Source organism: Bos grunniens, chromosome 5, assembly GCF_055505025.1.
Source record: "Bos grunniens cultivar Pamir isolate PY7600 chromosome 5, Bosgru_T2T1.0, whole genome shotgun sequence".
In the NCBI taxonomy this organism is placed as follows: domain Eukaryota; kingdom Metazoa; phylum Chordata; class Mammalia; order Artiodactyla; family Bovidae; genus Bos; species Bos grunniens.
The window spans coordinates 74,751,403-74,822,258 of NC_141169.1; the positions used below are offsets into that span (position 1 = coordinate 74,751,403).

At 50.7% G+C, this 70,856-nt stretch overlaps 1 protein-coding gene and 2 long non-coding RNA genes across 4 annotated transcripts; 1 reads left to right on the forward strand and 2 right to left on the reverse strand.

The window, feature by feature from the left end:
- Positions 1–5,856: 5,856 nt before the first annotated feature.
- LOC147372414 (uncharacterized) lies at positions 5,857–16,903 on the reverse strand. The gene is made up of 4 exons (XR_015164869.1): positions 16,344–16,903; positions 7,594–7,909; positions 6,529–6,778; positions 5,857–6,419 (listed from the first exon to the last, which is right to left on the reverse strand). It is a non-coding gene; the product is annotated as an uncharacterized LOC147372414 (long non-coding RNA).
- LOC147372415 (uncharacterized) lies at positions 9,304–15,134 on the reverse strand. Its single transcript, XR_015164868.1, has 2 exons — positions 14,869–15,134; positions 9,304–14,698 (listed from the first exon to the last, which is right to left on the reverse strand). It is a non-coding gene; the product is annotated as an uncharacterized LOC147372415 (long non-coding RNA).
- On the forward strand, positions 14,696–27,113 carry RASD2 (RASD family member 2). Of its 2 annotated transcripts, none has more exons than XM_086403983.1 (3): positions 14,696–16,184; positions 20,929–21,208; positions 24,659–27,113. In XM_086403983.1, the coding sequence occupies exons 2-3, from the start codon at positions 20,938–20,940 to the stop codon at positions 25,186–25,188; spliced, it is 801 nt and encodes a 266-aa protein (XP_086260109.1). In that variant the 5' UTR covers positions 14,696–16,184; positions 20,929–20,937; the 3' UTR covers positions 25,189–27,113. The 2 variants fall into 2 exon arrangements, with proteins under 2 accessions (XP_086260109.1, XP_086260110.1); XM_086403984.1 differs by lacking the exon at positions 14,696–16,184 and adding an exon at positions 17,805–17,948.
- The last annotated feature ends 43,743 nt before the right edge of the window (positions 27,114–70,856 follow it).

Genomic DNA, 70,856 nt, shown 5'->3' on the forward strand with positions numbered 1-70,856 from the left:
GAACAAGGTCATGACTCGATGTCTCAGAGCCGTCCAGAGGCAGAGCTCAGGTTTGGCTCCAAAGCCCACAGGCTTGCTTTCCCCTGCACACACCTGCTAAGCACGAGTGCCACTGAGGGTAGAATGGGCCACCTGTCTGCCTGTCGCTGGACCAGCACAGGGAGAAATGCTGCTGAGGCTCAAGATGGCACATGGGCTCTTCCACAGCCTGAAGGTGGATGGTTACGTGAGGTGATGAGCATTGAGCTCTCCAGAAGGTGGCAATGCAATGCGTGCGACAGAAGTGAGAAAGCACGCAGCCCTTGCTCCTGCTGCCACAGCCAGCTGGGGCCAGAGCAGCCCAGAGTCCCCCCAATGGGATGTCCCACCAGCGGTCCAGACAATACCTCGCCCAACCTTCTCTCCTCTGTCTCTGTCTGGGTTTCTGTCCCTCCGCCCCCTTCTCTTTGTCTCCCGTCCTCCTTCCCTCCCTTTCAAGAAAATGAATCATGCCCCACTCGCCAGCAGCACGCCACTGGGATGAGTAATTATTCCTCCATCTTCCTTATCTATTCCCTGGAGTTTGGGTTACTTTTGGCCAAAATATAGTCAAAATCACGTGGTGTCCAGAGTAAGTTACAGAGTTTAATTTCTCTGCATGAAAATGTGTAGTATTCTAAAGGTCATCTTATTAAAAAAAAATCCTGGATCAGTTCAATGCCACGTTAGCTCGATTGCTGTGTCAACGTAAGAAGCCAGGGCAAAAATAGATAATCTAAGACTTATTTGCTCGTCCATGTGAGGCATAAGCTATTTATCTTTTCTGGAATTGAGTTAAAACTACTTCCAAGCCATTTTAGAGAAGGATACTGATATAAAGGATGGAATAAGAGATAATAATAGGAAGTTGTGCTGGCTTCAGGGTTTCTTAAATAGAGATTCGATGAACTGGAGGAGTCCGAAGAGATCTGGCTTTCATCCAGACAAATAATACATCTATTCATTCTTTCTTCCTTTCATTCATTCAGGATGAAGGGTTTACTCTATTCCACAGCCAGAAAATACAAAGAAGACAGAAACAGACACTGACAGGCAATGGGGACATGTCTCTGTTCTTCTGGAACTCCGGGTCCAGGGAAGGACAAGGCAGGTAAACAGGAGTTAGGATGGAGCGGGCAGAATGCTGTGATGAAGGCATATGCGGAGCATGGGGGCCTTCAGAGGGGCCGTGTGCTGGCATTGTGTGAAGCCCTGGGGCTGTGGACATCGCCCCAGACAGGCTTAGACTCAGAGTGACTGATGGCACATGGGGTTCAGCTGACCAAACCCAGTCCCGTGGGGATGGTCCTCAGAATGCCCTGTGACCAGGGTGGGCTTTAGAGATAGAAAAGAAGACCATCTGGAGAGTGGTGGCAAAGCCACAGATATGGACATGCGCAGAGCATTTTAAGGGACTGAATGAATTGCAGGGTGACTCTAGCAGGAGCTCATTTAGTGGAGTAGCAGGAGACGGGGCTGGTGAGGATGTGGGGGGTGGGGATCCTTGGGAGGGATTCTGAGCTGAGAGCTGCATGGGCAGAGTGGCCATCTGTGGGGCTTTGAGCAGATCACTACAGAGGCTGGTTCCAGCCTGGGAAACGTAAGCCTGAGCAGGTGGGAGGCTTGCCACTGTTCTCCATCTGTTGAGGAAGGGTCACATAAGTACCACCTGGCTTTCTGGTGGGTGACAGCATCTGGGAGGCAGAGAGCGTGTCTCTGGGGCAAGATACTTGATTGGGCCCGACCATGATTTATTCAGCAGCAACAGACACCTGCAGCCTGGGGCCAGCGCTGGCCTTGGTCGTTCTCCAGGACTTGATCTGGGTGCATATACCTGTCTCTTTGGAAGACCAGGGCACGGGGTGGGTGGTGGCTGGGGGACAGAGGCCAGCCAGGAAAGAGTAGCCTCTTCCATCTTTAGCTGAATGGGGGTGGGGGTGGGGAAAAGGACGTGTCCAGCTCACCTGGAGTGAGCACCGCCTGCTCCAGGGGTTGCCGGTCCAGTTCTGTCCCCCAGGAGTTCTTCTAGGCTCACCACTAGATTCACCACCGCAAGTGATCCCAGTCACACCACCTAGTAATCCCAGACAGAACTCACTGCCCCCAGCATTGGCAGACCCCACTCACATTGTATGTGTGCACACACGCACGTGCCGTGTGTATGTGGGCATACACGCACACGCTGTGTGCTTGCAAATACATGTGTGCTGTGTTTTTCATAAATCCCAGCTAACATGATGTTGGGCTTCCCTGGTGGCTCAGTTGGTAAAGAATCTGCCCCATGATATAGGAGACCTGGGTTCGATCCCTGGGTTGGGAAGATCCCCTAGAGAAGGGAACGGCTACCCACCCCAGTATTCTGGACTGTTCCATTATGTTAATATAGACTGAGTAATGGTAAACTGTCAGTAATACCTAGTTAGTATTTGCAGGTCATTCTGTATTTTTCCAGAACCTGCTCACATCTATATTTTCCTCATTGGTCTCATTGTAATCCTGAGAGGTAGAGAGGGCAGGTAGTAGGCGGCCCAGAGGTCACCAGGTTAGTTAGTGACTGAACCAGGAGAAGCCAAACTTGCTTGAATCCATGTTCCTAGTGCAGTTAAAGAGACAAAGATCTCTCACATTATCTGCCCTTAGAGGCATGGCAAGTACTTTTCCAGGCCATCCTACCAATTTTTAACACTGCCAATTTAATGACCATTTTGTTTAAAAAATTGTTTTTATCCAGCTAATGGTTTAATTGGGTGGCTCAGACAGTAAAATCTTCCCTGGTGGCTCAGACAGTAAAGAATGTGGTCTCTGCAATGCGGGAGACCTGGATTTGATTCCTGGGTTGGGAAAATCCCATGGAGAAGGAAATGGCAACACACACTCCAGTATTCTTGCCTGGAGAACCCCCATGGACAGAGGACCCTGGCAGGCTACCGTCCATGGGGGTCACAAAGAGTTGGACATGATGGAGCGATTAAACATAGCACAATGGTTTAATACTTTGGCCACCTGATATGAAGAGCCAACTCACTGGAAAAGACCCTGATGCTGGAAAGATTGAGGACATGAGGAAAAGGGGGCGACAGAGGATGAGATGGCTGGATGGCATCATCGACTCAATGGACATGAGGTTGAGCAAACTCTGAGAGATAGTAAAGGACAGGGAAGCCTAGTGTGCTGCAGTCCATGGAATCACAGAGTGGGACATGACTGAGCAACTGAACAACAAATGGCTTAATAGTAACATGGAAACTCAGTAGCCAGTCATGTTAAGATTAGCCATGCAAAGTTGATATTGGCCAAAGTTTGATTTTTCACTGTGCACACCAAAACCTAACAATGTTTCCCTCCCTATGTCCCACCCTCCTGGGATGTGTGGCCATGAAGCCTGAGGCTAGCCAGTGTCAGGCCTCTCCCCAGCCCAGCTGGCCACTCATGATGGGCCACTCACTCCCTAATGATGATAAACTCCTCCCCCTTGACACACACACATTTTTTTAAAAAGCAGACCCTAAGCTAACCACTTTGCAGGTACCATCTCAATGAATCACTCAATGAACAACAGAATTATAAAGTAGCTATCAGTATTATTCCCATTTTGCAGATGGGGAAACTGAGGTTCAGAGAGGCCCAGTGACATACTGACAGTTACACAAGTCAGGAGAAGGGGTGCTGAGAGCCACACCTGGGCTATTTGTCCCCAGCATCTGAGAGAGTAATCATTAAGCTCTATTGTCTCCCTCTACTCCGGCTTTTCTGCCAGAGCAGGGCTCCTCCTCCACTGCCAGGACCCCAGGTGGGAGGACCAGGGACTTGGGAAGTGTGCCTGGAGGGAGGGTGAGTTCTGATTTGCAGCAGTGGCCACCCAAGGCCAGGGCAACTGGGCGATTAACCTACATTAGGCTCCCCATCACGGCTGCTCCCTCCAGCTCCTCGTTAGAGTCCTTAATTATGAACTAACAGTGGTTCCCAAGTGGAGGAGGAGGGAGGGATGGGTGGCAGAGCGAGCGTGCAGATGGCCTTTCTGGCGAGCGTGGGCTTCATCTGGTCTTTATGTAACAGTGGCTCTGCTTCCCAGATCGCCTTCGAGGCAGACGTTTAAACATTTGTTTTGTGTTTATGATACAGAGGAAGAAATTAAAAGGCCCCCAGGGGACAATGAGGAAGAAAAAATTTAAAAAACCAGGAGTGACTCTGAGGGCTTGTCAGGCAAGATGGGGAGAGAAAGCAGGTCTGGGACTGGTTTCAGGATGACAGCGGGCAGGTGGCTTTCCTGGGCTTGGGTGGTGAGATCCAGGATTCCACGGTCATGAGCAGGGAGGAGGGTGTGTCTCCTTCTGCAGACACAACAGGACCAAAGCACGCTGATATTGAGGGCCTGCTGTGTGCTGAGCACTGTGCCAGCCGTGGTGCGCTCTCCTGGATTCTCTCAGCATCCCCCTTTTACAGATGGGGAAACTGAGGCTTAGGGAGGCTCAGTGACTTGGCCAGCATCAGGTTGTCTGACAGCTAGACTGCTGGAAGGGACTGGGATGCCTTCACCCATTCAATCCTGCCTCTTGCAGAAACCTCTCCACACAACCCAGCCTCACCACATAGGCCTCTTTACACTGAACTTCTCGACAGCACAGCTTCCAAACCAGATGTCTTCTGCATCTGACCTGCTGTTGCCTTTGAACTGCTCCTAGTTTCCTGGAGTCTATTGCAAGAGGCCTCAGCGGCCATCACTCCAAGTCACCATTGGGCTTTTATTTTTTTATTTAAAAAATAATTTTATTTATTTATTTTTGGCTGTGCTGGGTCTTCGTTGCAGCGAGCAGAGGCTCATCTCTAGTTGCAGTGCACAGGCTTCTCATTGTGGTGGCTTCTCTTGTGGAGCACAGGCTCTAAGGTGCTCGGGCTTCAGTAGTTGAATCACATGGGCTCAGTAGTTGCGACTCCCAGGTTCTAGAGCACAGGCTCAACGGTTGTGGTACATGGGCTTAGTTGTTCCATGGTAGGTGGGATCTTCCCAGATCAGGGATGGAACCTGTGTCTCCTGCATTGGCAGGTGGATTCTTTACCACTGAGTCACTAGAGGAGCCCTACCAGTGGGCTTTTAGTTTCTCTCTAAGGCAGAGGTCCCCAATCTCTGGGATCTAATGCCTGATGATCTGAGGTGGAGCTGATGTAATAATAATAGAAATCAAGTGCAGGATAAATGTAATGCACTTGAATCACCTCATGGGACACTACAGCTTTCACGGAGGTCTGTGCATGTTGCATGGGAGCACTGTGGAGACAGCATTTTTAAATCTGCCAGGAGGAGCAAGACCTGAGGCGGGGCCAAGGCAGGGAGACACTGGGCTACGAATCAGGCTTGATTCTAGTTTCTGCTCAGTCCTCAGCTCACTGTGTGACCTTGGACACCCCCTCACCCCCGCCATTCTGGACCTTAGTTTCATCTGTAAGAAGAGCTGGTGACTGTATACCCTGGCAATCTCCCTTGTGGCGCTCCTGCCAAGTCTGAGTGGGCCCAGCTGTGCTCGCCCAAAGGGTATAGACAAAAGAAACCTTGGTGCAGCCAACTAGGAGATTCTCATTCCCTGTTCGGGCAAGCATTCAGGCAGAGGTGGGGATGGCTTAAAGCTGCGGTCCCCAACCTATTTGGCACCAGGGACTGGTTTTGTGGAAGACAAATTTTCCCATGGATCAGGGGGTGTGGGGTGGGTGGTGGGTAGTGGTTGGTTTCCAGATGATTCAAGCGCATTACAGCAGAAAGCGGGAAGAAGCCTAGACCTCTCTGGCTCTGTGGATCAGCTCCTTCACCTCCAGAATTTATTTACCTGAGTAGGAAATAAACTCTCTGCTGTAACCCACTTTTATTTTGGATTTTTGGTGGCTTACAGTTTAATAATCCTAATCTTAATGATACAGCCTTGGGTGGGAAGAGGAGAAAGTGTCTAGGAGACTTGCTTTTCTGCACAGCGTGAGATGGTCCCGTGGCCCCTCAAAGAGGCAGAGGTTGCAGCCATCATGTGTCTGGATCTAAGCTATGGAATGGGACAGGATCTGTTGGCCTGGTGGCTAAACTGGATATAGTAGCAGTCACTGGATCTCCACTCATTCGTTTACCTTTTCATTCATTTACTTAACCATCCCACCATTCTCTCATGAAGTTCATTCACTCATTGATGAGTCCAATAAAACATCATAGCAGGCAGGGACCCCCAGGCTGGGAAGCGAGTCTGAGCTGGGCAGGGAAACAATGAAGCTTGTCCTGGGGACTAGCAGCCTGCCCATCTCTGAGCTCCAGCTCTCGACTCCGATCGGCGGCATCTCTGAAAAGTGGTCACATTCCAGGAGCGTGCAGTTCCTGGGGGAAAGGCATAGTGACAAACACGTTGCCGGGCTGTCCCTCATTCTTCCTGTGAGAGAAGAATAAGAGAGCAGGGAGAAGGTCTCTGTAAGCACACCTGCACATTCATGATGTCATAAGAGGGGATGGGTATATTAGCAAGAGGCGGGTTCACCTACCTTGTAGCCTCTGAAAAATCTGTAAGACGTAACACCTTTGCTTAGAACACAATGTTAAGAATATTCTAGAAAACAGTCGGCAACTCATAGGCCTTGTATGTTTTCTCCAAAATTGGGGCAGGATCCCAGGGGAGGGTGGGCGTAAAAAGATCCCAGAATTTGAGGCGGAGTGAGTCCGGAGAAGGAACGGAGAGGCGGAAGAGACCCACAGGTGCTCTTCTGAGGCATCTTTGATACTAAACAAAGTGACCTGGTGGGGAAAATAAGGATTCACTGGATATTCATGGTTGGCCCAGAATAAATCAGTTTTCTTTCTGCTATTTGATGGGGCTGTATATCTTTGCAGACACTGTGGTCAAAATTGAGGTTTGAGAGAAGACAAAAAGCAAATGGATCTATTTCTGTTGTCTTTTGTTATGTAACAGACTATCCCAAAAGTTGGGGCTTAAAATAACAGTGGTTTTGTGATTCTTCTTGCTCCTCTGGTAGGCTGGACACAGCTGATGTGGACGAGACAAGAGAAGTACCCGGTGCCGACAAGACAGGGAATGGACGGGACATGCAGGCAGCTGTGTTCAGCTTGTGGCCTGAAGGGCCTAGAAGGGGGTGTCGCATAGCCTTTCATCCTCCACATGACTTTTCTCACCCCCTGGTTTCTTCTTCCCCCAGGGCAGCCTGGATTTCCTTACTACGTGGTGGCTGGATTCTGAGAGAGTGAAAGCAGAAGCTTCCAGGCCCAGAAGTGGCATGGTGTCACTTCTGCCATATTGTCTTGGTCAAAGCAAGTCCCCCAGACAATAGGGAGGAAATAGACGCCACTTCTCCCCAGGAAGAACTGTGAGTGGCCATAAGGTAAGGTAAAGTAAGGTGAAGTCACTTCAGTCGTGTCTGACTCTGTGCGACCCCATAGACAGCAGCCCAACAGGCTCCCCCGTCCCTGGGATTCTCCAGGCAAGAACACTGGAGTGGGTTGCCATTTCCTTCTCCAATGCATGAAAGTGAAAAGTGAAAGTGAAGTCGCTCAGTTGTGTCTGACTCTTAGCGACCCCATGGAATGCAGCCTACCTGGCTCCTCCATCCATGGGATTTTCCAGGCAAGAGTACTGGAGTGGGGTGCCATCGCCTTCTCTGGTGAGTGGCCATACTTACAGGCAAATTTCTGCAAGAAGTTGATAGGGATCATGGAACCCAGATGGAATGTAAGATGTGAAGTACAACAAATTTGGCTTATGCACAACTTTACAGAAGCACATTTGGTGGCAGAGTGAGGCTCATGGTTCATCTGCATGGGGCTGAAGCTGGGGTTCTGTACGGCTGGCTTGGCTTGGCTTCCACTACCCTGCTTTCCTCTTCTTCAAACAGCCCCATCAGCAGGAGACCACTAAAGGAAAGAGAAATACACCAAGGCCAAGGTCATTAGCATCCCGGAACATTGGATTCTATTTCTGGCAGATCCGAGGTAGTTGGCAAACCTTTACCCCCTGCTTCCCAGCTCAGCACTCAGAGGTAATGAGCCCACTGTATTATGTGGCATTAGGAGAAGTGCCGGGTACCAACCAGGAGAGGAAATAGACTCCCCACTCTCCACGAGCATCAGTCTGCACCTGGGGCTTGGGGTTCAGCTCCGGGCTCAGGGAAAGGCAACTCACATTGATTGAGTGCCTACTGTTTGCCAAATGCTGCTCAGCACGTCCGGCCCCTCCTTTTCTCCTGAGCCTCATCTTGTACTATTTTCCCTTTCCTGGCTTTCCTGCCAAACTGCGTGTATTTCTGTTCTTCCACTGGGTGACTCTTTCTCTTCCTTTGCATGTCCTATTTCCTCTGCTTGAAACTCTCTCTGGTCAACCCCAGGGCATTCCACAAATCGCAGGCTCTCTCCAGGCTACTAGCCAGTGTTCTCTAAGTGTCTGTTGAATGACTGAATGATGGCATGAGTGGCTCCTCATAACAGCCCATTTGACAGATGAGGAAGCTGAGGCAGATTGCCATCAAACAGAGAACTAGCTCACCCAAGGTTGAGATATGGCGAGAGGCAGAGCCAGGATTTAAATCCAAGATCATTTGGTGGCCAAGCTTGTTTCCTTTCTACCACACCTGGCTCAAGAGTTGAATGAAGAGGTGGACAGTGATGGGGAGGGGGGAGTGGGTGCCAGTGGAAAAAGTGAGAACTCAAGCACCTCTCTGCCCCATTACAGGGAGTAATGCTAGAATCAGAGGTGAAACCTGGTCGCGCAGTGTGTGGCTGAGTTTTTGTGAGTTTGGCCTCCCATAATCGCTCTTGAGGGTTTAAAGGCTCTTCTCTGTAGACGAGAGGTGCTAGACCAGCATCCCAGTTGACTGTCAGGATCCAGAGAGCCATGCTAACTCCCAAAGGCTTTGGCACCCTCTGGTTAAAGGGGCTTCACATCTCTGAGCCTCAGTCTTCCTTGTTCAGAAAATTAAGGGTTGTTGAAAAAGTTAAAGCAGTTAATTGTGCAGCATGCTTTGTTAGGCCTGCCCACTCCCAACTTGAGACTCACCTAAGAGAAGCAACTGATAAATATTAAGCTGGAAGGCCTATTGTTCTTCCATTACCATTGAACCTCTTCTGTCTCAACTTCTCTTCTGTGTCATGTTTTGTTCTGTTTCCCAGGGAGGATCAGATGTGATAGAGGATGGGGAAGACATCAGTGGAGTCCTATCCAAAGGACAAGGCTAAAAGAAGTTGGGTTGCCTTTCTGCTTCCACCTGGACCACACCAAGTCAAGGCTAAGGGCCCAGTAAATATCTGGAGAGGAGCAGAAGTTCCATGAGCTTGGGAGATGATGTGATGATAATGGTAATAGGTATGATAACAGAGATGATGAGGGAGGGGATGATGGAGATAAGCAGACAATGATGATGATGATAGATACGATGGCAGAGATGATGATGGAGGAGACAATGATGGAGGAGGAGATGATGGAGATGATGATGGAGGAGAGGGAGATGATGATGATGATGATGGAAGAGGTGATAGAGATAAGCAGATAATGTGATGATGATATGATGATGGGCAGATAGGTGCCCAGATGAGAAAGCTTGTAATAGCATGTTCAGGCCAAGCATTAAGAAAGAAATAAAGGTACCATAGAAAGATCAAAGGACTAATTGTTCAAAGGCCTACAATCCAGGCTCTGCCTCTTGTCAAGTGACTTTGGGCAAGTCATTTGACATCTCTAAGCTTCGGTTCTGTCACCTCTAAAACAGAAACAAAAAGCCTTCCCTGCTTACCTCACTGGGAGCATATGTGGAGAGCAAAGCCATGGTCATAACTTACACACGATCAGCTGTGGTTGTTGCTACTGCTGTAACTGAGAGCAGATCGCACCCGCAGGCACACACTGGCACTAAACGGGCTTAGTGCCAGTGCAAGGTCTTCCTCACCCACATGTCTTTAAGCCTCAATTTCCTCACTTACAAATGAGGATACTAGCCATCCCCACATAGTGATGTGGCCTAGTTAAAATGGGTTCTTTTGATAACTGGATTAACCCAGTGCCTGCGAGAAGTGGGGGCTGTATAAACGATCCTTGTTGTGATTAATGTCTCTGGTTCATTCTAGCTTTTTCTTTTCTGGCCACAGCCTCAGCCTGGCCTGACCTGGTATAATGATCACACCCTCCTGGTCATCACTGCTCCCCAAAATACTTTCACAAGGGGCTGCCCTCTATGGTTGCTGAGGTTGCTCACTGCTCAAGTGCACTCAGCTAAGGAAATTCAGCTTGTGTTTTTCCCTCCCAAAGCTGTGAGCCTCAGAGAGGGGCTGCCTCTGCCTAGAACATGTGCCTTTTTCTAAATCTCATGAAAACTATATGTGCTAGAAGGCACCTGAATCACCTTATAGTGGGATTTATTCAGCTTAGAAATGTGGACTCAGATGGAGCTTCAGAGGGGATCTGACCCAATATTCTTGTTGTATAGAAAACTATTCATTCAGTCATTCATTTATTGAACTTTTACTGGATACCTGCTATGTGACAGGGTTCCCCAGTTGCCTCAGTGGTAAGGAATCCACTTGCAATGCAGGAGCCACAGGAGATGCAGGTTCGACCCTGGGGTCGGGAAGATCCCCTGGAGGAGAACGTGGCAACCCATTCCAGTATTCTTGCCTGGAGAATCCCACAGACAGAGGAACCTGACGGGCTACGGTTCATGGGGTGGGTCGCAGAGTCAGATATACCTGAAGTGACTTGGCACACACACACACTATGTGACAAGTAGCATCTCTCCGCTTAGCAGGAGGCAGAAGTGTTCATAAGAGGAGTAGGGCATGGGACGTGACTGGTCCAACTGTGCTCCTGCCGACCTCTGACCTGGGGATACCCCATGTCCTCATTCCTCCACCTCCAGAGCTGCGGGCAGGATCCTGAAATGCCAGGTATGGCGCCAGTTTACTATTACTTGCTGTTCTCTGCACTTACTGGCACCTGACCCTGTGCCTTTGATCCAGCTGGGCTTGTACACTGGTAACCCAATGTCCTCTGCTCAGGGCTCAAAGCTGATTTAGATGCCAAGGCCTGCCAAGGCTGGAAAACCACTTAGGGGCTGCATGGCCCTGGATGGTACATTCAAGCAGGAAAGAGGAGTCAGAACCTGGCTCTGGGTTGCCTGTCATTAACATGCATTGAGTTTGGTCAAGCCACAAAGTATCTCTTTGTTTGCAAGATAAGAAGTCTGAGCCACAAGACATATAAGGTTTTGCCAATTCTAATCTTCTGGTCACTGGTTCTCAAATTTTGGCATGGGAATTACTAGGAGGGCTGGTTAAAATCAGCCCTAGAACTTCAGATTTGGTGGATCAGGGGTGGGGCCTGTATTTGTCCCAAGTCCTAGATGCTGTGATTCTGCTAGTCCAACCACTGCTCTAGCAACTCTGGCTGCACATTAGAATCACCTGGGGGAGCTTTAAACAGTGTGGATTTCAGGCCCAACCCCAGAGCAATTAAATCAGCATCTCCAAGTGGGAGCTTGTGCTTTGTTATCATTTTAAAGCTACCCCTCCCCAACCATCGCCACCCCGGGTGATTCAAGGATAGAAAACACTGTTCTAGAAAAGTGTCCAAGGATGTGACAGCACATTGATTGGGTAAATGTCTGATTTCCCTTTGAAGAAATGTCTCTGAGATCCCAACTCAGCCCCTTATTGGCTGCCTGGCTTTGAACAGTCTCCCTGAGCCTCCATTTCCCCTCCTTTAAGTGGTAGCTGTTAGGACCAAACTAATCTGCCTCCCCATGTCTGCCCTCCCCTTCCTCTTGTCTCCAAGGAGAACTTGTGCATTTCTTCTGCTCTGAGGCTGTTCAGCTGAGCACAATTCAATAAGCATTTATTAAAAACTCACAGTGTGCAAGACGCTGGCCTTAATGATGTGGGAACACAAAGATGAATCAGGCTCCGTCCCCTCTCCAAGGAGCTCACATGCAAGTAGGGGAGATGAGGCATGTGTCCAAACGTGAGGCAGGATGTGTCACAGGCCAGAGAGGAAGTAACCGCGGCGGGGACCACTGTATGCAAGGCCCGTGGTGGAGACCCTTTATGGTACATTACATGATCCTCCCAGTAACCCATGAGGTAGCTTCAAGTGTAACACCCACTTTACAGATGAAGGAACTGAGGGTTAAAGGACTGGCCAGTTACCCAGGGTGCAAGAGCCAGGTTTTGTTGCCACAGGAGCCCAGAGCAGGATGAGATTCACACCATGAGAAAGGCAAGGAGGCTTTGTCAGAAGAGGTGTGAACACTGTGGTTTGAAGGATGTGTAGAAGTTCAAAGAGTAGACAGAAAAAAAAAAAAAAGGTAGATAGAGAAAAAGGTAGAAGGATCAGCATCACAAAGGATTGGAGGAGGGAAATCCAAGCTTCTTTAGGGACCCAGAAGTGGTTTGATTGGCTGAAATTCAGGCTAATGGTGAGGCACGGTGGGAATCAGATCCTGGTTGGAGACCTTATGTACTGGGCTAAGGGGTTTTGATTTTATATCTCAAGAAGTGGGGAGCCATTGAAAATTCTTGAGCAAGGGATGGCATTTTTAGAAAAAGATGAAAGTGGTCATGGGTTATGAGAGAGGGAGGGTGATGAGAACCCAGTAAGGAAAGAGATGGCTATGATAGGTGGTCCATGTGAGACGGTAGTGCAAACGGGGCTTGGGGGGGCAAGGAAGCCTAGGAAAGTGAGCACACGCAGGTGTCCTGTTGCCACGTGAAACTTCCTTGGGCATCCATTCCTCACGTGCACCTGTTTATTGACTGAGCCACTCTGCACTGGTTGGGGGGGTGGGGCGGCAGGGGCAGGTGGGTCTCCTGGGGCCCCACAGCTCCATATACAGCTCCCCTCAAGATGGGGACATGGTCAGTGGAGCATGACCCACTCATGGTAGAGAACTGGGCTGAAGCAGCAGGTAATGGGTTCCTGGGCCAGGTGAAAGCTGGCCACCTGCCATGTTTCCAGGATGGGGGTGAAGGAAACAGCCCCATGGCCTAAGTCCTCCTGACCCGAGCTATCCAGGTGAAACGTACCACCCTGCCCACCTCCTGCTGTGAAGTTCACAGCCAGCTCAAGCCTCACGGCCTCTGTGCATCAAGCTGAGCACAAACCCTCCTGGGCTAAGCCAGTTCCTAGAAGCAAAGTCTAGGTGAGGAAAGAGCACTGGGCTGGGATTCTGCCACTTGCCAGCTGGGTGGTCTTGAGTATGTCCCCAAAGCCTTTCTGAGGTCTAGATATTCCATATCCTCTGGATAGGGGACTGATCACAGTCAAGGAGTGTAAGTGCTGAGTCCTCCATCTAGTCCCTCCACCTCCATCTACCCCGTCTTCTCTGGTTAACTTCCCTGAAGAATCCCAAGATCACACAGAGACAAGAAGAGCAAGCCACTATTCACAGTCAAAGGCCAAGATCATCTTTGTACGTTTGTCACTCTGTGGACCTAGCATAGCATACCCATTTTATAGATGACATAACCAAGCCCAGATAATTTCCACAACTGGCCCATTGGGCTCAAATATTTGAGCGGACATAGAGGCAGACTGAACACTAATGTCTCACCCAAAGGGGCTGGAGCCTCAGCTTGGTTCCCCCCAGACCCCTCTGCATCTCATGAGGTCTGAGAGCAGATTGGCAGACATCCCCCAGGTCCAGTGTTCTGGAAGCAAGGCTATAGCTCCCTGGAGGATACAAATGACGGTTGGACAGACACAGAACTGCATCCCTTCATTGTCCCTATACCTCATCATCAGTCAGTCAGTTCAGTCGCTCAGTCATGTCCAACTCTTTGCGACCCCATGAATCGCAGCACACCAGGCCTCCCTGTCCATCACCAACTCCCGGAGTTCACTCAGACTCATGTCCATCAAGTCAGTGATGCCATCCAGCCATCTCATCCTCTGTCGTCCCCTTCTCCTCCTGCCCCCAATCCCTCCCAGCATCAGAGTCTTTTCCAATGAGTCAGCTCTTCGCATGAGGTGGCCAAAGTACTGGAGTTTCAGTTTCAGCATCATTCCCTCCAAAGAAATCCCAGGGCTGGTCTCCTTCAGAATGGACTGGTTGGATCTCCTTGCATCATACAGAACATTTTTTCCATCTCTTGATAACCCTGGAGGAGAACATCACTGTTGGGGGCTGCTGCTAAGTCTCTTCAGTCGTGTCCGACTCTGTGTGACCCCATAGATGGCAGCCCACCAGCATCCCCTGTCCCTGGGATTCTCCAGGCAAGAAGGTCTTTAACACCTCTCCCAAGCTGGCCCACCTCCCTTTTACACAGAGGGCACATCTCAAGCCTTGGAAGGCTAGTTTCCTGCTAGAATTTAATAACCTTGGTTTGTTTCCCTTGTGTTTATTTTTGTTCTTATCTTCTATTTATGGCAAGTGATACTGGTTTCCCATTTAAGGCAGTAATATAACAATTCTCCAGAAAACGTGTTTGGGGCAAGGAGGAGAGGAGTGGGTCGTGGAGCCAGAGACAATTCTAAGTAATAAAGATTGATATCTGCACTGGTTCAAGGTGGGGAGAAGCGAAGAAAGAGAGGTGCTGCCCAAGACCTGCGTGTCGCGCGGATCTCCATTCAGGCGCGCTTAGGTCAAGGTGACTCCGCGGCCCCTCCTGATGGCACGTGCACGGCCCATGTGTCATCCTGCGGGGTCCCGCGGGCCCGGAGACCTAGGGAGGAAGGCGTTGGTTCGGGGCGGGCAGGCAGGGCGCCCGGGAGGGCCCCTGGGGTTTTCGGCGGAGGAGGAGGGCGCGGGAGCCGTGGCGCGCGGGTTGCCATCTGACCGGGAGCCAGCGGCTGGGGTCCCCGGCCAACCCGCCTCGGGATCCTGGCGGGTCACCTGCGGCTGGGGCGATGTGCGTGTGAGTGCGTGCGCAGACGTCAGCCTCCCAGGCCCGCTCCGCCTTCTGCTCACCGCGCGCACCCCGAGCCCCCTGCCGCCCCCACTCTGAGCTCCCCAGCCCCACGCGCCCGTGCACGCGGAGCGCCAGACTGCGGCGCCCGGGCGGCCGCGGGCGGGGCCGAGGGGCGGGACCAAGCCGCGGGGCTCGCCGCCATTGGTCGAGCGCAGCACCCGGGGCGGGGCGTCGGGGGAAGGCGGGTGGGTGCGCTCGCTGAGGCAGAGGCGGGCGCCGAGCTGCGGGACTGGCTGCTTGCTTGATGCGGAGAGGGTGAGCGGGAGCCGCTCGACGGGTCCACGGAGAACCGCTCGTAGAGGCGGCGAAAGGCGTCCAGGCCTAAGCTGGGCTTCTGCCGCTGGAACCGCCATCTGGAGCTTGGGCTCTGATCACTTTTCGGAGGAACCGTTGACCTCGCCCGGCAGGAGGAAGAGGGGCGTCCGCCTCCAGGAGCAGGAAAGAGGGAGGAGCCAGAGCCCCGCAGAAAGTTCGCTTCCTCTGGGGGACCGAGAGGGAGAAGTGGGAGGAGGAGCCTGTGTAAGGCTAACTCAGAGCTGCGAAATCTTAGGGCGGCGTTCAAGGCCCCCTCCCACACGCGCGCGCAGCAGAGTGCCCTGCTCCTCTTTCAGCCGCTGGCTGCGCCTCGCAGGGAAAAAGAGCATACCCTCGGCGCCGGGGGAGCGGCAGAGCTGAGGTCGAGGCCGAGCCGGGCACGCATCCTCCACCCGAGCGATCCCCTTTGGAGCTGGCGGAGTAGGTGGCATAGGCAGTCGGGAGGATAGGTTCGCCCACCCCGGACACGCACATACGCACGCACCCGCAATCACTTCCAAGGGACTCTCCAAGAGTCTCTAAGGACCAGGAGACACCCCTTCTGCCCTCGCCCCCCAACCCCGGAGCCCCAAGCGGGGACCCCGGGATCAGACGTCCCCACGCCTCCGGGCACCTGGCTCAGCAGGAGTCCCCCGGGTCCGGGCAGGGCAGGGCCGGCGGCGGCGAGCCGGAGCCCGCCCAGCGCCCGGGCCCCGCCGAGCCCTCGGAACCCACTCATGGGGCACCGGCTCCCCGTGTCCCCTCGCCCGGCCGCGCCCAGCCCGGCGCCCCGAGACGCGCAGAGGAGGATCCCGGCGCAGTGACCCGGGAGCCGCCGCAGCCCCTGGAAGCCTCGGCTGCCGGAGAGGAAGGCTGCTCCCCGCACCTCCAGGCCCTTCCAGGCATCCCTCTGAGCCGCGCCAGAGGCCCGGCCCGCCATTCCCAGGTAGGAGGGAGACACCCCAACAGAACTGGGGAGGCGGGGAAGCCGGGGAGAAAGGTTTGAAGCTTTGGGGGGTAGGGTTAGGTGAAGCCTTATAGGAAGTGGAAAAGTCAAACTGATTGAGCCTGTTATGTGCCAGGATCACAGGGCAACTTCACTTACCTAGAGAAAATGAAATTAGTTGAGCGCCTACTGTGTGTCAGGCTGGATGCTTATCCCAGGAAAGAAAGACTTAACTGAGTTTGTGTTTAAAGAGATCTGGAGTAACAGCCTGTTTGAATATAAGGAAACTGAGGCTTAGAGAGGAAGAGGCACTTCCTTTCCCCAAACACTCCCCTCCTCCTTCCTAAACTGGCTTCAGCCTGCAAACCTGGCTAAGGGTGGGGCTGGGGTGGGGCCAGCTCGTGGTGGCCTTGGTGAGGACCTCCTCTGAGAGAGCTTAAGGAGCACCTTCCTTGCTTAGAGTTCTTTGAGCTTTGGGGGGAATTGGTGCAAGGAGTGAGTTTCCTGGGCGATCCCCTTCCCAAGATGGGTTTTCTGTGCTCAGCTGGCCAGAGGGCCTCCAAGCACCTCTGCAGGGTTCTGTCCTCCCTGTGCCCCCAGCCCTGGGAGGATGACGAAGGGTGTAGTCCTGGACCTCATGGGAGGTGGGAGGCTGTGCTGTGAAGGAGCAGCCAGATCAGGAGCCCATGATTCAGGTTTCTTCTGGCATCAGAGGGACACGATGGGGTCCCCCAAGACCTCTGCCTGCACTCCAGCCCCTCTGCACCTGACTGCTCCAGGCAGCCCCTTGACTGCCAAGAGGAAGTGTCACAGAGAAAGGAACCTGCTTCCTGTGTGCTGGAGCTGTGTGGGCCTCTTGGCTTCTCGCTGAGCTCTCAGGGCCACTCTGTAGGTTTGTTTCTACCATTTGGTAGATGACCAGCCCCACCAGGTCCAGTCATTTGCCCAGGGCAGCTGGACTGGTGAGAGGCAGATCTGGTCTGCCCCCTTCCTGCCACCTCAAGGGTGGTGAGATTGGCTTTGCAAAGCACACATGACTCCCCTCAGTGGGGGCATGGAGGCCAGGGAATACGTGTGTGTGTCCAGAGTCTGGGATGTGCCCTAATGGTGGAGGCTTGGGGTGTGTGGGAGGGAGGGAAGGAGGGAGGGCTCAGGGTATCACAAGGAGGAGGATGTGGCCAGACTCTCATCCTCTGCTCTTGCCCCTCTGACCCTTCCATCTTCCTGGCAGGCCCTGGGAGAGGGGCTTGAGGGAGAAGAAGGGGTGAACCCACAGACGCATGGGGCGGGAGCTGGCTGCTCAAGGTCTGGGGGGTTCCGGGCAGGGTGCTTGACCCCAGCTATCTGCAGCAAGAAACAGAGGGAATTAGAATAGACCTCCAGGCTCATTCCCCCAACCCGATGCCAGCTGAGGCTTCTGACACTGTTTTGAAAAAGCCTGATTTTGGCCAGGGGGTGGGTTTTTATAGAGGTAAAAGCCCAGACTTTGGAGCCAACAGCCTGATTCTAATCCTGGCCTGACCAGTCATCTGTGTAAACTGGGGCAAGTGACTCAGCCTCACTGACCTCCCGTTCCCCGTGGGGTCCAGCAGGTTGACGGTGGGCCCCTCTTCATGGGACTGCCGTGAATTCACAGGGATAAGGCACACAGGCACCCAGCATAATGGAGAGCTGCTGGGCTGTGGCGACCATTCCCCCAGCACGGCTCCACCACCTCTGCTTCAGGCCCTTCTGCCTCCCAGGTGCCCATAAAAAGACCCTGGGGTGAGTCACAGAGCTTGCATTCGGGTACCCATGCTCCCACTAACCATTCTCTGGGCCTCCAGGGGGGAAATCTACATTCTCAAAGGGCCCTTTGAACTCTGACCCCTGCCTGCTTCTCACTGTAGGGTCAGCCTGGCTGAGGATGGAGAGAGGGGAACAGGAAGTGGAGGAGGAGAGAAGCTGTGCCCACAGCATACCCACAGAGCCTCCTCTAGGGGAGGAGAAGGGAAGAAGGACATGGGGGGGAACCCATGGAAGTGCTGTCACCTGACGGCCAGGTGTCTGGGTACTTCACACAGCCCCACGTGGCTGGAGCCATGTGCAGACTCGCAGTCTTCTCTCGGAGATGAAAGCCACAGATTTTTTTCCTCCTTTGCCCTTTTCTGATCCCCTGCCTCCTCTCTCTGACTTCCTCATGTCTGTTCAGTTGCTGATGTTAACACGTCTAATACTAAGAACTCTGAGCTAGAGGCTGGGGCAGGCAGTGATGGAGACGTACTATCCCTGGGGGCTGCCAGCCTTCTCTATCTCTGTAGACAGAGATGACCAGCAGCAGAGTCAAGCTCCAGGCAGAGAAACTTGGGGAGGAGGCTGTCCTGATGTGGGGGCCTCTTCCCCCCGATCCCGGCCTCCGTTGAAGGCCCAGGCTGGCTCTCTCTCAGCGTGGGAGGAGATTGAAGAGTTCAGTGCTGTTGGCTTGCAGCTTCCTCTCCCTTGCTGCCAAGCCAGGTGTGTGCTCAGTTCACGGCGACCCACCTCAGTGTAGCTCCTGGGCCAGCTAGACAGGGTGGAGGTGGAGGGAGAATACCCCAGAAGGAAGCTCTGAATGATCTCCGAAAGGAGAGTCATTTGCTTCTTTCATGCACAGGTCATTTATTGAGCACCTGCTGTGTCCATGGCGCTGAAAGCCTGCAGTGTAAGCTCAGAGTTGGCTTCAGGCACAAATTGGGTGGAGATATGTAGGAGTTGTACGTTTGGAGTCACCATCCTGGCTCCCTTATTAACTAAAAGGGCCAGTCGTGTAGACTTTTAAGCATCAGGTCCTTATTTGTGAAACAGGGAAGGGAATGCATACTTCATAGAGAGGTGGTGAGGGGAACCCCAAGGCACGGGGCAGACTGCCTGAGATTGAAGCCCTCCTTGGCTGGTTACTGGCTATGTAACCATGAGCTAAGTACTAAACTTCTTTGTGGTGCTTCAGTTTCCTCATCTGTAAATTGGGGTAACCACCTACCTTCTGGGGATCCTGAAGGATGAAGTGGGTTAGTACACATTCAACTTAGAGCGCTCTGCATATATTAACTGCAAAATAAATGTCAGCTGTGATTATTGTTCTATACTTAGCACAGTGCTTGGCACACTGCAGGGCTTGGTTACTGCTGATTGTCGTCACAGCTCCAGGGTCAGCGGTATGCTGAGCTGGCTTATTGTGTGCGTCCCTTTGCAATTCATTCATTGAGATCATCTTGGGAGCTTGGAATGGCCATGGTAGGAGTATTTTGCCATGAAATTGACAAATGCTGCCAATCAGAGCTTATATGAAGGTCTTTTTAAAAAACCACTTTACTGCATGGTGGCTCTCAATTGGGCAAGGTGATGACACTGACCAGGTTGTGTGCAATGGCAGCCCACTCCAGTATTCCTGCCTGGAGAATTCCATGGATGGAGGAGCCTGGTGGGCTACAGTCCATGGAGTCACAAAGAGTCGGACATGGCTGAGCAACTTCACCCACTTGGTGGAGTGGGAGGCAGAGGAGCCTTCAGAGAGAAGGTGACATCTGAGCCAGACCCTGATAAAGGGAAGAGGGGTTCTGGGGGAAGGGCTGGCATGAGTTGAGGGCTGGTCCCAGCAGAGCTCAAGCTCACTAGGGGTTCCAAGTCAGGGGGAATTCTGGTGGGTGCTGAGAGAGGAGAAAGGAGGGTGGCTGGGCTATGAATGGCCTTTGGGTGGGCCTGATGGAGCCCCTGGAAGTTACTTATCTCTAATTGGGCTTTGGAGCTTGGATCCATTTCAGCCTCTCCCACAAGGTCAAGAGATTCCTGTAGAAAGTTTTGGGTATACCCCAGAACCATAAACCCTTGGAGCTATGAGGGACCTGAGTCATTCTTGTGTCATTTCTCTGACCTGCATCTCATAGTCCAGGCAAACTCCCAGGATCTGTAGGTTGAAAAACTGCTGGGCAGCCCCGTCCCTGGGCATGGAGGATGTGGTCTGGACCTGGCCTTTCTCTTCTTTCTGGGAAGGCCAAATGGCCATGGCACCCCCTTGCTTAAGAAATGCTCTCTAAAACCTTCCCCATGCCATGTCCCAGAGTCACAGGCTTCCAGGAAGCCAGAACTGCAAAGGACAGATGGTCCAGGCAGAGAACAGAGTCAGCATCTTTGAGACCTTGCCATGTGCTGAGCCCTTTACAACAGCCCTATGAATCAAGTCCACTTTATAGATGAGAAAAGCGATGCCCAAGGATGTTAAGCTCCTTTCCCCAGAGGAGTAGTGAGTTAGGGGTAAATCGAGGAGTCCAGCTCCAACAGTCCCATCTGGGAATAAACAAGGGGTGAATGAACCCGGGGTGAGTGAATGAGTAAAAATGGGTAGATAAATGAAGGGGGAAAGAAACAAGAGAGGGGTGTTCAGGCAGAACTCCACGGCCCTTCGAGAGACCCCAGTCCAGCTTTCCCATTGTACAGACAGAAAAGTTAGTGAAAGTCGTGCAGTCGTGTCCGACTCTTTGCAACCCCATGGATTATACAGTCCGTGGAATTCTCCAGGCCAGAATATTGGAGTGGGTAGTTTTTCCCTTCTCCAGAGGATCTTCCCAACCCAGGAATCGAACCCAGGTCTCTCGCATTGTAAGTGGATTATCAGCTGAGCTATCACAGAACCAAGTAAGAGGCTGACAGGGGAGGCCACAGCCTCCAGCACAGGCTGCAGGGCCAGGCCCCCGGCTTCCTGACACTCAACCCCCTGTCTCTGCTGCAGCCCCGAGCCATGATGAAGACCTTGTCCAGCGGGAACTGTGCACTCAGTGTGCCTGCCAAGAACTCGTACCGCATGGTGGTGCTGGGTGCCTCTCGGGTGGGCAAGAGCTCCATTGTCTCCCGCTTCCTCAATGGCCGCTTCGAGGACCAGTACACACCCACCATCGAGGACTTCCACCGGAAGGTTTACAACATCCGCGGTGACATGTACCAGCTGGACATCCTGGACACGTCCGGCAACCACCCCTTCCCCGCGATGCGCAGGCTGTCCATCCTCACAGGTGGGTGCCAGGGGGCGGGGTGGGCATGAGAGCTTGGGTATGGGAGTGTGTGTGCTCGGCACTTTACAGTTAGCAAAGCCCTGCCTCCATCTGAGATGAAGCTCGTGAGCCCCCGTGCACCGCACCGTGAGGTCGGAGAGGTATTGCTGCTTGCCGACAGAGGATGGAGCCAGGGCCCCAGAACCCTTCCCTCTGACTCTGGTTTAATTCCTTGTGGCTGCTGGTGCTGCCTTCCAGATCTGTGGCTTTACCTAGGAACAGAGGGGCTCCTGCCTACTTCCTGCTGCGGGTGACCCAGCAGAGCTCCAGGGCCCAGGGTCAGTCTGTCAGACTCAGATCTATTGACACCCGAGGCCTTTGCCTCCTCTCAAAGAGGCAGGGACAGGACCCAGACTGTGATCAGTCAGAGAGGCTGGTGGGGACCTGCTCATGCTGGGAACTCAGTAATAATCACAGTAACAGCCATGGCGATTGCTCTTATCAGGAGCTGCATGCCTGGGCCTCTTTCTAGAGCTCAGCATGTATTTAATTAATCCTCACAACTAACCTAGGAGATGGGCATCTGCTTCCATGTTATATGTGGGGAAACTGAGGCCCCGGGAGGTTGAGTTACTCCAAATGATAACACAGCTGGGAAATGGCAGTCTGGCTCTCAGGCTTTAACCCTGGGCTCTCCTGTAGCTTCTCAGCCAGGCTGGGAGCCAGGGAGGGAGGGGAGCTTGTGGGGTACTAAGCGGGGGCAGATGGAGATGTGAAACTGGGCCATGCTTTTCGTCACTCAAGCAGTTTTGTGTGGTAGCTAAGAGCACAGGCCCAGAAACTGGTCTGCCTGAATGCAAATTCTGATTCTGCTGCTTCGTGGTTTTGTCCCTCTGAGCAAGTGACTTGACCTCTTTGGGCCTTGATTTTCTTATCTGTATCATATCTGTACCCATCCTAGAGGCCTTCATGAGAATTAAATGAGTTTACATAGAAAAAGAGCTTGGCGAGTAGGTGAGTGCTCATGAAATATGGGTCTTATGCAAAACCTGCATTTGCAGTGTGCTTGCAGTGGACTTTGCAGTCATTTCCTAAGCCACGCCCTGCCATTGCTGGGCAGCTGATGAAGGAAAGGAATCAGCAAGTAGTCCCCCAGCCATCACTAAAACAACCCCACAAATCAAAATACTTCTGCACCAAGAAACCCTTGCTATGCCCACCCGTCCCCCTACAGCCCAGCTAAGATCCCTCCCCGAGTGCCCTGGGCAGATGGCTTCCTTTTCCAGCTGTTCTCACTGATCATCTGATGCAGATCACACTCGGCCTGCCCCACTCCACATTTTGCAGAAGTTTGTGGACAGAGGGAGCCTGGGCTGACCTGGGTTCCAGTCCTGTCTCCACCACTTGGTAGCTTAGATATGGGACCAAAGGTTCAGATCTCAGTCTTTCTAGCTACACAATGGGTATAATGTTGCTTCCTCCCGGGGTGTCTCCTCAACCTACAGGAAAGTGCCAGGAGAGGAGGGCATGGGGGCATTTCCAACACAGTGGGGATTGCAGGAATGTCAGCTCCCCCTACCATGGGGAGGGGACACAGTGCCCACTGATAGAAATAAAGCTAACTGAGGGAGGGAGAGAGAAGATATAGAGAGGAACCATGTGCATATTTCCAAACTTAAGTTTTAGTTACACAAATAACACACAAATGCATGCTCCCCTAAGCATATAGATAAGGGTAAAAAGCCCCCTTGACCCTTGCTTCCACCCCCCAGGCTCTTGCCCCCTCCCCCAAGGTACCATCCCATCAGTCTTCCAGACACCCCATGAACACATTGACATTCATGTTTGGGTCCCCAGAACAGAGTATTTTCATCTTTTTTACATGCATGTGTCATTCTGGGCACATCTGTCTGGCCACCCGTATTTTTGCTCGCCAGCCCGTGCCTCATTTTCCAACCTGGTGCTGATGCACAGCGCATTCTGAAAGCCATTAATTCTGCCGCCAGCTCTCCTTCCAGCTGCCAGCCAGGCGTCTCTGAAACTTGGCATGCAGCTTTGCATTTGAATGTGTCAAGGCCGCAGAGTCCTCAGGGGCCTGGGATTAGCCTACCAGGGTGGGTTTCACAGCCCAAGCAGAAATGGTTGCCAGGCCGGCACTGCCTTGCAAGTGCCTTTCTCAACAGCCCACACCACCCTTCATCATATCGCATCCCGTCCATGCGGCCAGCTTTAGGAACACCCACTGTGCATCGTGACGAAGCCTCCTTTTGCTCCGGAGCGTGTCATTGGCAGGAACGCAATCCTGAATGTGCTGGGTGCTATTTTGGGGGGACAAATGGTATGCCCTGAGGGTCCAGAGAAAGGAAGCAGCGGGGCTATCAGAAGCTGGAATTGCTTGATTTTCCTCTTGAGAACATGGGCTGGTCCCCGGCACCTCTGAGCCTCAGTTTCCTGTAAAACAGGGATCTTAACATCTCCCCACAGGTTCTCAAGAGTTTAAGCCAAAGTGTAAAAGGTGCTTTGAGTGTGAGATTGTGATCACTGTAGTGAGATCTGACAATCGAGGTAGAGGCACTGGTCTTCTCTCACCCTCCCCACCTCCCCATCATCCCTGTTTCAAAGACCTACACAGAGGGATACAGCAAGTTGTAGCAGGGGTAGCGTGGGCCTCAGAGGCTAGTGTTCACTTGTTCACCCATAATGTATTCAAGAAGCAGCGGGCACCTGTGTGTGCCAGGCACCAGGAATCGGGTCCATGTCTCAGCCCAGCCATGCCTGAGCTGTGTGATCTTGGGCCAGTTGCTCACCCTTTCTGAGCCTCAGCCTGCCCACCTATCACGTGAAGGTAATGAAATGTCCCTCACAGAGGTTTCATGAGGAATCAAGGGGTACTCAGGTGGCTCTTACATGTGCTTGTTCTCATTATCCCTTTGAGATACAAGTCACTGAGCACATGTCACTCTCCATTTATTACCTCATCAGTCCCTCAAAAGCATCCTGCATGAGACAGGTGGGGAAACTGAGGTTTAGGGAGGTGGCATGACCCACGCAAGGCTGAGTGAGGGGGCAAGAGATAAACCTAGGCCTGCCTCCTGCCAGCACTCTCGGCTCCTACTGTATACCTGGGGCTGCTCCAGGCCCTGGGGATGTGCACTGAGCAGCAAGATCCCTGCTCTTGTGGAAAGTGTAGTAATTACTATTCTAACACAGTCCACACAAGCTCACAAATCACTCACTCTGTCTACAGCCCTGCAGGGAAATGTAGGGTGGATCCATTGTGTTTGAACCAGGCTGTGCCACGTATTAGCTCCATTACAAGTGATTTAACCTCCTGGGCCTCAGTCTTCTGCTCTGGAAAACGGGAATAATAGCAGCTCCCCCAGAGGGTCGCTGTGACGGTCAGGTCAAGGAGTGGGGAGAGGGCAAAGGAGCTGCCTGTAAACTTACCTCCCAGGGTTTCTGTCTCCACAGGCGATGTGTTCATCCTCGTGTTCAGCCTAGATAACCGGGAGTCCTTCGATGAGGTCAAGCGCCTCCAGAAGCAGATCCTGGAGGTCAAGTCCTGCCTGAAGAACAAGACCAAGGAGGCAGCGGAGCTGCCCATGGTCATCTGTGGTAACAAGAATGACCATGGCGAGCTGTGCCGCCAAGTGCCCACCACCGAGGCCGAGCTGCTGGTATCTGGTGATGGAAACTGCGCCTACTTTGAGGTGTCGGCCAAGAAGAACACCAACGTGGACGAGATGTTCTACGTGCTCTTCAGCATGGCCAAGCTGCCGCACGAGATGAGCCCCGCGCTGCACCGCAAGATCTCCGTGCAGTACGGGGACGCCTTCCACCCCCGGCCCTTCTGCATGCGCCGTGTCAAGGACATGGACGCCTACGGCATGGTCTCTCCCTTCGCCCGCCGCCCCAGTGTCAACAGTGACCTCAAATACATCAAGGCCAAGGTCCTCCGGGAGAGCCAGGCCCGCGAGCGGGACAAATGCACCATCCAGTGAGCGGGAGGGATGCTGGGCTGGGGCTTTGGCCGGGCCTTATGGAAGATGGCCCCAGCGCCCGCTGCCCACATCCCCCGGACGAAACCCCAAGAGCAGTCACATTCCGAGACCTCTGGGGGGCCAGACCGGAGTACCCCAGCCTCCAACCTCTGTATAGTTTCCTGCCTTCAACTGCTTCCCTCTGATTCCTCCTTTCCACCGCTCCCCTTGGGTTTCAACTTCTCCATGGGGGGGGTGGATCTCTGCTGGGCAGGAGGTGAGGCTGGGTGACATACGGACTTATGTCAGGACCCGAGTCAGAGCTTGCTTGTCCTTGCAAGAAACGCTGATGCCAGACGGGCCAGGGTACCGGCTTCCAACAGAGACTCCTGGAACATCAGAGGATGAAAACAACACCCTAGTCGGCTGGGAGGGGGCTCTGCCCTCCTGATGTAAGACGCAGCTTGGTTCAGGTGGCAGCTGGAAGTTTCTCCCCCTACCCCGTCCTGAAACATTAACCCTCTGGCTCAGCAGTTTCTATCCCCTACCCCCTGAGTTGGCCCCCAGCTCTCCCTGACACTGAGCCAGGGGTGTCTCTGTGTTCAAAGTGGGTGTGGCCACGTCTGCTGGACCACGTCCGTCTCCGGGACTGCCTCCCTCAGCCTCCCCTCCCAGGTTCCTCTTGTCTGCTGGTTGTGCCTTGTTGCAGCTGTTACGTCGTGTTCCCAGTAGAAACGGAAATCATCGTACTGTAAAAGCCTAGTGATCCCTCGTTGGCCAGGACCTCCCCCCAGGTTCAGGTCCGCTGCCTCCACGGGGGACACCTTCCTCCTCAGCTCCCAGATGGGGTTCCTGTGGCCTGTTCGTAGCTGGACACTGCCCTCCTCCCAAGCTTCACGGTTTACACTGAATGCTGGCCGGGGCTGCATCTCCTCCTGCCCCCATTTCACAGAGGAGGCAGCTGAGACTCAGAGGGCCAAGGAGCAAGCCCCAGCTCTGCCTCCTGGCTAGTTCAGGATGGAGCTCCATCTGGAAGCTGGCTGTCCTCTGCTGTGCTTGTTCCTCAAACATTTATTGAGCACCTGCTGGGTGCTGGGTCCACTGTGCTAGAAAACAAAGAGGGTAAGCAATGCGCTTGACGCCCCTAAGGCCGAGGCTCCATGGCTCCAGCCTCTTTCCTTCCCCCAGCCTGGCCTCTGACTGCCCCTGCTGCCCTACTGTCTCTCTGCACGCAGTTGTGGGGAGATGTGGAAGAGCACCTGGGAGCTATAGCTGAGCTCAGGAGAGGCAGATAAGAAGAGCTCCCAGGGGGCCTTTTCCTGGCACCTGGGATGGGGTTGTGCTGGGTACCAGGTGTGGTGGGATTTGAACCTGTGGACCAAAGGCTCTTGTCATCAGCTCTTAACAAAGACATTTTGTACTTTAAATCTCCTTGAAACTATTGAAGTTTAGAGCCACAAGGAGCCTTAATGATTGTCTAGTGAATCCAAGGCCCAGAGAGGGTAAGTAACTCGCCTGGGGTCACACAGCAAGCCTACGAGTGGCAGAAGCAGGGTTAGGTCGGGGCATTCAGCACACACTATGATGTGCCCCTCCTGATCCTGCCTCAGCCCCTGGGGCCTTCGGGGATTTGAGGTGTCGTCTCCCTGAGCCTCTCCCCAGATTGGCCTTTGAGGGCTTCTGTAGATCCTGTGTACATTGTACCCACGTATATACCTGTACACACACGTGAACACACAGAGAGACACGTGCCCTGGCCTCAGCTCTGCACTCCCCACACCTCCCACCCAGCCCTGCTGCCCAAGGCAGCTGCTCTGACCCTGCTTCTGACGCCTGGCCTGAACCTGAACCCTCTAAGCAGACCAGGTACCCTGGCCAGGACAGATGTGTGGCCCGCTTCCCTGTATCTCTGTGTACACTCTCGATTAAAGTGGGTTTGTTTCTAAGCCGTGTCCTTGGCCATGTATGTTTTCTGTATTTCCAAGAGGAGGCGTGGCTCTTCTGCAACCATAGCTGGCCTCTCCCTCCCCAGATTGCACCTGCCTGGTGCCCTCGCCCTGCGGGTCAGCGCTGAGTCAGCCGTTGAGGTTAATTAAGTACGTGGTGGGACTGGGGAATAAAACCTGCAGATAGGAGGGAATAACTACCCTGGCCCTTCTGGGCCCTCTGAGGGCTGTGTGCTGAGGTGTCTGTGTACCTCTGAGGAGTGACCAGGTCAGACAAAAGCCTCCTCCCCGTGGACCATCAGCCCTTTGTGGTCACCATGCTTCTGACTCCTAGGTGGCGCCCAGAACCACGCGGAGAACATTTGGCAATAACGGCAAACAGTTAACAGAACTGCGGAGAGGGGCGGCATGCTATTAGCTCCTGGTGGGGGATGTTGCTGAACACCCTCCACGGGCCAAGGGCAGCCCCCACCATAAAGCGTTACCCTCTTGAAGGTCGGCAGTGGGCAGCCTCCCCACTTGGATTGTCAACCCTTGAGACCAGGACACGGCCCATATCTATGTGTGGTTGATACAACCTACAACTTTCAGGACAGTACTTAATAAACACTGGACAAGCAGAATGGCCCTTGTGTGAAATGACACAGGACGTGGGTGGGGATGGCAGATGGAAGTGGGGGGAGGTAGAGTGGGGGAGGCTACGTGTCCCTGTGTAACCCCAAATGTGGCACCTTGAATGGAAGTTCTCCTCGGACGGAGGGGAGGGGATCAACCATACCCCTGCTGGGTGAATGAAACCCCTCCTCTCGCTCCGTCGTCTTCTCTTCCAGCCCCATGAAAAACATGCTCGTGTTCACCCTTCTTGTGGTGGGGAATTAGGCTCAGAGCGGTCAATATCTTATCCACAACAAAGGGGGATAAGTGGCACAACAAAGGGGGTGAAGTGGCAGATCATGGACTTGAAACGAGGGGTCATCTGAGCTCCATGTGGGGGAGGAAAGGATTTTGCATCTGGGAGACGGAGACAGGTCTGTGCTTTTGATGGGTCAGCAAGTACCAGTGAGCAGGAGGGCCAGGCCTGGAGAAAGAAGTTCAGAGAAAAGAAGACAGGGTCCCTGTGGGCCAAGGGCTCATGATCCAGAGGGCGAGATCCCTGTGCGGGCATCCAAGTGAGCCTGGCTATGGTGGAGGAAAACCAGCCTGGGAGAGCTCCCAGCCTCCACTTATGGAGGAGCCCAGCTTCCCTCGCATCCTTTGCCCATGCCAGCCAGAGATGGTCCATGTGGGAGGCAAGTCACTGTGATGCTCTATCAATTCGGGGTCTTGTAAATGTGAGATGTGGAGGTGAACATTTCTTTCTGCATTGCAGGTCAGAACTGCACCCTAAGAAGGGCTAAATGGGGAGGCAGTTGGGTGCACCCACCAGAGCCCAGGCACCTCTGCCACGCTCCATCTCCGTGGCGGAGGCGGTGGGGGGGTGGGATGCTGTGAGTACATCCTATCTCTTACCAGACTTCAGTTTCTTCAGTTCTTAATGGGAAGTGGCGAGGAGGACAGCTGGACCAGACAGCACATGAATAGCCCCTTACAGCTCTATGTTCTCTGCAAGAAGGAATTAATATTCCCACTATATAACCCACAACATTCTGATCGTTACTAAACAGAACACGTTTGCTCCGAGTCCTGGCCCTAGCCCCACTCCGTGCATCCCACAGATTCACCCTGGAATGGGGTTAACAAAAAGCTGTGGCAGAGGAGGGAGATGTCCCAGAAAAACAGCCCTGGGATGGAGGGTGGAATAGATTGTAAAAAAGTTCCTCTCATGCAGAGAGCATTCAGAGATAAGCCCAGAGCAGCCAGCTTAACTCCCATCCTAGGAAGGGAGCACTGGGAATCTGACTTCTGAGAATTCTAAGCAGCAGACTGTAAGGACTCATTCTGTTCCACCTCCCTGAACCTGTCACTTACTCCAAAGAAAAACTTCAGTCTGCATCCTGGCTTGGTGGGGGGCTGATGAGAGGCCACCGGGGCTCAGCGGCAGAGGCTACTGGGAACTCGGAAGGGAAAGGGAGCCGACCTTTGTTGCAGGCCCGCTGTGCGCCAGATACCATGGTCAGCCTGTTTCTACATCCTCTCATTGCATCCTCGAGGCAAAGCTATATGAATCTTCATAGGAGGGACCTGAGGCCCAGAGAAATAAGGTATGCCTGGGGTTGCACAGCCAGTTAAGTGGCAGAGCTAGGCTAGAATTCATGTCTGATTGCAAAACCTGTTTTATCTCTAGAGCTTTCATAGCTGAGCCAGATAGAAGCTGCTCTCTGGAGGGAGAAGCCAGCAGGTTCCCGTGTAATGTGCGAACATGGTTCAGAGAACTCGGGTTGATGTCATTCACAAGGAGTGAGATGCCTGCCCCTCATAACCAAGGGCACAGCCACTGTAGCTAAGAAGAGCTTAGCTTCTCTCTCATGGAGAAGCCCAAGGTAAGCGGACTAGATCAGAGGATAGCTCTGCTCTACAGGGTCATTCAGGCATGCAGGCCTCAGGCTCCTCCATCTCTAGGATTGTGTCACATCTGCAAGGTCAAAGCCACTGCCATGTTCCGGTTCAGTCGGAAAGTTCAGGGAGGAGAGTGCAGACATTGCACCTCTGCTGTTCTCAGATCCTTGTACATGTCCCGTCTGCTCACTTTCCACTGGCAAAACTCAGTCTTGTGTCTGAACCTCCCTGTGAGAAGGGCTGGGAAACACTGTTCCTTGCTGGCTGGCCCGGTGTCCAAGGGTGACTCGTAGAAGACGGGGAGCAATTGCCGGCCAGCTAACAATCTCCACCCAGCCAACAATCTCCACCCAGCCATCCTCGCACAGTGGTCTGGACCTCAGGACTCATGTCCAGCCTGTCTTCCAACAAGCTCCACACTGCAGACATGATCAGAAAGCAGCTCTGACTCCCCAAGGCTTTTTTCAAGTGCCTCTGGGTTTTGCTTTCCTCCTCCCTCCTGAGACCTGGGACTGTCCCATGACTTTTCTCACCTGTACCAGAGAAAATTTGGATGGCAAATTTGGTTGAAAGAAATGGCAGCCCACTCCAGTATTCTTGCCTGGGGGATTCCATGGACAGAGGAGCCTGGTGGACTGCAGTCTATGGGATCGCAAAGGAGTCGGCCATGACTGAGCGGCTACACAACAACACGGACTCAATTAAAAGTCATTTGTCATGTGATGATCGACATTTTTGTCTTCATTCAAAGGAAAGACCTTCTCCCCTTCTTCCAGCTGAGCTCCGCTCTGCACAGACAGCTAGAATTCAGGGAAGAGAAGGGTGGGCCGGTTATTTTTTTACTCTCCATCTTCTGTTTTAGTGAATTGCAGTTTCTTTTTCCTCTGTTCTTGGGGGATGGGTCTGGGGAGCAGGATAGGGAAGAAGTGGGGGAGAGATGTTCTTACTTGCAGGGCACTCTGGTATTGAGGTAAGACTGTCACGCTTAGAGCTTGGGGAATGTTTAGTGATGGTATTAAAGTCTAAGAGGCTATTTTGTAGATTTTTCAGAGACCAGCCCACCATCACTGGAAATCTTGATGTAGTTCTGTGCTTCTCTGTTTGGGGTACGTGCTTAGTCTTTCTGCAGGCCCTAGGACTGTTCTGGCATCCATGGATTCCCTCTTGCCCTTCCAGGATGCTCACTTGAAAAGGGTTGAAGGCATCCCCATAGCAGTGTTCTCTCATGATTATCCCACATTTGCTCTATATCAAACTCACATCATTTGCCCCAATTAGCCTGAGTGTAAGTTGATCTTAGTTCAGGCAGCTTCTTTATTGGCTGCACTGCTTTGCCTGTAGGATCTTAGTTTCCCAACCAGAGACTGAACCCATGCTTCCTGCAGTGGAAATACAGAGTACTAACCACTGGACAACCCATGATGTCACTTTAATTTTTTTTAAATTTTGAATTTATTTTTTATTATTTAGATTTTATTTTCATTATTAACTAAATAATTCATCTGAGTGCAGTAAGGATCTTTAGCATCTAACTCAGACAGTCTATCACCCACTGGATTTATCAGGCAGGACAGGAGTCCACAGAGCCCTGGGCTATAGGGACATGCGTTAAGCACTTGAGGCTTGAGATGAGGACAGACACTCTCACAGAAGACCATAGCCCTCTCCAAAGATTCTCTTTACCAAGAAATCCTCTCACTACCGACTCTTTCATATCTTTGACATAGGTAAGAAGTAAGAGCATCAGGTAGCTGGCTCTTGGCCATCTACGTTGAAAATGTTGCTATTTATTTGCATCTTACTTTAGAATCTGAGAACAATCTCATTGGGTCTCAACCAAAAAGAAAGGGAGAGGCCAGCCTCATACTCCAGGAAAAAGGGGACCAGGGAATGACACTCAGGGAGGGGTTCCAGCCTCATCCAGGAAACAGAATGCTGAACAGAAAAGTGAGTCAGATCCCAGTGCAAAGACTGAACCAGCGCAGGTATACGGGGCACACACCTTAATGTGAGTCTCAACAAGAGAGGCAGAGCTTCTTAATAGTTAACAAATAGACTCTGATCTGAGGTTTTCTGGGTTTCCCTGGTGGCTCAGATAGTAAAGAATCTGCCTGCAGGGCAGGATGCCTGGCTTTGATTCCTGGGTTGGGAAGATCCCCTGGAGAATGGAATGGTAATCCACATCAGTATTCTTGCCTGGAAAATCCCATGGACAGAGAAGCCTGACAGGCTACAGTCCATGAGATCCCAAAGAGCTGGACACGACTGAGCGAATAACTTACCCTCTCACTCACTGAGACTTTCTGGGTCCAAATCTCAGCTCTCCTATTTTCAAGTTGAGTGTCCTTAAGCAAACTACTTTTGTATTGGTCAGCTTTCACTGCAATAACGCTGTGTAACAAACCACTGCCAGATTTGTTATGTGGTTCATAACAAACATTTCTTCTTATACTTACTGGATTCCAGGTCACTTGCAGTCTGAGTGGTTTAGGCTGAACGTTGCTGGTCTTAACTTAAATACTGATCCTGTTTTAATTTAAAATTTTATGTTTTGTTCATTGTGATGTCTTATTCCATTTAGGCTGCTATAACAAAAGTACCATAGGCTGGGTATTAACAACATGCCCATATTACAAAATAAATTGGTTTATAAGCAAATTACATATTGATCACATAAACTGGCTTATAAATAATGAACATATATTTTTCACAAATCCAGGATTAAGTACCAGCAGCTTCAGTGTCTGGTGAGGGTCTGCTTATTTTTACATAGATGACCATTTTCTCACTGTGTTCTCACATAGCAGAAGGGTCAAGGGTGCTGTCTAGAGTCTCTTCTATAAAAGCTCCGCCCTTATGACCTAACTTCCCAAAACTCCACCTCCAAATACCAGCACACTGGAGATTAGGTTTTAAAATATGAATGTGGTGGAGGGGGAACACAAACATTCAGGCCAAAGCAGTGGGTTTCCTTGCATTACTTTTTATTTTTAAAATATTACATTAAATGTCATTTAGCTTGGGGACTTCCCTGATGGTCCAGTCAGTGGCTAAAACTGTGAACTCCCAATGGAAGGGGCACCCAGATTAGATCCCTGGTTGGGGAACTAGATCCCAAATGTCGAAACTAAGAGTTCCCAGGCCGAAGTGAAGATCGAAGATCCCACGTGCTGCAACTAAAACCTGGACCAGTCAAATATGTAAATAGACAAATATTTAGGCTGAGCACCGAATAACTGATGCTTTCTAACTGTGGTGCTGGAGAAGACTCTTGAGACTCCCTTGGACAGCAAGGAGATCAAATCAGTCAGTCAGGAAATCAACCCTCAATAGTCATTGGAAGAACTGATGCTGAAGCTGAAGCTCCAATAATTTGGCCACCTGTTGCAAAGAATCGACTCATTGGAAAAGACCCTGATGCTGGGAGAAATTGAGGGCAGGAGGAAAAGGGGGTGACAGAGGATGAGATGGTGGGATTGCATCACTGAGTCAATGGACATGAGTTTGAGCAAACTCAAGAAGATAGTAAAGGACAGGGAAGCCTGGAGTGCTGCAGTTCATGGAGTTGCAGAGTCAGACACAACTTAGTGACTGAACAACAAGCTTGAACCCTGAGTTTATTGGTATCTCCTTAAATTTTTGTGGAGAAGGCAATGGCACCCCATTCCAGACTCTTGCCTGGAAAATCCCATGGACAGAGGAGCCTGGTGGGCTGCAGTCCATGGGGTCGATAGGAGTCGGACACGACTGAGAGACTTCACTTTCACTTTTCACTTTGATGCATCGGAGAAGGCAATGGCAGCCCACTCCAGTGTTCTTGCCTGGAGAATCCCAGGGACGGGGGAGCCTGGTGGGCTGCCGTCTATGGGGTCGCACAGAGTCGGATATGACTGAAGTGACTTAGCAGTAAATTTTTGCACCCGAGGCAATTGCATCACCTTACCCTGGCTCAGGCTACCAGATAGGTTCTAGTCTGCTTCACATGCTTATTCTAGGACCAGTCCCCACTCCCCAGGCTGAAGAACCTGCAGCTACTGAGGGTAGGCACTCCCAAGATGAATCATAGAGCACAAAACGATGGAAATGTGAGACCCCCGCCTGGAGCTGGCCCACTGTCACTTCTTCCACACTTCACTGGCCAAAGCAAGTCATACAGCCAGCCCACAGCCCTTGGAGTGGGGTAATACTCTGTCCACTCTAGGGGAATTACATGCTAAAGGGTTTGCATGCATGTTCTAATACAGGGAAGGCATGAAGGACTGTGAATGTGACAGTCTGCCACACCTAGCCTCACTGAGACTCGCTGCAGGCCCACCTGGGGTGGATGCACTCCCGACGTGGTCCCTGCTCTGCAGCAGCAGCTCTGGCTGTGTGCCTCTTAGGAGCCAACCTCGGGTGCATCACTTCTCTGCATCCCTGTCCTTCATCCTTGAACTTAGAGAGGACCACACAGCGAGGCATACACAAAAGCACTTGGCAACTTGTAAAAGGGTGCAAACACATGTTCACTGCAGGATTTTAAGACACAGCCCCCAAATACTTTGACACCCCTGTCTGCAAGAGGTAGGGTCTTTGTCCCCTCCCCTTGATCTAGATAAACATCTGACTGCTTCCACCAGTAGTGTATGCTGGAGTGATGCTATGTGTCTTCCAAAGCCAGCTCAGAAAAAGTCATGCAGTCTGTCTGCTTTTCTTGGAACCTTCTCTTGCTCCCAGGATGCTCCCCTCCAGAGCCCAGCTGCTGTGCAGTGAGCCCACTCCTTGTGGAGAGGCTGTGTCGGGGCACTCTAGAAGCAGTTCCAGCTGAACCAAACTGAAGGTCAGGCATGTGCAGACAGGAACCTTCAGGTGGTTCCCACCCTAGCCACCCCAGTCTCCAAGACTGGGCAGAGAGAAGCCATTCTTGCCATACTCTGTGCAAATTTCTGATCACAAGATCTGTGGGCAGAAGAAAGTAGTTGTGATTTTATGCCACTAAAGTTGGAGGGGTTTGTTAACAGCAATATATATTTAAGACATTCACCAAAACCCTCCTCACAGTCTGGGTCTCAGAGCAAATAAATGAATCAGACGTGGTCCCTGCTCCATAGAGAACCAGAAAGCAGCCCAGAGAAGCAATTGCACTGTATCCTGTCGTGTGCTATGTTAGGGGCTGTGGATGTCCCAGTGTGTCTGGACAAGGCTCTGGACTGCCTTTTCTGGAAAAGATGTTGCTGGAATTGAATTTAATGGATTATTAAAAGCTAAACAGGAGGACGAAGGAGTGTTCAAGGGACTAGAGCTGAATGCATCTTTGGCTCAGAGGGCAAAACCTACTGTTCCTGGAAACACCCTAAATACCTGGCTGCCACAGGACCTTTGCACTTGGAGTTATCTCTTCCTGATTCCTCTATAGTCCCCACTGGCTCGCTTGCTACTTTCATTCAGAATTCTGCTCAGAGAAGTTTCTCCTTTCTTCTTTTTTTTTCTTTTCTGGCCACACCATGCAGCAAGTGGAACTTGAGTTCCCTGGCCAGGAATTGAAGCTGCATCCCCTGCATTGGAAGCATGGAGTCTTAATCACTGGAGCACTAGGGTTATCCCTTCTCCTGACTTCTTGACCTAAGGGGTGTGTGTGTGTGTGTGTGTGTGTGTGTGTTAGCAGCTCTGTCAAGTCTGACTCTTTGTGAACCCATGGACTGTAGCCCACTAGGCTCCTCCATCCATGGGATTCTCCAAGCAAGAACACTGGAGTGGGTAGCTATTCCCTTCTCCAGGGGATCTTCCTGATCGAGGGATCAAACCCAGGTCTCCTGCATTTCAGGCAGATTCTTTACCATGTGAGCCACCAGGGGAGCCCTCTTGACCTAAGATCCCCCCAATCTATCACTCTTTGCCCTCTTTTCCTGATTCATCTTTCTTCATAACTTTGATCATCACTTGCCGCTTTATAACATGTATGTTTACAAAGTGGGAAATACAGGAGACTAAGACATGCTTCCCAGAGAAGCATGTTGCCTGGCACACAGTAGGTCTTCAATAAAGGTATCAGGAGTGAGTGGAGAAACAAAGAGGGGGACTGGATCAGCTGCACACTTGGAACCCCACTGTGGCTGTAGGGAATGGGTCGGAGGGACGTGAGAGAGGATGGTGAGGAGAGGGTGGATGCGAGGTGATAGAACTGAAGACCTGGGGTCCCAAGCCAGCTGTGGAGAGCTGCACTGGGTAGAGAGTTGATAACCAGTCTCGGGATTGGTATTTGGGTAGCCGGGTGGTGGTGCCAGTCTCCAAAACGGGGCACCATTGGGACAGGGTGCAGGTTAGAAGGAGGTCATGAGCATGGGGGATGGGAAGAATGGGTTGAACTGGAGTCCTGTGGAGTTCGGAACCTCAAGTGCAATGGACTGACGGGAACCTGGAGGAGAGAGTCTGAAGCGTAGGAAAGAAGTCCAGTCTTAAGCAGTGGACCTGAGGGTCGTGTCAGCTGTGGGAGAGTGTGGACTAGACAGACCAGGCAGTAAGAAGAGGACCCAGAGGAACACAGTGTTTAGGAAAAGACAGAGAGTGAAGGATGGCAGAAGTAGAGAGGAGAGCTGGGTGGAAAACCAGAGTGTGCAGCCATGGCAGCTGGGGACCAGGAAGGTTCCAGCAGGGATAGGTGGGCACTGGTGTCAAAGCTGCCACGAAAGGGCTGCAAAGCATCCACGAGACACTGGAAGAAGCTGAGCTAAGGGACAGGCTGTGTGTGATGGGACAGGTTGGTGAGCCAACAGCGAGGGCCCCTTTTCCACTTATTTTTTTTTTCTTTTTTTTCTTCTTCTTATTTTACTTTACAATATTGTATTGGTTTTGCCATACATCAACATGCATCCGCCATGGGTGTACACATGTTCCCCATCCTGAACCCCCCTCCTACCTCCCTCCCCATACCATCCCTCTGGGTTCCAGTGCACCAGCCCCAAGCATCTAGTATCGTGCATCAAACCTGGACTGGCAACTCGTTTCATATATGATATTATACATGTTTCAATGCCATTCTCCCAAATCATCCCCCCCTCCCTCTCCCACAGAGTCCAAAAGGCTGTTCTATACATCTGTGTCTCTTTTGCTGTCTTGCATACAGGGTTGTCGTTACCATCTTTCTAAATTCCATATATATGCGTTAGTATACTGTATTGGTGTTTTTCTTTCTGGCTTACTTCACTCTGTATAATAGGCTCCAGTTTCATCCACCTCATTAGAACTGATTCAAATGTATTCTTTTTAATGGCTGAGTAATACTCCATTGTGTATATGTACCACAGCTTTCTTATCCATTCATCTGTTGATGGACATCTAGGTTGCTTCCATGTCCTGGCTATTATAAACAGTGCTGTGGTGAACACTGGGGTACACGTGTCTCTTTCAATTCTGGTTTCCTCAGTGTGTATGCCCAGCAGTGGGATTGCTGGGTCATATGGCAGTTCTATTTCCAGTTTTTTAAGGAATCTCCACACTGTTCTCCATAGTGGCTGTACTAGTTTGCATTCCCACCAACAGTGTAAGAGGGTTCCCTTTTCTCCATATCCTCTCCAGCATTTATTGCTTGTAGACTTTTGGATCGCAGCCATTCTGACTGGCATGAAATGGTACCTCATTGTGGTTTTGATTTGCATTTCTCTGATAATGAGTGATGTTGAGCATCTTTTCATGTGTTTGTTAGCCATCTGTATGTCTTCTTTGGAGAAATGTCTATTTAGTTCTTTGGCTCACTTTCTGATTGGGTCATTTATTTTTCTGGAATTGAGCTGCAGGAGTTGCTTATATATTTTTGAGATTAGTTCTTTGTCAGTTGCTTCATTTGCTATTATTTTCTCCCATTCTGAAGGCTGTCTTTTCACCTTGCTTATAGTTTCTTTTGTTGTGCAGAAGCTTTCAATTTTAATTAGATCCCATTTGTTTATTTTTGCTTTTATTTCCACCTCTGGGAGGTGGGTCATAGAGGATCCTGCTGTGATGTATGTCGGAGAGTGTTTTGCCTATGTTCTCCTCTAAGAGTTTTATAGTTTCTGGTCTTATGTTTAGATCTTTAATCCACTTTGAGTTTATTTTTGTGTATGGTGTTAGAAAGTGTTCTAGTTTGATTCTTTTACAAGTGGTTGACCAGTTTTCCCTTTTCCACTTTAAAAAAAAAATTTAATAAGCAAATCTGGAAAATGGAAGAGAAACTAGAGGGAGAAAAGGGGTTCCAGAGGCTGTTCGTATTATTACCAATTTTGAAGACACAGAGGCAGAAACTTGCTGAAATAATAATAATAAAAATAATAATGATCTCTTGAGAAAGATCCAGAAGCGAAGGAAGATGACGACACAGGAGAGGAGGAGGGGGTGACTGCTGGAGGGGGGTCGCTGGAGATGTGGGGAGGGCAGGGATCCAGGGCACGGGGCGGAGGTGGTGGCTTCAATCAGGAGAGAGGATGCCCTCAGAGGAGGGCGTGGGGGAGCAGAGCCTGCGCTGAATGGAGTAGCTGCCTGGAAGCCCTTCCCTGCCTGCTGGAACAATCAGGGTCCTGGGTCCTTAGGGACGGAGGCTGGTCCCCAAGAGAGAACATTCTCAGCTCTCTAATGTTTTTATAAGAAATTCAACCTCAAGAAAAAAAGCCCAAATCAATTTTAACCAAAGTGAGTAATGAGCAGAGAGGATGGCTGCAGTCCAGGAATGTGGGGAGTGCAATTCATAGAGACGACTAAAACGAAAAAGCCCGTTTGATGTTGAATATTCACCTTGCATCCCCAGATTGGCACTAGGAGCTGAGGGCAGATGAATAAGGCCCCCAGGGAGTCTTGCAGTGGGGTGGGGGGGCACAAAGGTACTGCAATTCAGGTAAGTAAATGTTGACAAGGGAGGGAAATGTTCTCAGAGAAGTAACAATTACAGCTGCCTCCTAAGGATTCATAGACTTTCACCAGGAAGAACTTCCTGGAGGTGGAGAATCATATTATTCTACTTAATATAAGTGTAATTATATTTAATATAAAAGCTCTCAGCTCAGCACCTGCCATATCATCAGCCCTTGATATAGTTGAGTCTTTAAAATATTATTACTAATCATTTTCATGCATTTATAAGTTTGACTTCACCCACCCAACTTCCCCTCCCCCATTTTTTTTTCTTTTGATGCTCTCAATCACTGTGGGTCTTTGACATTCACAAGAAATACGACAAGAGAGCTTTAAGAACCCCACACTGGGAAATACTGTCTCCAGCATAAACTGTCCCTCTAAAAAGGAGCAGAGTGTTGTTGAAATCTGAAGCTGCTGTCTTGGACGTTTAGCGACGGTAATGTCAAGACTGAAGCCATTTCTGCAGTCATTAACGTGTGTTCCATCACGCATCATACCTGCCTCCAGTCCCCGCTCACTTGTGCTGTTCCCGGAGCCGGCTCAGCGGCTGCCTGGAACCAAGTGTGGAATCACTGCTCCTGGTTCCACTGAGAGCCGCCCCTGGTGGTCTTATCTGCAGCCACGGGTCTAAGCCAGGGCTGAGTTCCACTCTCCTCTCTTTCATCCACTCCCTGCTTCCATTTTTTCAGACTAAAAGCCAATCGTGTTTCAAATGACTTCGTCTTTCTTTCCCTGATTAGCACTAGCAATTGAATTCTTCTGAGGCCATGTTCCTGAAAGGAACTGTGTTTATCACCAGGTGGCCAGCTAGGCTCACTCATTAGCTCAGTTCCCTGCTGACAGCTTTTTTTTGCTCCATCAAAAATATAAATTATTACAATCCGTGGACCTTTGGATCACTTGAAATGAGACCAAATTGCACGCTAAACCCTTGTCCCTGAATGTCAAGGACATTTTGGGGCTTTCTGATTGCCCTCCCCCTCCCAAACACAGCCTTTAAATCCCCTAATGTTCCACACTGCCTCACATACGCACACACATGAACACAGGGGGCGCATGCCAAATGCACACACAGGCATCCACATTCAAACACAGACATGTGAAAACACAGAACACAAAACATATGCTTGCACACACCAGCTCACATGCATGTTTGAACACACAGACACTGTATTCAGACTCACACATGAACACACAGTCATGCATGTGGCACATGGGCATACAGACATCTCCCACCACATGTGTATGCACACATACAAACGCAACCACACACATACAGGCACACAGCTGCATTCACAACCATACATGTTCACATAAACAGACATGCCAATGATCACATACACATGTACACACAGCCTGCCTACATGGATACCCCCTCACACACACATGCACATAGGCAGACACAGAATGCCTGTAGGCAAGGCACACTCTTGCACTCATGCACAGCCATAGCACATGCACACACATGAATGCACGCCTAGACGCAGCAGGCACAGGCATGCCCAACACCCTGCCGAGAACAAGTGAAGAGGAGGAGAAGGCAGACACATCATTCTTCCCCTTCTAGTTCAGATGACTTCTTTTTCCTGGCACCAACTTTTGTTTTGATATCTTTTGTTATTTTTTTAGATCATGAAGACACGGGACTGGAACCAAATCCCTAAGTTTTACTGGTAGGAGATGCGATTTCTAGAATCAAATCTGCTAGAACAACGTGCCATACCCAAAGAAGAACTTGGAGGCGTCTCGGGGTTATTGTTATACCTGTAGCAGCCCAGCACCCCTGCCCTCCCGCAAGGAGGCCACTCGCTGGACTAGAAGCCTTGCTCTCCTCCTAGAAGCTCTGCCACTCTTTTGCTGTGTGCACTCGGGCAGTTTGCTCCCCACCTCTGGTCCTTCCAGCTTTGATATTGGAAGGTTTGGGTATCTCCGTATAACAAGTGGAGGACCATTCCTAAGGTTTCCTACGCAGAGCCCAAGTGTCGTAGCTTTCATCCTAAGGCCAGTATCACAAGGCTTCTCACATTTGAATGTGCACGTGAACCGCCTGGGGATCTTGTTAAAATGCAGACTCTGAGTCAGTAGCTGGGGCTGCCCTGAGAGTCTTTCTAACAAGCTCCCCGGTGATGCCCATGCAGCTGGCCCAAGACTATCCCTTTACTAGAAAGGCCTTGCACCCTTCCAACGCTTTTCATAAAGGTGAGATGAGGCTGAGTTTTGTACCCTTCTCAGTACACCCCAAGCCCCTGACTGGAACAGCGGTGATGTCATCTTCTCTCATCTTGCCCTTTCCTTTAGCTCTGGGTCTCCCAGTACCACCCACCTCCCTTTCTGAAGCCAGGCCCTCAAATCGTACCCCTACTGTTGGGACAGTGGGTGTCAGAGGGATGGAAAAGGTCTGCATTCTGTCAGCCCTGGGGCATACCTGGGAGGTGTGCCCCTTCTCTCAGAGCCTCAGTTTCCCCATCTGGAGAAGAGGGGTTTGAACTTGCTCTCAGCCACACTTTGGCTCCAGCAGAGCTTTTCCCAAGTCCACTGTCCCAGCTACCACTCTCTAAGATTTTATTTAATTGGATTGGGGTGAGGTCCAGGCAGGGGGTTTCCAAAAAGCTGCCCAGATGATTGTAACGGATGCCAGGATGGAGAACCCCAGGGCTGGTGCTCATTAAGGGTCAGCCCAGCACTGACTGTCAGCGTGTGGTCTGGCAGCTGCATCTGCGCACCAACCCCTCTGCTCACCCTGTCAGATGCAGGGCTTGGGAACAGTGCAGAGAAGCCTCAGAAGGATTTTGGTCCAGCTTTAGACAAGGTCACTTCCCACATGGGAAAGAGTTCTTGAAATGATGCTCAGAATGACGACCCTGTCAGAGAGTTGAACTTGCTTTTCTTCTGACGGGCACATGATGCATTTAATTAAAGACTCAACCCCACACGTCAATCATCTGCAGACCTCACCCACCAACGCACCTTCCCACGGGAGGGCTGGAAACAGCACTTCTGTATGCACGTGGTGTGGGGTGGGGGAGACCTGGTCCACGGCTGCTGTGGAGCACCAGAAGTTAACCTGATGTCCTGGCCAAACGGGGGGCCCAATTAGCCAGAGCCCCCTTGGCTTCCTTACAGCAGAGCCCCAAATGGAGCCATGAAAAGGTTTCCTTGAAGCCAGCTGGTGGTACAGCTGGAGAGTTCCATGGTTTCCATAGCGACCTGCCTGTTCCTCAAGCTGACAATGGGTTCTACCACCAGGGGGATGGTTTCAGTATTGGAGAAGCCCAGCCGCCCTCTAATCTCAGCTCCATGACATTTGCTGGTGGCTTGGGAAACATCCTGGAGGCAAGGGATAGAGAAGTCAGAATGGCAGCAGCCCTGTCCCCATGTCCCCCTCCCCCAGAGTATGGGAAAGCAATCATTAGGATAAGGACAGTCAGTGGGGACCACTCTATGGTCATTGGCAGTATAGGATGGTGACCCAGCACTGGACGCTGGAGCCCGATTACCTGGGGCTCACATGCTCGCTCTGCCATCTAGTGGCTGCGTCACTGTGCAAGTTACTTGATAACTCCGTGCCTCAGTCTGCCCACCTGTGAAATGGGATAATAATATCATCTTTTTCTGAGATTCTTCTGAGGATCATGAGTTAATTAAGGGGAGTCCTTTCAACAGTGTCTGGCACACTGTAGGCTTTGGGTTTTCTCTCATTTATAGCCCCACTGTCTTAGACAGTGAGACAGTCTCCAGTCTCTAGGTTAGGAGGGCTCTGCCAGGGCCCCAGGCTCCTCACTGGCCAGGTATTAGTCTAGGCGACTTTTAATCATTCTGATGTCCGATGCATCCCAGGTCTACACCAGAATCTCTGAGAGTGGGACTCATGCATTAGCTTTTTGGGAAACTCTATGGGGGTGATAATACTCAGTTAAGAATGGGTAGAAATCTGGAAGTATTTGCCCAGATAAGTTCCCTCAACCCGGGTCCCCAGGAAGCACCTGAAATCAGAGTAGAATCTGGGGATGAGAGAGCAAATGGAGACTTATATTTGCAATCTTAAGCCTTCTCTGGGATACGGAGGCGTTGCATGCTGCAGTCCATGGGGTTGCAAAGAGTTGGACATGACTGAGCGACTGAACAATAACAACAAAGCCCTCTCTAGGGCTTCCCTGGTGGCTCAATAGTAAAGAATCTGCCTGCCAATACAGGAGACGTGGGTTTGACCCCTGGGTTGGGAAAATCCGCTGGAGAAGGAAATGGCAACCCACTCCAGTATTCTTGTCTGGGAAATCCCATGTACAGAGGAGCCTGGCGGGCTACAATCCATGGGGTCTCAAAGGAGTCAGGCATGACTTAGCAACTAAACAACCACACAGGTCCCCTCTGCTCATCCATTCATCCCACAAGCACTTCAGTTCTTACGATCTGCTCATGGCACGCACACAGCCAGGAGTGAGGTGGGGGTCCTGCTCTTACTGACTTGTAGGGAGGCAGACACACATCCAGTCATCACATCTGCAATCCCAGGTGGCCATTGGGGCCGTAAAGAGGGACCTAAGTGGCCAGGGAAGGCTTACCATGTGACTTTGAAATCTGAAGAACACAGAGAAGTTAGCAGGTGGGAGGGGGCATATTCCAGGTGGAAAAATCCCACATGTGCCACAGATCTCGTGGCCACCCCCACATGACATCCTCAGGAAAACAGAAGACAGGTGGCGTGGTTAGGACTGGGAGAGGGAGGGTGAGCAAGGAGAGTGAGGGAGGCCCTGCAGATGAGCGGGGTTGGCACCACAGGAGTGTGAGGAGGCGGGTGCAAGCCAGCTGGGCTCTGCTCCTTTATCCAGGCAATGCAGCCACTAACAGGTTTCAAGCAAGGGATGGCATGATCAGATTTGCAATTTAAAAGGTCCTTTGGCTGCGGTGGGAAGAACAGACTGTCAACCTCACAACAGTGCTATCAGCTGAGTCTATTAGGCAAGCGGTGAACCTGAGGCCCAGGAGTATGAGTCACTTGTCAAGGTCATGCAGCTAGCAAGCGACAGGGACTGGACTGCAGCCCAGGTCTCCACACCCAAATCTGGGTTCTTTCCACTCCCCACCATGCCCCCCGGCTCCCTCTCTGCTCCTATACAGCCCTCTCATCCCGCTCTCTCATTGTAAATCCCAGACTCCCTATGAGAAAAGAGCCTGTTAAATCCACACTGGATGACATTCTTTCCCAAAACCACTGTGGAGGTGAATCTTCTTTCTCTGGGGGATCGATCTGATTTTGAGAAGCAGCCAAAGGCCATTGCAGCCAAACTTGGCAGGATAAAGCGGGTGATTACATTAGTCATCTATCACTGTGTAACAAATTACCCTCAAACCTAGTAGCTTAACACAGCAACAAACACGTAATATTTCACACAGTTTATGTGGGTCAGGGATCTGGGAGCAGCTCAGGTGAGAGGATCTGGCTCAGCATCTCTCACGAGGTCAGAGTCAAGTTGTCAGGCAGGGCTGCCCTTGTCGGAGGGCCAGACTGGGTCTGGTGGAATCACTTCCAAGGTGGCGCCCTCACATGATTGATGGTGGAAGCCTCAGGCCTCTCCATGTGGGTCTTTTCAGGGCTGCTTGAGTGTCCTCACAACATGGTAGCTGGCTTCTCACTGAGCCATCAATCCAAGCCAGAGCAAGTGGGATGTGGAGATATTTGTTATGACAGCCTCAGAAATCACGCATCATTCTGCATCACCCTGTTGGCCACTCAGTGTGGGAAGAAACAATATCACCATGTGAATACCAGGAGGCCTTTTTGGAGGCTGCAACCATGGTGACCCTCTTGAGGATGTGGTTTGGGCTCTAGAACTACGGTGACAGAGATGGGTCTCTTGGGCATCAGCAGAAAGTATTTCACCTCTTTCTTGAGGACTGGAGGAGTCACACAGAAAATGCAAGCAGTAACTTTTGATGTAATCGCGGATCTGCCAGCATTGATGAGCCACCTACTCTGTGCCAACCTCATCTCACCCTGACAACTCTGCTTGCAGCAGGCAGTTTACTTTCCTCTATTTTACAAATGGGGGCTTCCCTGGTGGCTCAGTGGTAAAGAATCTGCCTGCCAACACAGGAGACCCATGTTTGATCCCTGGATTGGGGAGATCCCCTGGAGGAGGGCATGGCAACCCACTCTGTATTCTTGCTTTGGACACCAGGACAGAGGAACCTGGCGTTCTACAGTTCATGGGGTTGCAAAAGAGTCAGACAGGACTTAGCAACTAAACAACAATGACAAATTTTACAAATGAGGAATGTGAAGCCCATCAGAAGAACTGGTCAGGGACCAGGTGACCTCAGGAGCACAGTGGCCGAGACCACACAGGCTTGCAACTCCTGCGCAGGAAGCAGACAGAAGGAGGTCCCTGGGCACCAGACTATGGGGAGGAGGTAGGGGAAGCCAGCTGCTGTTTTCTCTCCTAACCCACATTGGGTGGTACCCCTCCAGGCCGCTGGGCAGAGAGACCTGAGCACAGTATGGTGGGCCCATCAGCTGAGTTGTTCCAGAAGGAAGCAGAGGTCATACAAATGGGCTCATAGGGAGAATTAAATAGAGACTCTTGAGAGGTACAGACAGGGCTGAGGGAAATCGACAAGGGGTGGTGAAGCACCCAGGGACTGGGCAACAGCTGGGAGCCATTATCACCCCGTAAAACTGGAGAAGCCAGGAGGGGACAGTTCCCCAAAACAGAGGGAGTTGTCATTATCATTGTCGCTATAGGAGAAGACAGCCTCGCAGGAGTTGTGGCCTTGTGGCCTGTGGCTGGGCCATTTATTGTTGCTGTTCAGTCACTAAGTTGTGTCCAACTCTTTGAGACCCCATGGACTGCAGCACACAAGGCTTCCCCAGCCTTCACCATCTCCCAGAGCTTGCTAAAACTCATGTCCATTGAGTTGATGATGCCATCCAACCATCTCATCCTTTGCCTACCCCTTCTCCTCCTGCCTTCAATCTTTACCAGCATCAGGGTCTTTTCCAATGAGTCAGCTCTTCTCATCAGGTGGCCAAAGTATTGAAGCTTCAGCTTCAGCATCAGTCCTTCCAATGACTATTCAGGGTTGATGTCCTTTAGGATTGACTGGTTTGATCTCCTTGCAGTCCAAGGGACTCTCAAAAGTCTTCTCCAGCACCACAGTTTGAAAGCATCAATTCTTCGACACTCAGCCTTCTTTATGGTCCAATTTTCATAGCTGTACACGACTACTGGAAAAACTGCAGCTTTGTGGGTCATTTATACTCACTTACTGTAAAACGACTGAGTTGAGACCACCCCCCTCAAAACCTGAAGAATGTTCAGAACTAAAACTCAAAACAACGTTTCCCTAAAATCACCACCTGTAATTTGTGTCAGTGGGTTACAGAGTTATTACGAATCTGCTTGCAAATTCGCTCTTTGCTTCAGATACTTTGAAACTCAGAATCTAATAAAGAGCATGCACACAGAACAAATCGGCAACTAATGGCAGCCCCTCACTTGGCAGCCCTGTAACCATCCTGGCAAGGAACATTCAAGAATGAATGGGTCTTCACCATACAGAGGTCCAGTAAGCGATGAGAAAATGCTCAATATCACCAATCACCAGGAAAGCACAAATCAAAGCCATGGTGAGATACCACCTCACAGCCATCAGGATGGCTTGCTGCTGCTGCTAAGTCGCTTCAGTCGTGTCTGACTCTTTGCAACCCTACGGACTGTGGCCCACCACTCCTCTGTCCATGGGGTTCTCCAGGCAAGGTGCTGGTATGGGTTGCTATGCTCTCCTCCAGGGGGTCTTCCTGACCCAGGGATTGAACCAGAGTCTCTTATGTCTCCTGCATTGGCTGGTGGGTTCTTTACCACAAGCACCACCTGGGAAGCCCTCTTAGGATGGCTTACTGTCCAAAAACAGAAAATTACAAGCATTGGCAAGGATGTGGGGAAATGGAGCCCTTGTGCCCTGTTAGTGGGAATGTGAAATAGTGCAGCCACTGTGGGAAACGATATGGTGGTGCCTTGAAAACAGTTAAATTAGAATTACCATATGATCTGGCAATTCCACTTCTGGGAATGTACCCAAAAGAATGCAAAGTAGGGTCTTGATAGTTGTATCAATACATCCACGTTCATGGGAGCAGTATTCACAATAGCCAAAAGGTGGAAGCAACCCAAGTGTCCACTGATGGATGAATGGATAAGAAAATGTGATCTATCCATTCAGGGAACTATTATTCAGCCTAAAACAGAGAAGAGAATTCTGACACACACCACAACATGGGTAAGCCTTGAAGACATTATGCTACGTGATATAAGCCAGACATACACACAAAAACAAATGCTGTATGATTCCATTTTCACGAGGTATCTAGAGTAGTCAGATTCATAGGGACAGAAGGTCCCATGGTGGTTGCCAGGGGCTAAGCGGAGGGGAAAGGGGACCTCTTGCTTCATGGGCACAGAATGTCAGTTTTGCAAGATGATGGATGGTGGTGATGGTTGAATAGATGAATGTAGCTAATGCCACTAAACCATACACTTAAAAATAGTTAAAATGATTGATTTTATGTGTATTTTATACCACAATAAAAAAAATTGAGGAAAAGAACTCCACCATCATAAAAAAAAAAAAAAGAGTAAGTGTTTTGTTCCCCAGGAATCCAATCTCAAGACAGCCCCTGGCCATCAGGTCCTGATCCTCATGGGATACAGGACTTGAAAACACCCAGAGGCAACAGACTCATTTATACTGAGTTATTGGGACTTGGTGGAGCGGTGACCCATCCCCTCAGCAAACGCCCCAAATGAATGACAACCTTCGCAGAGCTCATAATCGAGGGGGACAAATAGACGTCAATCAAATAATCACAGAGGGAAAGGGAACACTGCCACTCCGGAAGGGAATTGGAGGACAGAAGGGTGTTGGGGGTGGGGGTGGTGTTCTAAGGGTGGGATGCCTGGGGAGGGAACAGTTGGACACAGGGCACAAAGAGGGAACCTGGTAAGAATAAAATGAAGAGAAGAAAAGCCACTCCTCCAAGGACCTCATTTACTTTTTCACAGGAGGGAAGGGGCAGGGAAATTGATGGAAAGTGGAAAGGTCAGGAAAAAATTAGGTGGCAGATGCAGCTGGGCCCCAAGCATGGTCAGAATCACAGATGAGGGGCCCTGTCATCCTAAGGCCGGCACCTGGGAGGCACTCCCAGCTGAGCCGGCTGCCCAGAGCAGAGCTGCAGCCAGAGAGCCATCTCAGAGCTCTGGCCCCTCCAACGGCGAAGCCCAAAGTTCCGCTGTCCATCGCTCCTGGAGGCTGGCCTCGCCCCACTCTCCATCACTCCTGGAGGCTGGCCGCAGCCCGCTCCAGCCCCTCAGCCTGATGGACCAGGACCGAAGCCAGTGGTTCTGGCTCACTCCCAGGGCCAGCCCTCCATGAAGTGGGGTCAAGCCTAGGACTGTCTTGACCGCACGCTGAAACCAGCCCCTTGCTCATCGGAGCCAGCAGCAACCCCGGAGTCAGTGGCAAGCACCCAACTCCCTAGGTGCCTCCTCGCCCCAGGCTGTCCACACGGTATTTACCTGGACAGGGCAGCACATGGCGGCCTCATCCCCTGCCGCGTTCCTGCTCAGGCCTTCTGCGGTGCCCCAGCCTGCCTCTCCTCCCCAGCTATGCACCCACCTCAGGGCCTTTGTACCTGCCTTGTCCACTGACTTTTTTTCCAGACACAGGTGTTTTCATCTGTCACTCCATCCAGGTCTCTGCTTAAATCTCATCTATTTACAGAGGCCTTCTGTAGCTACTCTCTCTAAAATGACCTCTCTGGCACCTTTTAATACTGCTCTCTGTATTTTTTCCTTCATACCACTCTTTGTGTGTATGTGTATCTATCTATCTATCTATCTATCTATCTATCTATATTTTTTTACTTTATTTATTATCTGTCTCCCCTAGAATGCAGATTCCATGGGTCAGAAAACTGGTTTTGTTCCTGCTGTCTCACCGATGCCTAGAGATTGCCCTGGCATAGAGGAGGCCCACTATATGGAGGATCAGATTTTTGCAGGTTTCTGAATGGCTACTTAGGAAAAACCTCCTCTTTGGTAAATGCTAGTTGATATGTCTATTCTGCTAGGGCTGCCAAGATGAAAAACAGTACCTGCCTCCTTGAAATTTAGGATGTCATACTCAGGAGAGGAAAGAGTCTGACATGAGTAAACCACCATCCACAACACAGAAAAGCCCTCTTCATCTCATATTCAAAAAGCATCTGCCATTGCTAGTTAGCAAGGCTGGATAATTTCTGAAATTGATGGATGCTTATAGCATACACAAGAAGAGGATCTTTGCAACAACAGACCCTTTTATCTGGCTTTCAGGCAGCTAAAAACATCTCCAACCCAGGCTTTTTAGCGATCGTTATTGAGGCTAATTTTCACAAACATCATTTTGAAAAAGGGCCAAAGTGGAAAGAGCGTACCTAGGGGTTTGGGCACATATTGCAGCCAGGTGTCCTGGGGAAATTCATTTCTCCTCTTCAAGTCTCAGTTTATCTTCATTGTGGGTTTGGGTGAATAAAGAGGGCTGGACCAGATGGCCTCTTATTGCTTTAAGGCTCTTAGACTAAACCCCAAATTTCAAGAATGTGTCCTTGTCCATGTACTAAGTCCAAATGGCTTGCTTCCTTTAGGGGCAGGGAACTCAGAGGAGTGATCCGATAGAATGCCCTTTCTTCCCAGCCCAGAGAGGCAAGACTGGGCCTCTGGGAGGGCCTCCTCCCTGCGCTTCAAGCTCAGGATACCTAACCAGCTTCTAAATCACCCTGCATCTCTGCCTTTCCCTCTCTGACTCCATCCACTTCCTCCCACACACCAAGTTCACTTTCTTCTCAAACATGCCAAGCAGGTTACAGCCTTGGGGGTTTGCACGCGCTGTGCCCTCTGCCCAGAATGCACTTGTTTCAGAGTGCCCGGGGTCTCCACCTGACTTCCCTCAGGGTCTAGGTCAAATGTCTCCCCCAGAAGAGGCCTTCTCTGACCCTCTACCTAATGAGCACCTGGGACACCCCACATCTCCATTGTCTGCTTGCTTCCCTTCACAGCATTTCCTGACAAACGGGGTCTGACTGCCTGCTCCCAAACACCTGAGGAAGCAGGTATGGTCTTGCTCATGCCTGTACCCCCAGCACCTAGAACTTGACATGCGGTAAGTGCTCAAAAGGTATCTGTTGGAGGAGTGAGTGAACAGACAAAGATGCAGAGAGGTGGAAGGGAGGCTCCCCCACCTCCACCCTCCCAATGCCCAGTCCTGCCCAGCAGACCCCCTGCCTTCAGGCTTTGAGACACCCATCCCAGCCACCGGGTGGTCAAGCTGGGGGTTTCTCAGAGACCCAGCTGAACCAAGGGGAGACTGAAGCCTGGGGTAGAATAGGGGATCCACTCCTTTGGCCCCGTGATATCACAGAGCAAGTTGTCCTGAGCCATCTTCCTGATGTCAGGAAGCTGGAGCATCTTCACCTGCACAGGTCCAGCTCAGCCTGCAAGGGCCGGGCTTCCGGCCGTTGCCTCTGCTCAACTGTGACAAAACGCCAAAGGATGCTATTTCCTATCTCAGGCCAGGAGCCCCTCTCCACCTCTCAAGGGGAACAGGGATGGGCAGGAATCGACAGGGTTGAGGGTCTGCGGGGGCTGGGTGTTTCACATACCTGCGCCTTCTCCTGTTATGTGCACCACATCCCAATGGTGTGAAAGTGATTGCCCCTATTTCATGGATGGGCAAAGTGAGGCCTGGAGAAATGAAGAAGGGTGACCAGGTCACACGAGGCCAGAAGCAGCCCCACAAAGCATGACTCTGTCTGTGAGAAGTTAGTCTGTCAAAAGCCATCTGGGGGTAGGGCTGCAGCCCCCGGAACTCCCTGCACCAGAGAGAAAGCCGTCAGTCAGCGGGGAGCTCATCCCCTCCTCCCGCCCACTCCACCCGCCTGTGTCACATGTCACTGGAGGGCGCGGAGCCTGCGGGGGCGCCTCCCTGGGGAGGCCATGCAGACAGCCCTGGGATCTGCACCTCGTGGGCGGCTGGGGGGTGATGTGAACACGCTCAGTGCACACACGTGCTCTCTCGCTCGCTCTCTCTGAAGCACTCTCTGGAGACAGGGCAGGCTGCTGGGTCAGCATGCCCCAGACTGGGGGCACACAGGGAGAAGCCTGCGGTGTCAGAGATGGCAGGAGACCCTGGGGAACAGTCAGGCCAGCCCCTCACCCTTGTCAGTCAAGTCTAGGGTCTTGTATGGCAGACTTGGGGCAGGCATGGTATGAGATTGGGTCTTTTGTTAGTCACTTAGTCGTGTCTGACTCTTTGCAACCCCATAGACTATAACCCACCAGGTTCCTCTGTCCCTAGAATTTTCCAGGCAAGAACACTGGAGTGGGTAGCTAGTCCCTTCTCCAGAGGATCTTCCCAACCCAGGGATCAAACCCAGCTCTCCTGCATTGCAGGCGGATTCTTTACTGTCTGAGTCATCAAGGAAGCCCCTCCAAGAACACACATTGAATATATCCATTCAATTCAAGGGCTCCAGTGTCAGACCACCTGGATTAGAATCTGGGCTCTCTCCCAGCTGGTTGGCCACAGAGAAGTTCCTTGACCTCTCTGAGCCTCCATTTTCTCATCTGCTTTAAGATAATATTTACTGAGTTCTTGCTTAGTGACAGGCATGGTTCTGAGTTCTGTCCCTGTGTTTGCTCTTCTGAGCAGCGCTATAGAGTATGTACTTTTGTCATCTGATTTAAACCTGAGGAAACTGAGGCACAGAGTGGTTAGGTAACTTGCCCAAGGTCACACAGCTGAGAAGGCAGTGAGTCTGGGATTTGATCCCAGATACCAGATATGCTATAAATGCTGCATGAATGGGCGGATGGGCCAATAGACAGGCTGACAAGTTGGTTGACAGAGCAGTGGGACGTGAGATGGGGAGATAGAGGGATGGGAGCAAGGTGGGTGAATTGGGTGGGTTGGTGGGGAAGTTAGGAAGAGGATTAGGTATGTGGATAGATGGATGGATAGATCAATGGACAGAATGAGAGATCTGGGGGTAAACAGTAGGTGGATGAGAGAGAGTAAGATAGATGGATGGGTGGACAGGTTGGATGCATGAGAGGATGGACCAATAGCAATCAGACAGAGACTGGTGGTTCTTCAGACCAGGGGATGGAGGGATGGATATGTGGGTGAGGTAATTGGTTAGATGAGTGGATGGATGAATTCATGAACCAATGGGGAAGAAGATAGAGAGGAGGATGGGTGGGAGTCCAGAGAGTGGACTGATGGTGGATTTCTCCCACTTGAACTGATGCTGACGAGCTGGTAGTGGCTGCTACAGAACTACCATGGATGCCCACAGATAGGGAAGAAAAAGCAGTTAGGAGCGTCTGGCTCCAACAGGCAGTCCTGGAAGTGGGGCAGTGAGAAGCTGCTTATTTGTATTCCCACATCTGTGCTTGGGAAGGAAGCCCCGTGGAGCAAAATGACCAGGAGGAGGGCAGGCATGGGGGCTGGACCCTCACGTGCACACGTTCCTGGAAACCCGGTGGGAAGGCTGCCCAAGGAGGGCACAGCCCCTGCCAGACAGCAGAGCACTACAGCCTGGAAGGGACCCTTAATTGGAGAGACCTTTGGCAAAAGCAGACCCAGAGCGTGCCCCTGGGGACTCCTTGGATCTGAACCAGAAGAACAAAATGTCCCTTTCACCAAGGGCGGTGCAGGGTTGGGGTGGGGCTGGGATCTCTTCAGCAAGTGGGGAGCCATGGGTTATATTGCTGACACAGCACCGATGCACAGAGTGGCCTCAGACAAGCCCCCTGCCCACTCCAGCCTCCTTTCCTCACCTGTAATTGGAGCCAAGCTGCCTCCTGGGTCCCTTGTAGTGCTGACATCTTATGGCGGGCGACCTGATTCTTGGGTTTCTAAGAGCATGGCAGGGAGGGGACAGGCCGTGGGCAGGGTCCTGGGTGGAGAGGTGGTACACAGTGGCCATTCCACTCCTCAGAGGGTGACTCAGGGTCTAAGGGTCTGTTTCAGTTCATGGGGGTTTAGCTGATGGTGAGGACACCCTGTGGGGGCTTCCATTTCACTTAATAGAGGCCCTGCTGCTTAATTTCTTCGGTCGTGTCCAACTCTTTGCAACCCCATGGACTGCAGCCCGCCAGGCTCCTCTGTCCAGGGGATTCTCCAGGCAAGAATACTGGAGGGGGTTGCCATGCCCTCCTCCAGGAGGTCTTCCCAACCCAGGGAGAGAACTTGGGTCTCCTGCACTGCAGGCAGATTTTTCACCGCTGAGCCACCAGGGAAGCCAAATAGAAGCCCAATTTGCCCAAAGGCCGCCACCTGCCCAATGGCCAGCACAGTCCAAGGCTCTATCCTTCCCCAACCACCTCTGATTTCTCCTGCTGCCACTCACTTGCCCTGCTGGCCTCTTTGGTCGCTTGAACCTGCCAGGCAGCTCTACTCGCTCTGCCTGGAGGCACGTGGTCACCCTTCACGTTCTGCAGGACCCTTTATGCAGCACCCTTGGCCTCTCCCCAGCAGCTGCAGGGAGAGAGCTGGCCGGGCAGGGCCTGGCGGGTGGAGACAGGAAGGCCTCAGAGCTTTCCCAGGCTGAAGGCCACCAAGGAGCTGCTCTTGAATTCCTCCAGCACATCTGGACCATGCCGGACATGGCTTTCCCAGACCCCGCTGGCCTCTGTCTGCTGGGGATAAACATGGCTTCCCCACCCGCCCCATCCCTGCACAACAGAGGGAGATGGGAGGCCCTGTGACAGGGAGGACTCCCTGGGGAGTTGCCACTCTCTGGGTGGGGGGGGGGTCAACTCCAGGCCTCAATTTCCTTACCTGGAAAATGGGTTTGGATTAGACGATCTTCCAGGCTGCCCAGTGCTGGAATCCAGAAGAGAGCAAGCAGCCCCAGGGCCTGCCCAGGGGACAGCTCCCCATCCCAGTCCCATGGGAAGGGGACAAGTTACTTCCTAACTCTGGCCACAGGCTCCACATCTGTAAAATGGGCCTGAGCTGGAAGATCTTGGAAGCTGGTGCCCTCTCTGCTGTTTTGTTACAGCTGAATGAGGAAAGAGGGTTACCGCAGGGAAGGAAAGAGCACTTAGTGAGCACCAACTGTATGCCAGGTGCTTCTTGGACATTATCTCATATCCGTGTGTTAGTTTCCTTCTGCTGCTGTAACAGATTACCACAAACTTGGTTGCTTGAAACAACATGCATTAATTACCTTACAGTTCTGGAGGTCAGAAGCTGGAAATCAGTCTCACTGGGCAAAAGGTGTCAACAGGGCTGGCTCCTTCTGGAGTCCCTGGGGGAGAGTCCTCTTCCATGCCTTTCTAGAATATGCTGATTCCATCCACACCACGTGGCTCTCTTCCCTCTGCTTCTGCTGCCTTGTCTCCTTCTTCCTACTTGACACTCCTGGGTAATTCAGGACAGTGTCCCCCTCAGGTGGTGTGAGTGGTAAAGAACCCAGCTGCCAATTCCGGTTGCATCTCTGAGTTGGGAAGATTCCCTGGAGGAGGGAATGACTACTCACTCCAGTATTCTTGCCTGGAGAATCCCATGAACAGAGAAGCCTGGCGGGCTACAGTCCATGGGGTCGGAAAGAGTCAGACACGACTGAAGCGACTTAGCATGCACACAAGATCCTTACTTTAATCATATCTGCAGAGTTCCCTTCTCCAGCTAAGGGAACACAAGTGTTTTGGGGATTAGGATGTAGGTGTCTTTGGAGATCATTACTCCCCTTACTACACCTGTCACCACAATCTGTCGTAAGGTTCAGGTTCAAATCCCAGCTCCTGCCACTTTGTAACTAACTATGTGACAACTGGGCAAGGGCTCAACCCCTCCAGCCCTGTTTTGTCACCTATGAAATAGAGATAATGGTAGAGAGTTGTTAGAGATAATGCCGGAAGAACTCTGAACATAGCCCTACTATCGGTGCTGAGGAATGTACAGTATAATTAGCAACTGCAATGATGATAACAGTAATAATGAAATAATAATAATAGCAGCTCTTGTTACAGACTAGTGTTGGGCCCATGCTGAGCTGAGTATTGAGTTTATGTAGAGGAGCTAAATAGGCATGATCCTGGCCATCATAGAACTTAGAACCAAGAAGGCAGACTTTGAACAAATCACAAATAATTAGGTAATTACCAGAGAGGCCCAGAGAGGCCTGAGGTCACACAGCTGGGAAGAGGAGAAATGGGTGGGCTTCACACCCAAGTCTGTCTGATTCCCAAGCCCTTATTTTTCCATGATACTGTCAGTCCCTCAGGGCTGGTTGAGGCCAACATAGGACCAAAGATGGGAAGGGACTTGCCAAATGCAGACCTAGATCTCTGGGCATCCTGCCCAAAGTTCTTCCCAGGGGAGATTCTGAGACTTAAAGTGGTAATGACTAGTGACAGATAGTAACAGGCCAGAGGCAGGATGCACATTCTACGTGCCCCAGTCTCATCCGATCTTTGTGTTGCCCCACGAGAAGAGACTTATCTTGCTTTCCAGATGAAGAAACTGAAGTCTCAGGTCATTTAGCTCGCCGAAGTTCCCCTGGCAAACTAATTGCCAAGCAGAGTCCAGAACAGTCATTAGGAGAAGGCTCTAGCGTGGAACCTCCAAGTTCAAGTTTGCCTGACCCTGAATCTGGTCCCTAATTCCGGCATACCCCGCCTCCTCCAGCTGGCTTGTCTGCAGTGGTAATATACCGTCAGTGGTCTTAATCCTGTAGTGGAAAGCTTCCTGAAGACAGTCTTCAGGGCGATGGGTGACCCGCTAGTGACACCTAGTGGTCTCATGGAATTATACCACTTCCCCCTGGGAGCCTCAAGGACCCTCAGAGGCACTGGGAGAGATCTTAGCACAACTTCCTCATCTTCCATCCAGCTGCATTCTTTAGCAAATCAACAAGGCTGAGCTAAAAGTGATCAAAATGACCGTGATCATCTTGCAGCTGAGGATACCAAGACCCAGACAAGGGAACTACACACCGAGCCGGAGGGGCAGACCCAGGTGTCAGGAGGCAGGGCTGGCCCTGTGCCTGTCCAGTCTCTGGGAGACCAGAATGAATTAACTCCTCATGGTGCCTCGTGGGGTGGACCAGAGCATAGAAGGCCTTCCCTGGGCTCCCACCAAAAGCTAAGAGGCCAGGGTTGGGCTCCAGGTTGGGACTCTGCTCCATGCCAGGCCTATGTGTGGGTGGGCCATGGTGTTCCGGAGAGGGAAGATGGGTGTGCTCCGCTGAACTTTGCCTCCAGAGCGGACACCCCAGGGCTGGGAGGAGGGATTGCCAGTAGGAGCTGATTAGGGCTGAGTCCTGAGGGTAGGAGAAAGCCCGCCAGAAAGAGAAACAGAGTGTCCAGGCTGAAGTGAGAACCACGGCTCCTCCCACAGAGAGGTCTTGTGATTCTTAAGGACACACATGGCTGGAGAAATCCCAGGATTCTTATAGAAACATAGTACTTGCCCTCAAGGGGCTGATCTTGCTTTTGCTTATTCAACAGTCACTGACACCTACTCTGTGCCTGCCCCATGAGGGGTGCTGGGGACCCCCAGAGTAACCACACCTGGCTTCCGCTCTGCAGGATCCCTTAGCCCAGTGGGGAAGACAAAGTGATAACAGACCACGAGAGCAAGATGCATCAGTGAGGCCCCCAGGGTGGCCGTGGGCTCTGCAGTCAGACAGATCTAGCCAATGATACCAATAAAATAATGGCTAGCATTGAAAGAATAAAATAATGCCTTTTGCAGCATCACACATGGACCTAGAGATTGTCATGCTGAGTGAAGACAGAAAAGGAGAAATATTGTATGACATCCCTTATATGGGGAATCTAAAAATAAACGATATAAATGAACTTATTTACAAAATAGAAGGAGACTCACAGACTTAGAGAATGAACTAGTGATTGTCAGGGGGAGGGATGGGGGGAAGGGATAGTTAGAGAGTTTGGGATCGACATGTACACTCTGCTGTAGAGTGGATAACCAACAAGGACCTATTAAATAGCACAGAGAACTCTGCTCAATGTTATGTGGCAGCCTGGATGGGAGAGGAGTTTGGGGGAGACTAGATACATATGTATGTATGGCCAAGGCCCTTTACGATTCACCTGAAGCTATCACAACACTGTTAGTCAGCTGTACTCCAACACAAAATAAAAAGGTTTTTAAAAAAATAGTGGCTAGCATGTATTGAAGAAAGTAGGGAAAACCACTAGACCATTCAGGTATGACCTAAATCAAATCCCTTATGATTATACAGTGGAAGTGAGAAATAGATTTAAGGGCCTAGATCTGATAGACAGAGTGCCTGATGAACTATGGAATGAGGTTCGTGACATTGTACAGCAGACGGAGATCAAGACCATCCCCATGGAAAAGAAATGCAAAAAAGCAAAATGGCTGTCTGCGGAGGCCTTACAAATAGCTGTGAAAAGAAGAGAAGCAAAAAGCAAAGGAGCAAAGGAAAGATATAAGCATCTGAATGCAGAGTTCCAAAGAATAGAAAGGAGAGATAAGAAAGCCTTCCTCAGTGATCAGTGCAAAGAAATAGAGGAAAACAACAGAATGGGAAAGACTAGAGATCTTTTCAAGAGAATTAGAGATACCAAGGGGACATTTCATGCAAAGATGGGCTCAATAAAGGACAGAAATGGTATGGACCTAACAGAAGCAGAAGATATTAAGAAGAGATGGCAAGAATACACAGAAGAACTGTACAAAAAAGATCTTCATGACCCAGATAATCACGATGATGTGATCACTGACCTACAGCCAGACATCCTGGAATGTGAAGTCAAGTGGGCCTTAGAAAGCATCACTACGAACAAAGCTAGTGGAGGTGATGGAATTTCAGTTGAGCTATTTCAAATCCTGAAAGATGATGCTGTGAAAGTGCTGCACTCAATATGCCAGCACATTTGGAAAACTTAGCAGTGGCCACAGGACTGCAAAAGGTCAGTTTTCATTCCAATCCCAAAGAAAAGCAATGTCAAAGAATGCTCAAACTACCGCACAATTGCACTCATCTCACACGCTAGTAAAGTAATGCTCAAAATTCTCCAAGCCAGGCTTCAGCAATACGTGAACCATGAACTTCCTGATGTTCAAGCTGGTTTTAAAAAAGGCAGAGGAACCTGAGATCAAATTGCCAACATCTGCTGGATCATGGAAAAAGCAAGAGAGTTTCAGAAAAACATCTATTTCTGCTTTATTAACTATGCCAAAGCCTTTGACTGTGTGGATCACAAGAAACTGTGGAAAATTCTGAAAGAGATGGGAATACCAGAACACCTGACCTGCCTCTTGAGAAATCTGTATGCAGGTCAGGAAGCAACAGTTAGAACTGGACATGGAACAACAGACTGGTTCCAAATAGGAAAAGGAGTACGTCAAGGCTGTATATTGTCACCCTGCTTATTTAACTTATATGCAGAGTACATCATGAGAAACGCTGGACTGAAAGAAACACAAGCTGGAATCAAGATTGCCGGGAGAAATATCAATAACCTCAGATATGCAGATGACATGGCAGAAAGTGAAGAGGAACTAAAAAGCCTCTTGATGAAAGTGAAAGTGGAGAGTGAAAAAATTGGCTTAAAGCTCAACATTCAGAAAACCAAGATCATGGCATCCGGTCCCATCACTTCATAGGAAATAGATGCAAAAACAGTGGAAACAGTGTCAGACTTTATTTTTCTGGGCTCCAAAATCACTACAGATGGTGACTGCAGCCATGAAATTAAAAGACACTTACTCCTTGGAAGGAAAGTTATGACCAACCTAGATAGCATATTCAAAAGCAGAGACATTACTTTGCCAACAAAGGTTCGTCTAGTCAAGGCTATGGTTTTTCCTGTGGTCATGTATGGATGTGAGAGTTGGACTGTGAAGAAGGCTGAACGCTGAAGAATTGATGCTTTTGAACTGTGGTGTTGGAGAAGACTCTCGAGAGTCCCTTGAACTGCAAGGAGATCCAACCAGTCCATTCTGAAGGAGATCAACCCTGGGATTTCTTTGGAATGAATGATGCTAAAGCTGAAATTCCAGTACTTTGGCCACCTCATGCGAAGAGTTGACTCATTGGAAAAGACTCTGGTGCTGGGAGGGATTGGGGGTAGGAGGAGAAGGGGACGACAGAGGATGAGACGGCTGCATGGCATCACTGACTCGATGGACGTGGGTCTGGGTGAACTCCAGGAGTTGGTGATGGACAGGGAGGCCTGGTGTGCTGCGATGCATGGGGTCGCAAAGAGTTGGACACAACTGAGAGACTGAACTGAACTGAACTGAGCATGTATTGAGTGTCTATTATATGCCAGGCCCTGGTGCCAACACTTTCCACAGATTAGCTAATTTGGGGGAATCTTGACTCATTCTTACTAGCTGTGTGACTTTGAGCAAATTACTTAACCTCTCTGATCCTTGAGATTCTCATCTTCAGAACAGAAGCCATAATATCTACCTTGTGAGATTCTTGTAGGGTTTAAATGAGATGGTGAGTGTGTGTGCGTGTGTGCATGTGTGCGTGTGTGCACGTGTGTGTGTGGTGCCTGGAATACAGCATGTACTCCATAAATGGTTGCCACAATCAAAATAAGTGCTCTAATGGAGGGATGCTGGAGGGGCCGCACTACCTCATGCTTATGCTGAGGGTCATCTTAGGTCGGGGCTAGTTGTGTCTGAGGTCAGAAGAGGGAGGGAGCAGGTAAGGGCAGACCCCTAGAAAGAAGGGGAAATTTAGCCAGGGTCTGGAAAGGGTGGGGTCCTGTCTTCTCCTCCTCCTCAACTGCCCCTTCCCCTCTGGGGACCCCTTGCTCCCCTCATTCCCATACCTATTACCTTGGACCAGGCCTTCCCATCTCCTGCCTGGACCCACATTTCTACTGATTTCATTGTCCATCCCTCCTTCCCGCAGCCAGAGGGAGCTTCTAGAACACAAATCTGCCTGTCCCTGTCTCTCCCTGGCCAGCTGATCCCCTCCCTAAAGGAAAGACTATTCAAATGTGAGGGTCAAGGCCTCTCCCTCCTGGAACTGGCCTGTTTCCACAGGGACCCAAAGTTTAAGCCACCTGAAGCCATAAGGCACTACCACTCTTCCCTGATGGATCCACGACTTCCCTCCTGGTGGTGTCCTCTGCCTACAGTGTGCTCCGCTGGGCTGTTTGTCCCCTGCCTCATCTTTCCAGACTTGTGCCATCTCTGGGGGGAGCCTTCCCACGAGCCCCTCCCCGGTAGTTCTCCCCACAACACACACACACACATTTTGCTCCCTGCCCCCAGGCCACAGAGTATTCCCTGCTTGCCTATTCCCTGTATCACTTCATCTCCCTTACTGGACAACTGCATTATTTTTTTAAATTGAAGTACTATTAATTTGCTTCCCTTATAGCTCAGTTGGTAAAGAATCTGCCTGCAATGCAGGAGACCCTGGTTTGATTCCTGAGTCAGGAAAATCTGCTGGAGAAGGGATAGGCTACCCACTCCAGTATTCTTGGGCTTCCCTTGTGGCTCAGCTGATAAAGAATCCACCTGCAATGCGGGAGATCTGGGTTCAATCCCTGGGTTGGGGAGATTTCCTGGAGAAGGGAAAGCCTACCCTCTCCAGTACTATGGCCTGGAGAATCCCACGAACAGAGGAGCCTGGTGGAACAGTCCATAGGGTTGCAGAGTTAGACATGACTAAAGTGACTTAGCAAGGGCCGTATATGGCAATGAGTTCAACCCCAAGTTCATATGGGCTTCCCTGATAGCTCAGTTGGTAAAAAAAAAAAATCAGCCTGCAATGCAGGAGACCCTGGTTTGATTCGTGGGTCAGGAAGATCCCCTGGAGAAGGGATAGGCTACCCTCTCCAGTATTTCTGGGCTTCCCTTGTGGCTCAGCTGGTAAAGAATCCACATGTAATGTGGGAGACCTGGATTTGATCCCTGGGTTGGGATGATCCCCTGGAGAAGGGAATGGGCTACCCACTCCAGTATTCTGGCCTGGAGAATGCCATGGAATGTATGGTCCATGGGGTCGCAAAGAGTCGGACAGGACTGAGAAACTTTCACTTTTCACAATTAATTTACAATGGTCTGTTAGTTTCTGATGTACAGTACATCAAAATATATTCTGGTGATCCAGAATATATGTATATTCTTTTTCCATATCCTTTTCCATTACAGCTTATTATAAGATACTGAATATAGCTCCATGCTATACAGTAGGACTTAATTGTTTATCTATTTTATATATAGTAGCTTGTATCTGTTAATCAGAAACTCCTAATTTATCTCTCCCCATCTTTCCCTTCATTTTCTATGTCTGTGAGTCTGCTTCTGCTTTGTAAATAAATTCATTTGTATCACATTTTAGATTCCACATTAAGTGATATTGTATGATATATGTCTTTCTCTTTCTGACTTATTTCTTTTTGCATGATGATCTCTAGGTCATTCCATGTTGCTGCAAGTGGCATTATTCCATTATTTTTTCCGGCTGAGCAATATTCCCTTGTGTACATGCACCGCATCTTTATCCATTCATCTGTGGATGGACATTTAGGTTGCTTCCGTGTCATGGCTGTTGTAAATAGTGCTGCTCTGTACATTGGGGTGCTTGTGTTTTTTCAAATTAGAGTTTTTCCAGATATATGCCCAAGAGTAGGATTGCTGGATCATATGATAACTCTATTTCTAGTTTTTTAAGGACCCTCCACACTGTTTTCCACAGTGGCTGCACAATCCACATTCCTACCAACAGTGTAGGCGGGTTCCCTTTTCTTCACACCCTCTCCTGCATTGATTATTGGTAAACTTTTTAGTAATGGCCATTCTGACTGATGTGAGGTGATACCTGATTGTACCTTTCGATCTGCATTTATCTAATAGTTAGCAATGTTGACCATCCTTTCACGTGCTTATTGGTCATTTGCATGTCTTCTTTGAAGAATTTACACGATTCCTTAAACGAAACAGAAACGGTTATCTTAGAAGTATCTCCATCAGCATCAGGCATTTCGCTTTCTCATGATACTCATGTTCCCAAGCTCTTACTGAGTGCCAGACGGCCTGTGCTAAGAGCACCCCTCCTAGTAACACCCCATAGGAGGTAGGAACTGTTATTATTCCCTTTTACAGATGAGGAAACTGAGGCCAAAGAGGGAAGCAAGTGAGCCTCAGAGCTGAGGTGCCACACAGTCCATCTCACGGCGTACAGGCTGTGAAGGACCCTCCCCTGTCTGTGCTATATTTGTTGTATACATAGGCATAGAGATATAGTCTAAGTGGTAATAATAACTCCCCATTCCTGAGCTCATTCTCTGGGCCAGGCATTGTGCCGGGTGCTTTACACGTATTGATTCACGGTAAATGGTTACAAGAATCTTATGGTTGAAGAACCAGGTACACTGAGGTTAAGTAACACACCCAACAGCACGCCAGCAGAGCTCCGACCTGCCCCCTGGCATCTGGGGCCACAGTGAACATCACACTGCCTGGGTGGCTCCTACCCTATCCTAGACCCGCACTGTGCCCCTCGCCAACTCACGGGGGCTCAGGAAGGGGTCCCTCCTGCAGGCTGTGTGGTCCTTCAGACCATGTGACCCTGGAGTTGAGTGGACACAAGCATCAGAGCTGCGAATGGCAGAATTCATGACCCGGAGCCGGCTTCTCTTGCCAGCTGCTGGGAGCACTGCCTTGTCCCCACCTACGGATGCCAGCTGGACGGGACAGGAGGGGGAGGGCAGCTTGTGTTGAGTCATTCCCAGTGGAACCGAGTCACTGTGTGGATGGCATGGGGGTCAGAGAGCTCAGGTTCCAGCCAACTTGTCATCATTGTGCTCTTTAGCAAAGGTGACAGCTCTCAGGGTGCTGGCTGGGCACATGTAGGACCTCGGAGGCTCCGTTGTCTGGATCCTAAACAATATGGCAGGGGCAGAGCTAAAATTAACAATGGGAAATCACCAGCTCCTCTTGTCCCCTAAGGAAAGGGAGCTAAAAGAGTCTGCAGGCTTCTAGGGGAGCATGGAGCTCTCACACCCACGTTTCATAAAATGGGAACCCGGCTGCACAGAGCTAGCCTCTTGTGAGAGGGTGAGGTACAAGGGGCCTGGGCGCAGGCAGCCTGGGTCCAGATTGAGTTCTACCCATCTCACTTACTGTGTGACCTCAGGCAAGTTGCTTAACTTCTCCGTGCCTCTGAAAAATTCATCTGAAAAAATTGAGGTGGTGACAGCACCTGCTCCCCAAGAAAGAATGGATCTGGCATGAAGCACCAGGATCCTCAGCTTACTCCAGCAGTCTTCCCATGATCTTACAAGACAGGCATTGTGATGGCCATTTCCGATGAAGGACCTGAGTTTAGGACTCTCTCTCAGGGGCCACGCAGAGTTAGGAAGGGGCAGAAGCAGTCGGGGTTCAAACACGAACAATGGCCTTGCTTCTGTGTCACCCGGCCCCATGTTATTTCTGAACCTTCTTCGCCTGCCACTGTGTGTTGTACCTGTTAGATGCAATCATTGTCAAGCAAACAGAAAAAATGGTTTTGGGGACTAGTAATGAGCTCCCCATCACCCCATAGGTATGCAAGCATAGTCTGAGATTGGTTGGGGCCCTCAAGCCTTGGATTTGGGGTTGAAAAGTGAGAGTGAAAGTCGCTCAATTGTGTCCGACTCTTTGTGACCCTGTGGACTATACAGTCAGGCCAGAATACTGGAGTGGGTTCCTTTCCCTTCTTCAGGGGAGCTTCCCAACCAGGGGAACAAACCCAGGTCTCCCGCATTGCAGGCAGATTCTTTACCAGCTGAGCCACAAGGGAAGCCCAGGAATACTGGAGTGGGTAGCCTATCCCTTCTCCAGGGGATCTTCCCAACCCAGGAATCTAACCAGGGTCTCCTGCATTGCAGGTGAATTCTTTACCAACTGAGCTATCAGGGAAGCCCATATGAACTTGGGGTTGAATTCACTGCCATTTAAGGCCCTTGCTAAGTCACTTTAGTCATGTCTAACTCTGCAATGGACTGTTTCACCAGGGTCCTGGAGTGGGTTGCTGTGCTCTCTTCTTAAGGCCCTTTGCTGCCCTTAGACCTTCTTCCCTGGAACACAAAGAGGACACAGGAATTATTTGGCTTGTTTGACATTGGGGGAAACCGAGGCTCAGAGTCAGGATTTGTCCAAGATCACTCATCCAGCCCAACATGAACCTGGGTTAGGGCCTCAGTCAAGGCAGATGGCCAGCAGAGCCCACCTTACATTACACCCCAGCGGGCACAGGGAGTCAGAAAGGTGGGCTCCTGTCCCAGAGGGACTAGAGAAGGGGGCTGGTGCAAAGAGGACCTAGGCCCTTGGGCAAGGCAGGGCAAGTCCTAGAACCAAAGGCGGGCCCTCGGGGTGCAGGGACCAGGGAGCTGGTGCAGGCCCCCCAGAAATGGGGACTTTGGACTTCTTTTGGTCCCTTGTTGGACAACACGAACAAATGAAGACCCAGAGAGGAGCTGCTTTTGTGTCTGTGATTTCATGCAGTACCCTGAACCGCTGAGAAAGGAAGACGAGGAGAAGATGGGGAGAGAAAGAGATGGGCTCGCAAAGCCTGATGCGCCAGCAAAGGTGGAGGGAGGGTGATTCCCACCGGGCAGGGGTCTTCTGGCTCCACTCAGCCCCTTCCAACTCCTCTCTCCTACCAACAACAGGAATAGCCATGATGTTCCGAGCACTCGGGATGCATGAAGCCCAGTTCACTCACATGCTACATTTATCCTAACACGGTCCTGTGAGAGAAGGCCTGAGAATACCATCACCTCCATTTCTTCAGAAGAGGAAGCCAGTGCCCTAGGCCACACAGCCAGTGAGAGGCAGAGCTTGGAGTTAAGCTCTTGTGGGTGCTGAGTCCCAGGTCTTTAGCCCACATCACCCTGGCTCCGGTAGCTGCCTTCTAAAGGTAGAGGATGCCTCCCTCATTTCCCTCCAAGGTGATCATTTCGTCTGACCTTCAGGATGAAAATATCTCAACCTCAGCCTCCACCTTCTGGAAAATGAGCCGTGCTCTGGCTAAGAAACCACAGCCCTAGCCCAGGACTCAGGACAGATGGCAAAGTGCCCAACCAGGTCAGCACTGTAAGCCTTGAGCACCCATGTGCCACCTACCCAATGGGAATCTCCTTTAAAAAAAAAAAAAAAGAACAGCTTTTAGGTGCTAGAACTCACATTCTGTATACTTCACACTGTTAAAGTGCACAGTTCAATGGTTTTAGTCTCTTTTCAAGAGAAACCATCACGACGATCCGTGTTAGAACCCTTTCATCATCCCCAGATGAAATCCCACACACCTGGGCAGTCACTCCCCATAACCCCACCCCAGGCAATCACTAATCTACTTTATGTCTCTGGATTTGCCTCTTCTGGACCTTTCTAGAGATGGAGTGTTAAGGATTATGGTCTTTGCAGGCATCTATTTTTGAAGCCTTGTAATCACCTTTTGCAGGATGACAGTGTCTTTTGATTTGATAGGGGAGGGAACCCTGGCTCAGAGTGGTCAAGTAACTTGCCCCAGGTCACCCAGCTTGGCCATGGTGGGCGGATTTGGACCATATCTGTCTGGCTTCTGAGACCCCAGTCACTCTTTTAGTCCTCAAACCCAGAGTGATGTGACAGCTTCAGTGGAGTCTGAGGTTAGGGGTCAGGGCAGGAGGAAGACTGAAATGTTAGGTGTGTTTGTGGGTACGGAAGGCCTGGTTGGAGGAGCAGAGGCCTAGGGCAGGCTTTGTGTCCCACCACCAGACGCAGGATCACAGGGAGGAAAGGAAATGGGAAGGGTAGGTTGTGGGGCCAGGTGGGGATTGGGGTGGCGGAATGTCCCCTGGGGCAGCAGTCTGGCTCCAGCTCTCTGCCCTCCCTGCTGGTTGGCCCAGTCACATACCCCTCAACCCAGCTTCCCCCCTGCTGCCTCCTCCCCCTCTGGAAAGAACATCTTGATTTCTTGTCCACGGTTGGAAAATTAAACTTGGCTTTGATGTAGATTTGGCCTCAGTCCACTTTCCACAACATCCCACGGCTCCCGCACACAAGTCCCAGTTTTTCACTAGTCTGGATTAATGCTCGCATCGATCGAGCTTTAGTGGATCTTGTAATGACTTTACCCAGTCATCAAGATGACATAAAATGCTCTCAAGTTTCCTTTGGCCAATGAGCTGCGAACGAGAATCCTGACTTACATTTCACAGATCTAAATAATAATCCGATGGTTAGCTCATTACAGGAAATGTGGTCGTGTATGACACCATAGTCCATCTATTCTGGGGTTTTAGGGTTCCTATAGAACCCTCCCATGATTTGTTTATGAGGTAGAGATGATTGACTCTGTCAGTTACTAATAAATGGTAAATACAAAAGTAACCTGTGATATTAAAGTACGACATTAGCTACATTGTGATTAAATTACAGTAACACCGCCAGCTATAAACCTTTATAGAATCTTCTCAACCATGCAGTAATTCTCCTAACTATACTATTATGTAGAGCACAAACATTTCTCTGTAAGTCCAAAGCAATACATCAGGGCAGCGTTTACTGCCAAATAGATTGGTTAACATTGGAAGGGTGTTTTGAACAGAAGAACTACGTGGTCTACGTGCAGGGTGGAGGGGCGGTGGCCATCTGTGCCTGAAGCCAACACCCCGGATGCCTTTGTGGGTTTGTTCCTGTGCTGACACGGAGGAGGGGGGCCTTGGGGTCATTTCAAGGGAAGGCCAAGCAAGATGTGGCCTGGAGTGTGTCCATGAGACTGAGGAGGTCACTTTCAGTGGGGGTGGTTTGGGGAGAAGGGGTTTTCAGGAGTGGGTGGGAGGTGAAGGGATACTGAGGAGGCATCAGTATCCTCACACTTGAAGCAGTCTGCCCTCCTGCTCCCAGACAACCTCCACCCCACCACCAAGAGGATGACTCAGCCTGAGCCCAGAACTGACTGCCCTTTGACCACCTCCTCCCCTCCACCTGTTCCTCTGGCTGGAGCTCCCAGGAGGTATCGGCAGTCCCAGCGGGTTGTGCCAGGGCTGCCTCAGCCCACACGTCCTCTGGGCCAGGCTCTGCCCTCATGCCCTTCTAGTTAGGGTGATCTGCTCAGCCTTCACTGGAAAGCCCCCTTGGGGTGCGCACAAGAACCTTAGGTCCTCTTACAATACTCTTTGTATTTTTCAAGTGATTTCCATACCTTGACCAAAAGAAACCAAAGTTTTAGAATGTGCTTTTTCAGGCTACTCTCAGTCTCGTTTCCCCTATCCAATCCATCCTACCAGCCCGCCTTGGGAATCACCAACTTGATAAGCCTCCCCTTTCATGCATAGGGAAACTGAGGCTGAGAGAGGCTTCCCCAAGGTCACACAGCTGGAAAAGGGGCACATTTGGAGCTTGAATGTGTATTCTCATCCCCTGGAAATGACATTCTGAGGGTTTGGTTGTAGGCTCAGCCTGCCAGTGTGTGGAGGAGGACTCTTGATCCTTGGTGGCTTAAGAGTCAAATGATAGCTGCTGTTTATCATGCATAAGAACCAAACTTTTATTCACTTTTCATTCACTGATTCATGTACAGCCAGACAGCCTGGATTGGATTACCAGCTCCAGCAAGCTTCATGCTCTGTGACTTTGAGTAAGTCACAGAGACTTGGTCTCCTCATCTAAAAAAATGGATATGATAATAATAGCCCTCTTGGGCTTCCCTGGTGGTTCAGTGGCTAAGATTTCTGCTCTCAGTGCAGGAGGCGTAGGTTTGATCCCTCATCAGGGAACCAGACCCCACATGCTGCAACTAAGACTCAGCATAGCCAAATAAATATTTTAAAAATAATAATAATAGACATTGTCTCATAGGGCTATAGTAAAGGCTGAATGAGTGAATATGTATACATTGCTTCAAAAGTACCTAGCAAGTGTTGATAAATATGAGCTGTTGTTATTATTATTTCCAGCGAGTGCATTACATGGGTGCAGCCTAACACCCCCTCCCCTGTCCCCAGATACAAGGAACTCACAGGGACGTGTGGGAAACTGTCTACAAAATAAGGCTGTTATTGTCCAAAGAGGTGGGGCCTGGAGTGAAGACTGAGGCTGGGCTTTCAGGACCTGGAAAGGGGACCTGACCCAGGCTGGGGTCCCTAGGGATTTCCAAGATGCTGTTGTTACTGAAAGAGTATGGCTACTTGCCACCCAAAAGCCAAAAAACAGTCCAGGTTGGTGCAAAGGAAAGGTTGCTTTATTTCAGATGTTGGCAACTGGGGAGTAGGGTGGTGGACATCTGTCTAAAGGCCCACTCCTTGCACCCTGCCCCTGGCCCCTGACAGGCAGGGGGTGGGAGCTTTTATAGCCAGAGTGGGGAGGGGGTGCTACATGAAGCATCTCTTAACAGTCATCTTCAAATTGGTCATCAGTGGTCTGAGCAGCATCATCTTGGTTGTTTTCAGTTCAGTTCAGTTCAATTGCTCAGTTGTGTCCAACTCTTTGCGACCCCATGGACTACAGCACACCAGGCCTCCCTGTCCATCACCAACTCCCAAAGTTTACTCAAACTCATGTCATTGAGTCGGTGATGTCATCCAACCATCTCATGCTCTGTCATCCTCTTATTCTCCTCTCTTCAATCTTTCCCAGCATCAGGGTCTTTTCAAATGAGTCAGCTCTTCAAATCAGGTGGCCAAAATATTGGAGTTTCAGCTTCAGCATCAGTCCTTCCAGTGAATATTCACTGATTTCCTTTAGGATGGACTGGTTGGAACTTCTTGTCGTCCAAGGGACTCTCAAGAGTCTTCTCCAACACCACAGTTCACAAGCATCAATTCTTCGGTGCTCAGCTTTCTTTATAGTCCAACTCTCACATCCATACATGACTACTGGAAAAATCATAGCCTTGACTAGACAGACCTTTGTTGGCAAAGTAATGTCTCTGCTTTTTAATATGCTGTCTAGGTTGGTCATAACTTTCCTTCCAAAGAGTAAGCGTCTTTTAATTTCACAGCTGCAATAACCATCTGCAGTGATTTTGGTTGTTTTAGGTACAGTTAATCTTCAGTTCCAGGGTCCATTTGTTCCCACTTCTTTGCAGTCAATTTTAGGAATTATGGGAGCTCAGGTTCTGGGTATAGTCTGGTCATCATGTAGCTAATTTCTCCACCTGGTGTTTTGATATCTATAAGACAGCTCACAGGGTATGGCTCAGAATATTATCTACAGCCCTTGAAAAAGAACTAAAGGCCCTTGACTGTGCTTCAGTTCAGTTCAGTCGCTCAGTCGTGTACAACTCTTTGCGACCCCATGAATTGCAGCACGCCAGACCTCCCTGTCCATCACCAACTCCCAGAGTTCACTCAGACTCACGTCCATCGAGTCAGTGATGCCATCCAGCCATCTCATCCTCTGTCGTCCCCTTCTCCTCCTGCCCCCAATCCCTCCCAGCATCAGGGTCTTTTCCAATGAGTCAACTCTTTGCATGAGGTGGCCAAAGTATTGGAGTTTCAGCTTCAGCATCAGTCCTTCCAATGAACACCCAAATGACTACATTATTATTATTTAGTCTCCTTTGACTGTTTTCCTTTGTTTCAGTGTTTCTCAATTCTCTGATGAAACTTACTCTTTGACTAAAGCTTTCCACAGACAAAGGCAGGCAGAGGATATAGCGCGGTTGGGGTGGTGCAAAGACCATCGGGTCCTGCTCTGTTTCACTGTGGAGGTGCCAGCTGGGAGTCAGAGGCTGGAGTTCCAGCTCCAGCTCTGCTGCCCATCTGCCCTGTGACCTTGGGCAGGTCACTTGCCCGCTCTGGGCTACACAGTGGGGGCACTGGACCATCCTCCAGGCATCTGGGCAGTCAGACATCCGGGAGGACAGCCACGTCTCTCGGCTATTTTTACCAGGACCGTGGGCAGTCACATACTCGCCTTCGAATCAGAACCTGGGGGTTGCAAGGAAGCCCCAAGGTCACACAGCTCAGCCCTTCCTGTTCTGAGGCTGGGTAGAGTTACTCAGCAGCCTCTTTGGGCCCAGTCTGGTCCCATCTATAAAACCCAAGGTGGGAATATCCCACTCTCTCTGGTCCCCTCAGAACACCTCACAAAGGTGATTACAGCCTGACCTCAGGCACCTGCCATGCTTGGACAAGTTATTTTTATTTGAAGCTGTTTAGAAAGTCACAGACAAGTTATGGGATTGGAGAAGGGGAGAAAAGCTGAGCACAGAGATGACTGACATGGATATGAAGACACAGAGATGGGGAGAGAGAACAGGGAGATGGAGATGGAAACAAACAGACAAAGATAGAGAAGGAAAGAGGTACATAATCAACACAAGGAGACAGAGAAGACAAGTAGAAAAGGATTTAAAGAAAGAGAGAAGCAGACGTCCTTGGTGGTCCAGTGGTTGACTCCCGTGTTCCATCCCTGGTCAAGGATCCCACATGCTACCACTGAAGATCTCGCATGCTGCAACTAAGACCTGGTACAGCCAAAAAGATAAATTAATTTTTAAAGGAAACTACAATAGATTAAGAATTAAAACAAAAAGCAAAAAAGAAACAGGCAAAACCCTGGGGATGGCAGGGGTCGGGGCAGGGGGAATGGTGAGTAAAGAGCGTGCACCGTGGAGGAGATACAGAGCAGAGGAGGCGTCAGGCACAGGGTCTGGCCAAGCTGTCTCTTCTCTGGGTCTCTTCTCTCTCCCACCTGTACAACCCCATCTGAGCTAAGTGACCCCTAAGGGCCCCTGGACACTGCTGTTCAGACCCTGTGGTGTGAGGCATCTTGAGAATGGGTTGTGCGATGGGTCCTGCCAGCCTCCTAACTCCTCAGGGTTGGATAACACTTTACTGTTCACTCCCCACTGTCGGCTCCATATGACTAACCCCTTCTAGCATGTGGAAAGTTGGGGCTCAGGGGCAGACATTTTTTGAGGCCACACAGCTGACTGTTATGGGACGGGCAGACGTGAGCCAGCCACACGCACGTTCTGTCCATGCTGGCTGTAGACCCTCTCTGAGCAAAGGGCAAGGAGAGAACACGTGTTCTGCACCTAGGCTTCCTTCTCCACCTTCCTCAGTGATACACAGCAGCCTGGAACATCTTCACTAAGGAAAGAAATACCACTCAGGGAGAAGAAATAAAGACATAAAGCCAGGGCAGGCTTCCTGCTGTTGGAACATGACAATGTGCCCTTGCCGAGCGCCCCACACCCCAGCCCTCACGGCCAACACTGTTGGTTCCCTACCCAACAGCCCTCCCCTCAACTCCATCCCACCAGCCATCTTCCTTTCCCTAAGAGTCTCACATTAGTTTGGGGGTTCACCCCCCAAGTAGTGCTCAGGAAAGATGACTCCAGGT

What these genes read in the sequence shown, in the direction of transcription:
- RASD2 (XM_086403983.1), top strand. Translation starts at nt 20,938, where the DNA reads ATGATGAAGACCTTGTCCAGCGGGAACTGTGCACTCAGTGTGCCTGCC. An exon ending in CAGGCTGTCCATCCTCACAG is followed by an intron (nt 21,209 to 24,658) that starts GTGGGTGCCAGG and finishes CTGTCTCCACAG; the next exon opens with GCGATGTGTTCATCCTCGTG.